Source organism: Erythrolamprus reginae, chromosome 5 (assembly GCF_031021105.1).
Source record: "Erythrolamprus reginae isolate rEryReg1 chromosome 5, rEryReg1.hap1, whole genome shotgun sequence".
Taxonomy (NCBI): domain Eukaryota; kingdom Metazoa; phylum Chordata; class Lepidosauria; order Squamata; family Dipsadidae; genus Erythrolamprus; species Erythrolamprus reginae.
Window position 1 is genome coordinate 111,844,194 of NC_091954.1, and position 62,500 is coordinate 111,906,693.

General features: G+C 43.7%; 1 protein-coding gene across 1 annotated transcript; it reads left to right on the plus strand.

Moving 5' to 3' along the window:
* The first annotated feature begins 4,472 nt into the window (after positions 1-4,472).
* On the plus strand, positions 4,473-32,890 carry CHRD (chordin). The gene is made up of 13 exons (XM_070754154.1): positions 4,473-4,573; positions 6,055-6,171; positions 6,368-6,524; positions 8,061-8,305; positions 11,458-11,571; positions 18,264-18,470; positions 20,262-20,355; positions 21,855-21,905; positions 23,413-23,516; positions 24,578-24,680; positions 27,170-27,324; positions 30,839-30,932; positions 31,765-32,890. The coding sequence occupies exons 2-13, from the start codon at positions 6,145-6,147 to the stop codon at positions 31,833-31,835; spliced, it is 1,422 nt and encodes a 473-aa protein (XP_070610255.1). The 5' UTR covers positions 4,473-4,573; positions 6,055-6,144; the 3' UTR covers positions 31,836-32,890.
* Positions 32,891-62,500: the final 29,610 nt, after the last annotated feature.

The window sequence follows — 62,500 nt, forward strand, 5'->3', positions numbered from 1 at the left end:
CTCTTTCTCTCCTTTTCCCTCTCTCCCTCTCCCTCCCTCCCCTTTCTCTCCGTCTTTCCCTCTCCCCCTCTCCCTCCTTCTCTCTCTCTCTCCTCTCTTCCTCTCATTTTCCCTCTCCCCCTCTCCCCCCTCTCCCTCCTTCTCTCTGTCCCTCCCTCCCTCTCTTCCTCTCCCTTTCCCTCCCTACCTCCTTCTCTCTCCCTCCCTCCCTCTCTTCCTCCCCTTTTCCTCTCTCCCTCTCCCTCCCTCCCTCCCCCTTTCTCTCCATCTTTCCCTCTCCCCTCTCCCTCCTTCTCTCCGTCCCTCGTCCCTCCATCCCTCTCTTACTCTCCCTTTCCCTCCCTCCCTCCTTCTCTCTCCCTCCCTCTCTTCCTCTCTTTTCCCTCTCTCCCTCTCCCTCCCTCCCCCTTTCTCTCCATCTTTCCCTCTCCCCCTCTCCCTCCTTCTCTCCGTCCCTCCGTCCCTCCGTCCCTCTCTTACTCTCCCTTTCCTCCCTCCCTCCTTCTCTCTCCTCCCTCTCTTCCTCTCCTTTTCCCTCTCTCCCTCTCCCTCCCTCCCCCTTTCTCTCCATCTTTCCCTCTCCCCCTCTCCCTCCTTCTCTCCGTCCCTCCGTCCCTCCGTCCCTCTCTTACTCTCCCTTTCCCTCCCTCCCTCTCTCCTCTCCTTTTCCTCTCTCCCTCTCCCTCCCTCCCCCTTCTCTCCATCTTCCCTCTCCCCCTCTCCCTCCTTCTCTCCGTCCCTCCGTCCCTCCGTCCCTCTCCTTACTCTCCCTTTCCCTCCCTCCCTCCTTCTCTCTCCCTCCCTCTCTTCCTCTCCTTTTCCCTCTCTCCCTCTCCCTCCCTCCCCCTTTCTCTCCATCTTTCCCTCTCCCCCTCTCCCTACTTCTCTCCGTCCCTCCGTCCCTCCGTCCCTCTCTTACTCTCCCTTTCCCTCCCTCCCTCTCTTCCTCTCCTTTCCCTCTCTCCCTCTCCCTCCCTCCCTCCCCCTTTCTCTCCATCTTTCCCTCTCCCCCTCTCCCTCCTTCTCTCTCCCTCCCTCTCTTCCTCTCCTTTCCCTCTCTCCCTCTCCCTCCCTCCCCCTTTCTCTCCATCTTTCCCTCTCCCCCTCTCCCTCCTTCTCTCTCCCTCCCTCTCTTCCTCTCCTTTTCCCTCTCTCCCTCTCCCTCCCTCCCCCTTTCTCTCCATCTTTCCCTCTCCCCCTCTCCCTCCTTCTCTCCGTCCCTCCGTCCCTCCGTCCCTCTCTTACTCTCCCTTTCCCTCCCTCCCTCCTCTCTCTCCCTCCCTCTCTTCCTCTCCTTTTCCCTCTCTCCCTCTCCCTCCCTCCCCCTTTCTCTCCATCTTTCCCTCTCCCCCTCTCCCTCCTTCTCTCCGTCCCTCCCTCCCTCTCTGCCTCTCCCGTTCCCTCCCTCCCTCCTTCTCTCTCCCTCCCTCCCTCTCTTTCTCTCCTTTTCCCTCCCTCCCTCTCCCTCCCTCCCCCTTCTCCGTCTTTCCCTCTCCCCCTCTCCCTCCTTCTCTCTCTCTCTCCCTCTCTTCCTCTCATTTTCCCTCTCCCCCTCTCCCCCTCTCCCTCCTTCTCTCTGTCCCTCCCTCCCTCTCTTCCTCTCCCTTTCCCTCCCTACCTCCTTCTCTCTCCCTCCCTCCCTCTCTTCCTCTCCTTTTCCCTCTCTCCCTCTCCCTCCCTCCCTCCCCCTTTCTCTCCATCTTTCCCTCTCCCCCTCTCCCTCCTTCTCTCTCCCTCCCTCTCTTCCTCTCCTTTTCCCTCTCTCCCTCTCCCTCCCTCCCCCTTTCTCTCCATCTTTCCCTCTCCCCCTCTCCCTCCTTCTCTCCGTCCCTCCGTCCCTCCGTCCCTCTCTTACTCTCCCTTTCCCTCCCTCCCTCCTTCTCTCTCCCTCCCTCTCTTCCTCTCCTTTTCCCTCTCTCCCTCTCCCTCCCTCCCCCTTTCTCTCCATCTTTCCCTCTCCCCCTCTCCCTCCTTCTCTCCGTCCCTCCCTCCCTCTCTGCCTCTCCCGTTCCCTCCCTCCCTCCTTCTCTCTCCCTCCCTCCCTCTCTTTCTCTCCTTTTCCCTCTCTCCCTCTCCCTCCCTCCCCCCCTTTCTCTCCGTCTTTCCCTCTCCCCCTCTCCCTCCTTCTCTCTCCCTCCCTCTCTTCCTCTCCTTTTCCCTCTCTCCCTCTCCCTCCCTCCCCCTTTCTCTCCATCTTTCCCTCTCCCCCTCTCCCTCCTTCTCTCTCCCTCCCTCTCTTCCTCTCCTTTTCCCTCTCTCCCTCTCCCTCCCTCCCCCTTTCTCTCCATCTTTCCCTCTCCCCCTCTCCCTCCTTCTCTCCGTCCCTCCCTCCCTCTCTGCCTCTCCCGTTCCCTCCCTCCCTCCTTCTCTCTCCCTCCCTCCCTCTCTTTCTCTCCTTTTCCCTCTCTCCCTCTCCCTCCCTCCCCCTTTCTCTCCGTCTTTCCCTCTCCCCCTCTCCCTCCTTCTCTCTCTCTCTCCCTCTCTTCCTCTCATTTTCCCTCTCCCCCTCTCCCCCTCTCCCTCCTTCTCTCTGTCCCTCCCTCCCTCTCTTCCTCTCCCTTTCCCTCCCTACCTCCTTCTCTCTCCCTCCCTCCCTCTCTTCCTCTCCTTTTCCCTCTCTCCCTCTCCCTCCCTCCCTCCCCCTTTCTCTCCATCTTTCCCTCTCCCCCTCTCCCTCCTTCTCTCTCCCTCCCTCTCTTCCTCTCCTTTTCCCTCTCTCCCTTTCCCTCCCTCCCCCTTTCTCTCCATCTTTCCCTCTCCCCCTCTCCCTCCTTCTCTCCGTCCCTCCGTCCCTCCGTCCCTCTGTTACTCTCCCTTTCCCTCCCTCCCTCCTTCTCTCTCCCTCCCTCTCTTCCTCTCCTTTTCCCTCTCTCCCTCTCCCTCCCTCCCCCTTTCTCTCCATCTTTCCCTCTCCCCCTCTCCCTCCTTCTCTCCGTCCCTCCCTCCCTCTCTGCCTCTCCCGTTCCCTCCCTCCCTCCTTCTCTCTCCCTCCCTCCCTCTCTTTCTCTCCTTTTCCCTCTCTCCCTCTCCCTCCCTCCCCCTTTCTCTCCGTCTTTCCCTCTCCCCCTCTCCCTCCTTCTCTCTCTCTCTCCCTCTCTTCCTCTCATTTTCCCTCTCCCCCTCTCCCCCTCTCCCTCCTTCTCTCTGTCCCTCCCTTCCTCTCTTCCTCTCCCTTTCCCTCCCTACCTCCTTCTCTCTCCCTCCCTCCCTCTCTTCCTCTCCTTTTCCCTCTCTCCCTCTCCCTCCCTCCCTCCCCCTTTCTCTCCATCTTTCCCTCTCCCCTCTCCCTCCTTCTCTCCGTCCCTCCGTCCCTCCATCCCTCTCTTACTCTCCCTTTCCCTCCCTCCCTCCTTCTCTCTCCCTCCCTCTCTTCCTCTCCTTTTCCCTCTCTCCCTCTCCCTCCCTCCCCCTTTCTCTCCATCTTTCCCTCTCCCCCTCTCCCTCCTTCTCTCCGTCCCTCCGTCCCTCTCTTACTCTCCCTTTCCCTCCCTCCCTCCTTCTCTCTCCCTCCCTCTCTTCCTCTCCTTTTCCCTCTCTCCCTCTCCCTCCCTCCCCCTTTCTCTCCATCTTTCCCTCTCCCCCTCTCCCTCCTTCTCTCCGTCCCTCCCTCCCTCTCTGCCTCTCCCGTTCCCTCCCTCCCTCCTTCTCTCTCCCTCCCTCCCTCTCTTTCTCTCCTTTTCCCTCTCTCCCTCCCTCCCCCTTTCTCTCCGTCTTTCCCTCTCCCCCTCTCCCTCCTTCTCTCTCTCTCTCCCTCTCTTCCTCTCATTTTCCCTCTCCCCCTCTCCCCCTCTCCCTCCTTCTCTCTGTCCCTCCCTCCCTCTCTTCCTCTCCCTCTCTTCCTCTCCCTCTCCCTTTCCCTCCCCTCTCTCTCCTTCTCTCCCTCCCTCCCTCTCTTCCTCTCCTTCTCCCTCCCTCCCCTTTCTCCATCTTTCCCTCCCCCTCTCCCTCCTTCTCTCTCTCCCTCTCTTCCTCTCCTTTTCCCTCTCCCCCTCTCCCCCTCTCCCTCCTTCTCTCTGTCCCTCCCTCCCTCTCTTCCTCTCCCTCTCTTCCTCTCCCTCTCCCTTTCCCTCCCCTCTCTCTCCTTCTCTCCCTCCCTCCCTCTCTTCCTCTCCTTTTCCCTCCCCCCCTCCCCTTTCTCCATCTTTCCCTCCCCCTCTCCCTCCTTCTCTCTCTCCCCTCCCTCTCTTCCTCTCCTTTTCCCTCTCTCCTTCCTCCCTTTCTCATTCTCTCCCTCCCTCTTTCTTCCTTTCTTTCCCTTTCCCTCTTCCTCTCCCTCTCTTCCTCCCCCTTTCCATCTCCCTCCTTCTCTGTCTCTCTCCCCCTTCCCTCTCTTCTCTCCTTTTCCCTCTCTCCTTCTCCCTCCCTCTTTCTCATTCCCTCCCTCTCTCCCTCTCCCTCTCTCCCTCTCCCTCTTTCCCTCTCCCTCTCTCCCTTTCCCTCTCCCTCTCTCCTTTTCTCTCTTCCAGCCATACAGAGTGTGCTTTGTGGATCCAACGCCTTGATACCCACCCACACAGGAGCAGTGGGCTCTGCCAAAGTTGTGCTACATGAAAATGGGACCTGGGAATACCAGGTAGGAAGGGACTTTTACAGGCATGGCTGATAGTTTGCACATGAGATCATAGCAGGTGAGCACAATGTAAACCCCACAATTGTGTACAACTCCAAAAATCTTGATGGCAGCGGTGAAATCTACTTACCTGCCATATTTGCCGGCACACGAGCCATTGCCCTTGCTCAGCTCCAGTGGGCATGTGTGCGCTGGCCAGCTCATTTTAGGCTTGCACAAAGACTCTGGGAGGGCATTTTCAGCCTTGGGGGGGGGCAAAAAACGAGCCAACCGGGCCCACTGGAAGTCGGGAAACAGAGGAGGGTGGGTTGCGTGCGCATGGATGGGTGGTGGGGCATCAGAGAGAGAGTGCATGCATGCACAGAGGGGTAGGGTATGGCAGGCATTGAATTATGGGTGTGGGCACGCACATGTGTGCAATAGCGCGTATGCACACACTTTGGGCCCCCTAGGGAAAAAAAGTTTCGCCAGCGCTGGTGTAGGGTTTCCTGCTTGAGCTGAGGGTTGGACTAGAAGACCTCCAAGGTCCCTCCCAACTTTGTGATTCTTTTTATATTCAGTTAATGTGGCTTTGAAACATTCATTTGGGACCCATTCATTCCAGCATTCATTTGGTCTCTGAACGCAATTCAAGGTGTTGGTTATTATCTATAAAGCCCTACATGCAGTAATAGGCAGCCAAACCTTTTACTGCCACACTGTGGGTGTGGCTTATTTTGTGGGTGTGGCTTAATTAATTTATTTATTTATTTATTAATCAGATTTGTATGCCGCCCCTCTCCGCAGACTCGAGGCGGCTAACAGCAATAATCATACAATGTAAACAAATCTAATATTTAAGTTAATTTAAAACCCCAATTTAGAAACCAATCATACATACTAGCATACCATGCATCAATTTTATAAGCCTAGGGGGAGGGAAAGTCTCAATTCCCCCATGCCTGATGACAGAGGTGGGTTTTAAGGAGCTTACGAAAGGCAAGGAGGGTGGGGGCAGTTCTATTCTTTGGGGGGAGTTGGTTCCAAAGGGTCAGGGCCGCCACAGAGAAGGCTCTTCCCCTGGGTCCCGCCAAATGACATTGTTTAGTTGACGGGACCCGGAGAAGGCCAACTCTGTGGGACCTAACTGGTCGCTGGGATTCGTGCAGCAGAAGGCGGTCCCGGAGATATTCTGGTTCGGTGCCATGAAGGGCTTTATAGGTCATAACCAACACTTTGAATTGTGACTGGAAACTGATCGGCAACCAATGCAGACTGCGGAGTGTTGGTGTGACATGGGCGTATTTAGGAAAGCCCATGATAGCTCTCGCAGCTGCATTCTGCACGATCTGAAGTTTCCGAACACTTTTCAAAGGCCTAATGGTCATGTGACTGTATAGGAGCAGCTTGCCGGCCCTGTGACCAGGTGGGAGTGGCTTGAACGATGATCATGAAATGAAATGAAAAAAATAAAAGAAATTAAAATAAAATAATCTTCTGTCCAGATCCAGGTGGCTGGAACAGGAAGCGAGGTGATTGGCGTCACCTTGGAGACCAAACCCCGCCGAAGAAACAAACGTAGCATTTTGTACGACATGACCTACAGCTACCGCGATGGCACGGTGAGCTTTGGCTGGCGGAAGAGCGGGTGGACTTGGGGACTGGAGACCGGCCGCCAACTCGGTGCAGCAAACACCAGAGATTTCAAAATGTGTGAAATGCATCGCTCCTCTTTGCCCATGTTTAGAATTGACACTCGATGAAGGACCAGACCTTGTACCTTTGATTCTCTCTCCTGACACCCTTGTTGTTTTTCAGGCCAGTGGGTCCTGGACGCAAGCCAGCGGGCGCGATGCCCACATGCTGTTGCAGAACGAGCTCTTCTTAAATGTCGCCACCAAGGACTTTGAAGATGGAGAATTGCGAGGACAGATAAACTCCATGCTCTACAACGGTCACTTGGCTCGTTATCAAGGTACTTGGTGTCCGCATATATATAGGCAGAGTTGTCCAGGAGGACTTTCAACCTTTTTTGAGCCGCGGCACATTTTTTACATTTACAAAATCCTGGGCCACACCACCAACCAAAATGACACCCTAAGACACTCTCCTCTCTTTTTCCATCCCTGTCTCCTCCCCACCCTTGTGTGTGTGTGTGTATACACACTCTTGAACCATTTCCAAAAACAGGTGAGGGCTGGGGGGGGTTCTCTCTTGTTCTTTGGGTGTTTTTTTATCATGTACTTTAAATCAAGAGTCACTTCTCTCTCTCTTTTGTTTCTCTCTCTTTCCTCTCATTCTCTGTCTAAATCATTTTCTCATTTCTCTTTTTTCCTCCCCTTTTTGCTCATTTCTCTCTCTCTCCCTTCCTCTCCTTTTCTCTCTCTCTTTCTTTCTCTTTCTCTCTCTCTTGCTTTCTTTCTCTCTCACTCTTTCTTTCTCTCTTTTCTTTCTCTCTCTTGCTTTCTCTCTCTCTCTTTCTCTCTCCTGCTTTCTTTCTCTCTCTTTCTCTCTCTCTTTTTCTCTCTCTCTCTCTCTCTCAGCAAAAAGTTGCGAGACCGGAACCTGAGCTTCCTTCTTCGTGGCACACCTGACCATGTCTTGCGGCACACTAGTGTGCCACGGCACACTGGTTGAAAAACACTGGACTAGATAATATACCAGATTAAATCTGGTTTCTTAATTGTGGCAATTAAGAAACCAGATAAATGACAAAGACACGTTTGCAGAAAACAATAGGTTTACTCTTCAATGCAAAATATCTTCTACTTCAGTTTTCTGTATACAGGAACTTTACATCAGCTATATTCAGTACTACCATACTGTATGTAACTATGTTGGGTATTGCAATACAGAAGCTAATAATGTAAGTTTAAAACTGTACCTTTAAGACTCATTTTCTGGTTGGCCACAAGAGGGAGCCAACGCTGTTCCTCTCGGGGGAAGTTTATGCTAGGGAGTTATATTTGCTGTGTGTATATTTTGCTGTGTGAGTTAACCTGGTTTGCAAGCCATTAGTAGGATTATATGTGTATGATATTTGGACTGTGTAACTACTATTGCTTATTTGCCTATTTGTATATAATAATATTGTTCTATTTTATACTAAGTCTGATTCATTGGCTAAATAACTCACATTGCTACCTTAACTCTACTTAGGCTTTGTTGAAGGTTTATTATCTACACACTCTAACATTCACCTTACTTACAAATAGATATTCAACCAATCCAGGTTACAAGCAAAAAAATGGCAAAATTCACCAAAATCTTGCTTGCGCGAGGGTCTTCCTGCGAGATTTCCCCTGCTGCGCATGAGCAGAAGCCAAATCTCATAAGGGGGCATGCATACCATTGGACATTGCCACCATCATAAATATGAGTCAGTTGCCAAGCATTTGAATGTTGATCGTGTGATCATGGGGAGGCTGCAACGGTCATAAGTGTGAAGAATGCTGTTTGTAACTTGGAAGTGTGTTGTCACTCCATGAAGTTGTTGTCTTTCGTCCTGCAGAACTTCCTATCCCTCTGGCCGGTCAGTTTGTCTCCCCTGCCGTGCGCACGGGCTCCGCCGGACACGCCTGGGTCTCCTTGGACGATCGCTGCCACCTGCACTATGAAATTGTGGTGGCCGGCCTGGGCAGGGCAGACGAGGGGACCGTCCGGGCTCACTTGCACGGCTTTGCTGAGCTGGGAGAGATTGGTGAGAGCAGCCCCCCCGAACACAGGAGGCTGCTGAGAGGTTTCTATGGCACAGAGGTAGGGGGCTAAAGGGGAAGACCCTCCTGGCCAGCAATGCAATGCAATGCAATGAAGTAGTCAATGACTACTTCAGCTTCAATCGCAACAACACAAGAGCACACAACAGATTCAAACTTAATATTAACCGCTCCAAACTTGACTGTAAAAAATATGACTTCAGCAACCGAGTTGTCGAAGCGTGGAACTCATTACCTCACTCAGTAGTGTCAACCCCTAACCCCCAACATTTTTCCCTTAGACTATCCACGATTGACCTCTCCAGGTTCCTTAGAGGTCAGTAAGGGGGCGTGCATAAGTGCACCAGTGTGCCTTCCGTCCCCTGTCCAATTGTCTCTCCTTATCTCATTTATCTTTTTCTTCCTGTCAAATATCTTCACCTATACTTTTATATCTTTTCTTCTATTGTTTTCTTTATTTATATTACTACATATCTATTCTCTTCAATGTGTATTATGTATTGGACTAAATAAATAAATAAATAAATGCATTGTCAAGTCCTCTGTCTCTATCTATCTATCTGCCTGCCTGCCCGCCTGCCTATCTATCTGTCTGTCTGCATGTCTGTCTGTCTATCAGTGTCTGTCTGTCTGTCTGTTTCTGTCTGTCTGTCTATCAGTGTCTATCGCCTGCCTGCCTGTCTGTCTTTCTATCAGTGTCTGTCTGTCTGTCTGTCTGTGTGTGTCTGTCTGTCTGTCTGTCTGTCTGTCTGTCTGTCTGTCTATCTATCTATCTATCTATCTATCTATCTATCTATCTATCTATCTATCTATCTATCTATTCGATTTTTATGCCGCCCTTCTCCTTAGACTCAGAGCGGCTTACAACATATTAGCAATAGCACTTTTTAACAGAGCACAGCCTTTTGCCCCCCACAATCTGGGTCCTCATTTGACCCACCTCGGAAGGATGGAAGGCTGAGTCAACCTTGAGCCGGTGAGGAGATTTGAACCGCTGACCTACAGATCTACAGTCATCTTTAGTGGCCTACAGTACTGCACTCTACCTGCTGCGCCACCTCGGCTCTTCTGTCTGTTTGCCTGCCTGCCTGCCTGCCTGCCTGCCTGCCTACCTACCTACCTACCTACCTACCTACCTATCTACCTATCTATCTATCTATCTATCACCTATCTATGTCCATCTCTCTGTCTGTCCATCCATCCATCCATCCATCTCCCACTTCTATCATTATTATAAATAATGTGAAGGCAGCCAACAGACCAACAACCCTTCTTCCTCTTCTTATTTCCCCCATAGCAACAGCAATCCTCTGAGGTGGGTTGGTCTGAGAGAGAGTGGCTAATGGGCATCCTTCCTTCTGAGTCTATTCTAGCTGTGGGATCCCCCTGTTGTGTGATGTGTGATGTTACCCCTCAGGCCAGCAGAATGCAAAGCCCTTTCCATAAGACAATTCCCACCATGGGTGTCCTGTGAACCTCTGGCAGCGAAGACAGAGCAAGCTTAATTTCCAAATGCAGAAAAATGGAACAAGCTCAGGAAAATTGTTCATAGATTCCATTCTGGCATCACCAGTTCTTTCCTTGGGCCATCTACCAAAAAGGAGCTCTCTGCAAAAATTGAAGCTGGCAGACCATTAAACTGAGAGCAGACAATTAGATGCATAATGCCCTCTGTTATTAGGGGCTGCGCAGACATACAAGCACACCCAGCGAACAATTGCAAGCACATAGCTGCAATAATCGGATGTGAAGGAGTCACCACCGTTAATATAGGAAGTCCTCGACTTACAACCACAATTGAGCCACAACCACAATTCACATTTCTGAGACATTGGTTAAATGTTACTCTCTCTGAATATGGTTTTTTTAAAGCCCTAACCAGGGGATAAAATAATGTGCTGGCTAAGGACGCTAGCCAGATGAATACCTGGTAAGTGTTGTACATACTCCTGGTCAGTTGGAAGATGATGAAGAATTTGAGGACTCTGATACAGATAGTGTTTATGAATTAGTGGTGGGCCCAGGGTTACAGGTAGTAGAACAGGTGGGAGGCCAGCCACAGGATGTTGCCATGAGTCCAGAATCTAGCGAGGAAGAATCAGATGTTCGCTGGGTTAATCCTAAATTCAGAAGGGTCCAAAAACGTAAGGAACAGGTGTTTGGAAGAAAATATTAAGGGAAGGAATGGGTTAAATACTGGAGGTCTTAAGCATAAAACGTATCAGGAAAGACTTCATGAACTCAATCTGTATAGTCTGGAGGACAGAAAGAAAAGGGGAGACATGATCGAAACATTTAAATATGTTAAAGGGTTAAATAATGTCCAGGAGGGAAGTGTTTTTAATAGGAAAGTGATCACAAGAACAAGGGGACACAATCTGAAGTTAGTTGGGGGAAAGATCAGAAGCAACGTGAGAAAATATTATTTTATTGAAAGAGTGGTAGATGCTTGGAAGAAACTTCCAGCAGACGTGGTTGGTAAATCCACAGTAACTGAATGTAAACATGCCTGGGATAAACATATATCCATCCTAAGATAAAATACAGAAAATAGTATAAGGGCAGACTAGATGGACCATGAGGTCTTTTTCTGCTGTCAGTCTTCTATGTTTCTATGTTTCCATGAGTGATTTACTTGGTACGTCGGGGGGTCAGTGGGGAAGAAGGTTGGAGTTTCAATGTTGTAGAACTAAAATGAAAGGTGTTCCTGTTCAGCTCCCAAGCAAGCAAACACATTCTGTGTTATTTTACAGTAATTTCTGCTGTTTTTGAATCATGCTGTGAGTACATAAATCTTGTTAAACGGAGGAGGCTGGGAGGAATGCAGGAGGAATGCAATTAAGAAAGATAACGGGATGGAAAGGAATGTGCTAGTATGAACTGTACTTTGAATAAGGAAGGGAAGAGAATAAAGATGGAGTTTCTTTGTTTATGAAATACTGCATTTAGTAAGAGTTATTTGTAATAGCTAAAGTTCTATCAGAAACCAGAACAGTAAGCATATTCTTTTCCTTATTTTCCAAAAACTAAAGTGCATCTTATACTCCGGTGCATTTTATACTCTGAAATATACGGTATTTGGGACAGCCATGACCTGTATGACTGAGAAACTCTAAACAAATGAGATGTAAGTTGAGAATTCCCTGCACGCTGTCCTGGCACTCTATTGAAGCACTTGTCTTTCCCTCGTAGGCCCAAGGAGTGGTGAAGGACCTGGACGCAGAGCTGTTTCGCCACCTAGCTCAAGGCACAGCCTTCCTGCAAGTCAGCACCAAAGCGAACCCCCAAGGAGAGATCCGGGGGAAGGTACGTCTGCTTTTTTTTAGCTCTAATAGACTCAGATTTCCAAACCATTTGCAGATTAACAGAATTGGAAGGGACCTTGTAGGTCATCTATAAAACCCTTCATGGCATCGGGCCAGAATATCTCCGAGACCGCCTTCTGCCACACGAATCCCAGCAGCCAGTTAGGTCCCACAGAGTTGGCCTTCTCCAGGTCCCCTCGACTAAACAATGTCGTTTGGCGGGACCCAGGGGAAGAGCCTTCTCTGTGGCAGCCCCGACCCTCTGGAACCAGCTCCCCCTGGAGATTAGAACTGCCCCACCCTCCTTGCCTTTCGTAAACTTCTTAAAACCCACCTCTGCCGCCAGGCATGGGGGAACTGAGACATCTCCCCCGGGCCTATATAGTTTATGCATGGTATGTTTGTGTGTATGTTTCTTTTTAATAAGGGGTTTTTAGTGACTTTTAATTATTAGATTTGTTATATATTGTACTATTACTGTTTTGAGCCACCCTGAGTCTATGGAGCGGGGCGGCATACAAATCTAATTAATGATGATGATGATAATAATAATAATAATAATAATAATAATAATAATAATAATAATTTATTCCAGTGATAGCCAACCTATGGCATGGGTTCTGCAAATTGGCTGGCCGAAAAAAGCAGGACTTTTTAAAAACAATGTGGGACGCGGGAAAAATTCCCAAAAAGTGGGACGTCTGGTCACCTTAGCATAGGGGGATGGCATTGCATTATGGGTGTGGGCACTAACGTGCATCCTATCCAGGGGTGGGCAGCAGGCAGGACGGGGTGGAAGGCAGTTCCACCGGCGGAAATTAAAATGCGTGTGCAGCTCCAGTTGATCGGCGGCTGTCACTTCCTGGATTACTGGTCTTGGCTCGGCTCTCCTTTTTCCCCCTGCTGTGTCTGCACTCCTTGCTTTTTTCCTATTTCCTTCTTCCTGGCCTCGGACGAACTTCCCTCTCTCCTGCCCGGCTCCCCTCCAGCCTCATGCGACCATCTCCCTCCTGAGGTGCAAGCAGAAGGCCTAGGTGGCAGCATTGATGCTTCTGGCAGCACCTGTTCGCCTACCTACCCAGCCTGAGGTGGAGGGGCGACCCCGGAAGGAGAGCGTGGGAAACGCAAAACAAATTGTCACCCCAGCGAGCAACACTGATAAGGTTGTAAGTCAAGGACTTAACAGTTCACTTGAACGATGATGATCATTCAAGAGGGAAAGATCAAAAGCAACGTGAGAAAATATAATTTCACTGAAAGAGTAGTAGATCCTTGGAACAAACTTCCAGCAGACGTGGTTGGTAAATCCACAGTAACTGAATTTAAACATGCCTGGGATAAACATATATCCATCGTAAGATAAAATACAGGAAATAGTATAAGGGCAGACTAGATGGACCATGAGGTCTTTTTCTGCCGTCAGTCTTCTATGTTTCTATGTTTCCACTCCCACCTGGTCACATGGCCAGCAAGCCACTCCCACCCAGTCACATGACCATTAAGCCATGCCCACAAAATTAAGCCACACCCACAGTGAGGCAGTAAAAATTTTGGCTGCCCGTTACTGATCCTATCAAATGCATGTGAACTCTTTTGGTACCCAAGCTGAAAAACGTTCACCATCCCTGCCCTACAACATTTCTGACAGGTGTCAGTCCAGTCTCTTCTTGAAAGCACCCAGGGATGAAGCTCCCAAAATTAAAATACAATTTTTAATTAAAAAAACAGAAGATAGAGCTGAGTTTTTGAACAATCTGTACCAGGATAAGGTCCCAAAACTTCTTCCTTTCAAGGAGGTGATGATGAGCACACGACAAGAATTGAAGTCACACAGGGAGAGAATTATGAAAATTACTCTTGTTTTTTCTTAGCAAGTGGGAACATTTAGGAACGTGGCCAGTTGCCCAGGAAAGCCATGCGCCAACATCTTAAACTCCACATTGTTTGCATTCCTAATCATTGCAAGGCTCTCTAGAGAGATGGAAATTCCACAAGTGGAGCTTTTCTTGGCCTGGAAATAAAATAATGAGAAATGCTGCATTTATGAAGATGGATGTTTGCATAACATTGAATGATAATAGAACCTTTGCGGGAGGCGGTGGGGGGAAGAGGAGTGGAACAGACTACTGCCCTTTTTTTTTTCAAAAAAAATTGCTTGCATTCCCTCACATTTATTTATTTATTATTTATTTATTTATTAGATTTGTATGTCGTCCCTCTCCGTAGACACATGTTCTAAATGAGTTGTTTGTTTAAAGTTCAGAAATAGGTGTTTGCTGATTCTTTACATACTAGAAGAGGGAAAATAATTAGAGCATTGTTTCTGGGGGGGGGGATATATATATATATATATATATATATATATATATATATATATATATATATATATATATATATATATATATATATATATATATATATGTAGATTGTTCTGAGTTTGGGTTTTGCCCTGTGTAATATTTTGCATGTCTATGCGACGTTTCGGCGAAATCACATTCACCATCATCAGGCTGAAGTTCCAATCTTTGTGTTGTTGTAAAATGGAATATATATATATATACACACACACACACACACACACAGTATATATATATATATATATATATATACAGTATATATATATATATATATACAGTATATATATATATATATATATATATATACAGTATATATATATATATACACACACAGTGATCCCCCGATCATTGCGAGGGTTCTGTTCCAGGACCCCCCGCAACGAGCGGGTTTTCGCGAAGTAGCGCTGCGGAAGTAAAAACACTTTTACTTCCCAGCAGCGAGGAGCCGAAGATTGGGGTTTCCCCACCGCCCACGCCCACGTTCGACTTTGACTTCGGGACTCAGTTGGTAAACTGCGCGGCTGTTTTAAAACGTCGCCGCCAGCATGTCCCGAAGCCAAACGAACCCGGGTGGCCAGGCAAGCAGCGAAGCGAACGGCGGGTGGCCGGGCGAAAGGCGGGCTTGCTGCTCGCCCGGCCACCCGGGTTCGTTTGGCTTCGGGACATGCCGGCGGCGACGTTTTAAAACAGCCGCGCGGCTTCCCAACTGAGTCCCGAAGTTCGCCTTTGACTTCGGGACTCAGTTGGTAAACCGCGTGGCTGTTTTAAAACGTCGCCGCCGGCATGTCCCGAAGCCAAACGAACCCGAGTGGCCGGGCGAGCAGCGAGCGAACGGCGGGTGGCCGGGCGAAGGGCGGGCGAGCGGCGGGCGCGGCAGCAGCGAGGAGTTCGCGTGGGCGGCGGGGAAACCCCAATCTTTGGCTCCTCGCTGCTGGGAAGTAAAAACACCATCTGCGCATGCGCAGATGGTGTTTTTACTTCCACAGTACTACTTCGCGAAAATCCGCTCGTTGCGGGGGGTCCTGGAACGGAACCCTCGCAATGATCGGGGGATCACTGTGTGTATGTGTATATATATATATATATATATATATCACTGTGTGTATGTGTATATATATATATATATAAAAGTAAACTTTATTTAAACACACAAAATACAACCAAAAACTCACACACAGAAAAAGAAAAAAAAATTAAAATATTTAGAGCATTATTAAAAATTTTAGAGCATTGTTTCTGAACACAGTATTCCAAATGTGGTCTCACCCGCTGTATAGAGCGATTTGGAGTACAGTACTGTGTTCAGTTTTGGAGACCTCACCTACAAAAAGATATTGACAAAATTGAACGGGTCCAAAGACGGGCTACAAGAATGGTGGAAGGTCTTCAGCATAAAACTTATCAAGAAAGACTTCATGAACTCAATCTGTATAGTCTGGAGGACAGAAGGAAAAGGGGGGACATGATAGAAACATTTAAATATGTGAAAGGGTTCAATAAGGTTCAGGAGAGAAGTGTTTTTAATAGGAAAGTGAACACAAGAACAAGGGGGCACAATCTGAGGTTAGTTGGGGGAAAGATCAGAAGCAACGTGAGAAAATATTATTTGACTGAAAGGGTAGTAGATGCTTGGAACAAACTTCCAGCAGGCGTGGTTGGTAAATCCACAGTCACTGAATTTAAACATGCCTGGGATAAACATATATCCATCCTAAGATAAAGTACAGGAAATAGTATAAGGGCAGACTAGATGGACCATGAGGTCTTTTTCTGCCGTCAGTCTATGTTTCTATGTTTCTAATCTTAGCTAATTTAAAATGTATGGACTTTAACTCCCAGAATTCCCCAGAAAGCAAACCTATTTGTCTGTTGCATAGTGGCAGTGAATATACACTATGCATTAGACCAGAGGTTTCCAATCTTGGCAACTTTAAACCTGGCGGACTTCAACTCCCAGAATTCCCCAGCCAGCTGGATGGGGAATTCTGGGAATTGAAGTCCGCCAGGCTTAATGTTGCCAAGGTTGGAGACCCCTATACCAAACCAGCGTTTCCCACCCAATATGTGAGGACTTCAGCACCCAGAAACGTTTGAGCATCTTAAAGGGGCCAAGTTTGAAAAAAACACACACTAGAAAGTTATAATATTCTATTTCATTTTAATTCTGTGAAAATGCAATGCCCGCATTTGGCTTGTCCTGCCTGTGCTTGGAAGCTAAAGCGCTATGGGCCCGATTAATATTTGGATGTAAAACCACCCAGATATGCCAATTCTTAGAGTGAAACGAGCCATCATTCTGCATCAGCATTAGAGAAAAAAAATGACACCAAGCCATGTTCATACTCTGGCCAGGAAAAAACAGCCTGGCTGGGCTCACGTGGCCAGCAGAATTTGAGTAAAATTAAGCAATAGCAAAATAGAATTTAGACTTCATAGTACAGTGATACTGAGGAAGCTAGGCTAAGGCCTGATATATCCATTTTTACTTACTATTGCAATACCTGCCTGGACTATGCTCTTTTGATATTTGACCTCTGTCCTACATATATCTGGTATAAACTTGACATTTTTAAAGTACATTTTTATGCTGACAATCTCTGTTCACATAGTCTCACTTCCTCTGTACCCCGGCTGGGGTACAGCTGTAGCGTTAAAAGCGTAACCAAGAAATGTACTCAGGAAAGAGAACATATCTTTGATGGTGTAAGGTAGGTTGTCACCTGCACTCTAGGCATATAGACTGGCATATTGCTTGACACGAATATAACCACATATTAACTGTAACTTCTTCTTTAGCCCTACCACAGGGACTTTCATTTCTGTAATTTCGTTTTATACTATTTTCTGTATTTTATCTTAGGATGGATATATGTTTATCCCAGGCATGTTTAAATTCAGTTACTGTGGATTTGCCAACCACGTCTGCTGGAAGTTTGTTCCAAGGATCTACTACTCTTTCAGTAAAATAATATTTTCTCATGTTGCTTTTGATCTTTCCCCCAACTAACTTCAGATTGTGTCCCCTTGTTCTTGTGTTCACTTTCCTATTAAAAACACTTCCCTCCTGGACCTTATTTAACCCTTTGACATATTTAAATGTTTTGATCATGTCCCCCCTTTTCCTTCTGTCCTCCAGACTATACAGATTGAGTTCATGAAGTCTTTCCTGATAGGTTTTATGCTTAAGACCTTCCACCATTCTTGTAGCCCGTCTTTGGACCCGTTCAATTTTGTCAATATCTTTTTGTAGGTGAGGTCTCCAGAACTGAATACAGGATTCCAAATGTGGTCTCACCAGCACTCTATATAGCAGGATCATAATCTCCCTCTTCCTGCTTGTTATACCTCTAGCTATGCAGCCAAGCATCCTACTTGCTTTCCCTACCGCCTGACTGCACTGTTCACCCATTTTGAGACTGTCAGAAATCACTACCCCTAAATCCTTCTCTTCAGAAGTTTTTGCTAACACAGAAGTGCCAATACAATACTCAGTTTGAGGATTCCTTTTCCCCAAGTGCATTATTTTACATTTGGAAACATTAAACTGCAGTTTCCATTGCTTTGACCATTTATCGAGTAAAGCTAAATCATTTACCATATTACAGACACCTCCAGGAATATCAACCCTATTGCACACTTTAGAGTCATCGGCAAATAGGCAAACCTTCCTTACCAAACCTTCCCCTATGTCACTCACAAACATATTAAAAAGAATAGGACCCAGAACAGATCCTTGTGGCACACCGCTTGTAACCTGTCTTGCTCAGAATACTCGCCATTAACAATAACTCTCTGATGTCTATGCTTCAGCCAGCTACATCATATAACCTTGTTTCTCTGATATATGATTGGTTATTTCACTGTACGCTTTTGAATATGTATAAATAGACCCTAGAGACAGTTTTGAAACTGTTCAGATGTTCTTTGATTTATTCTGAACTGCATGCAATAAACCTGAGCATCTCAAATCTCCTTGTGGTCTCTGCTCCCTTATTGGCAACAAGTAGTTCTTGTCCTGCTACATTTTCTCTACCTAAGAACGCCTCTACTTACAAACTTTTCTAGATAAGAACCAGAACACTGACAAAGTGTTAGGCATCTGATTGCTTTTTATATTAAGGGTTTTTAAATTGTTTTGATCATTGGATTTTTCCTTTTTTATGTTGTGAATCGCTCCGAGTCTCCAGAGAGGGGGGGCATACAAATCTAATAAATAATCATAAAATAATAATAATAATAATAATAATAATAATAATAATAATAATAATGATTTCTCTTTCTTTCAGCTTTGGACTGGCCCTAATCTAACAAAAGATTCTCACTTGTTCAATTCCAGGTTCACATTCCCAACCAATGCAAGGCCATGGGCCACCGTCTGGCCTCTGAGAACATAGAGGAGGGAGCGGTTAGAGAACCAAGGTTCATGGACCCAAAAGAGGTGAAGAAAGACCCCCATGCCTGCTTTTTCGAAGGTCAACACCGGCCTCACGGCTCCCGCTGGGCTCCCAACTATGACAAGAAATGTTCTATATGCTTCTGTCAGGTAGGTGGGCAGACAGCGGGCAAAGTCTCAGACATTAACACCCTTGAAAATGTCCAAAGATACTTCACCAGAAGAGCCCTTCACTCCTCCACTCGAAACAGAATACCCTATGAGACTAGACTTTCAATCCTGGGCCTAGAAAGCTTAGAACTAAGACGCCTTAAACATGATCTAAGTATTGTCCACAAGATCATATGCTGCAACGTCCTGCCTGTCAGCAACTACTTCAGCTTCAACCACAACAACACAAGAGCACACAACAGATTTAAACTTAACATTAACCGCTCCAAATTTGATTGTAAAAAATATGATTTCAGTAACCGAGTTGTCGAAGCGTGGAACTCATTACCGGACTCCATAGTGTCATCCCCAAACCCCCAACACTTTACCCTTAGATTATCTACGGTTGACCTATCCAGATTCCTAAGAGGTCAGTAAGGGGCGAGTACAAGTGCACTAGAGTGCCTTCCGTCCCCTGTCCTATTGCTCTCCTATATCTCCTATACCTTTCTTTTATTCCTATATCTCTTCTTCTATTCTTTCATTGATATGTTCTGTTACTATACTTTCTTTTCTATTCTTTTCATAGATATATTTTACTATGAGTATCTCCTCTATAATTTCATCATGTATTTTACTATGTGTATATATATACACTAAAACTCTCATTGTGTATTGGACAATAAATAAATAAAAATAAATAAAATAAAGTAATCGTGGTTTTCAGGAAGAATTGAAGCATCCCGTTAGAACGGTATGAATTAAGACAGTGTTTCCCAACCTTGGCAACTTGAAGATATCTGGACTTCAACTCCCAGAATTCCCCAGCCAGCGAATGCTGGCTGGGGAATTCTGGGAGTTGAAGTCCAGATATCTTCAAGTTGCCAAGGTTGGGAAACACTGGATTAAGATATGATATGAATAGCGTTTTATCTTTTCCTATACTTATCTGCTCTTCTATTTTCATTTCTTTTCTCTTTTATTCTTTCTTTATTTTTATTTTTTTTCTCTTTCCTTCCTGGGCTTTTAAAGAGTCGTAAATTTGGATATATTCTATTGTTAAGGGCAGTTATGATAAAAAGAGGGTTTTGGGGTGGTTTTTTTTTTTAAAAAAAATGAAAGTAGGAATGTGTTTTCTAAGAAGGGACTGAAACACGATGGCATAGTTAAGAAAAACCGCGAAGAGCCAAGAGAAGTTTAGATAGCTATAGCACTTTAAATGAAAGCGAAGAACGTTATCTAAAAATCCTGATGATAGCATTTGGAAAGGAGGTAGCACAGGATGAATGATATGTACCAGAAAATAATTGCATGAATAATTTGAAAAAAAATTGATTAATTTGACTAAGAAATTGGCACGTGATATTGTATTGTATTTTAATTTGAGGTATGTAAATTGGAATCTCTGTAAAGTGTGAAAAAGAAAACAAAAAAGTTTATACCCAGATCTGGGATGTCAAACACCAAGGCCCAGATCCGGCCCACAATGTGGTCGGATTCGACCCATGTGAAGCATTGTGAAGTGGTATGTAAGTATAAATGCTATTGCTAAATGCTGTTGCTTTGCCTTCTCTAATTGTCTTCCTTCTATTATTCCCCCCCGCTCCCTCCCTCTCTCTCTCTTCCTCCCTCCCTCCCTCTCTTTCACTCTCCCTCTCTCTGTCCCCCTCCCTTTCTCTCCCTCCCTCCCTCTCTCTCTCCCTCTCTCTCCCTCTCTCTCTCCCCTTCCCTCTCTCTCCCTCTCCCTCCGTCTCCCTCTCTCCCCCCCTCTCCCTCCTTCCGGTTCCTCAGAAGCGGACGGTGATCTGTGATCCAGTGTTGTGCCAGCCACTCAACTGCTCCCAGCCACTCCATCAAAGTAACCAATGCTGCCCTGTCTGTCAAGGTAACCTGGGCGTGGCTGGATGAAGCCTGCAGATGCGCTGCTATGCTTTCCGCCAGTCTTGACTTACAACAATTCATTTAGGGACCATTCAAAGCTACACAATGACACTGAGAAAAGCGACTTCTTCACACTTAGGGCCACTGCAGCATCCCACATGGTCATGGGATTTCCATTCAAATGCTTGACAAATGATTCACATTTGCTTGGAGAGGGAGGAAGGGACATAGTTATAGAGAAGGGAGAGGGAGGGAGGCAGCGGTGGGCTATGAGCCGGAATAATAATTTGTACTCACTGCCGCGGCTCGTAGGTTTTTGCCACCTATGGAGGCAGCAAAATCGTGCACGGAGCCATAGGTGTGCCCATGTTTCGGCATGTGCAGAAGCAAAAAAACCTCGCTGAACCTACGAGCCACTTTAGCATTCTGGCTCATCACCAACCACTGGAGGGAACGGAAGTTTGGAAGAAAGAAGGGAGGGAGGGGAGGCAGGATCGAAGGGTGGGAGGGAAAGAAGGAAGGAAAGAAAGGAGGGGTGGAAGGAGGGGGAGGGAGAGAAGAAGGAAAGAGGGAGGGATGGTGGGAGAGAGGAAGGAAAGGAAGGAAGGAAGGAAGGAGGGGGAGAGTGGAAAAAGGAAGGAGAGGGAGGGAGGGAGAGAAGAAGGAAGGAAGGAAGGAAGGAGGGGGAGAGTGGAAAAAGGAAGGAGAGGGAGGGAGGGAGAGAAGAAGGAAGGAAGGAAGGAGGGGGAGAGTGGAAAAAGGAAGGAGTGGGAGGGAGGGAGAGAAGAAGGAAGGAAGGAGAGGGAAGGAGGGGGAGAGGAAGGAAGGAGAGGGAGGGAAAGAACAAAGGAAATAGAGAAGGAGAGGGAGAGAGAGAGAGTAAGGAAGGAAGGAAGGAGAGGGCAGGAGGGAAAGAGGAAGGGAGGAGAGGGAGGGAGGGAAAGAAGGAAGAAAAGAAAGGAGGGAGGGGAGGGGAGAGAAGAAGGAAAGAGGGAGGGATGAAGAAAGGAAAGAGAGGGAGGGAGATAAGAAGGAAGGAAGGAAGGAAGGAGAGGGAGGAGGGAAGGAGAGGAGGGAAAGAAGGAACGAACAAATGAAAGGAAGGAGGAAAGGAGAGAGAGGGAGACAGGAATGAAAGAGAGGGAGGGAGGCAGCAGGGAAGGGAGGGAGGGAAAGAAAAAATGAAGGAAAGAAGCAAGCGCAGAAGCAAAAAATAATAATCATTGAAATCTTGCATGCATGTGCTCCCCTTACGAGATTTCGCTTCCTACATATGTGCAGAAGCAAAATCTCACTGGGTTGCGCACATGCGCCTGCCAGAGACCCAAAGCTGCGCATGCAGCTCCAGTTTTACTACTGCCGTGGCACCCTCATCTATATGGATAGGAACCCAATAATGCCCCCACCCCAGTAGGGGAACGTGCCTGTCCCAATCACAGCTGATCCTGGTTTTTCCCCCCCTTCTGCCCGTCATGCAAATGTACATCCTCTCTTTTTGAACAGAGGGAAATGAAGAACAGAAAAAAGCAGAGAAAACCCGAGAGGGCAGCGAAGGTAAGGGCAAGGGTGGGGGCAGCTGAGCATTATGGATCTTCTGGTAGAAACGAACAGCGCATTTTCTTTTTTAACAGTTTGCCCTGGCCCTCCAAAGGGGCAAAGAGGTTTTTGTACACGTACCACAGAGCCCATGGGGAGCATTATTGCTCAGGGTCATCATGGCATCAGAGCTAAATTCAAATGAAATCAATGTTCCAGTTTTTATTAAAAAGAAGTTTACGCTAGGGCTGTAGGTGATGGGTCCGATGCAGGGGTCTCCAAAATTGGCCACTCTGTATTAGACTTCAATTCCCAGAATTCTATAGCCCAGTGTTTCCCAACCATGGAAACTTGAAGATATCTGGACTTCAACTCCCAGAATTCCCCAGCCAGCATTTGCTGGCTGGGGAATTCTGGGAGTTGAAGTCCAAATATCTTCAAGTTGCCAAGGTTGGGAAACACTGCTCTAGCCAGCCTAGCTGGCTAGGGAATTCTGGGAACTGAAGTCCACAAGTCCTAAAGTTATGGAAACCCTGGTCTAGTGAATGCAACATGCTAAGGGCATGGCTATTTCCCCCCACTGTGAATTGTCCAACCCACTTCAGACTCAATTAATGTGGGTCTTGAATGGCCACTTAAGAAGGTCATTTTATTTTTATTTATTATTATTATTATTATTATTATTATTATTATTATTATTATTATTATATTATTTTATTTTATTTTATTTTATTTTATTTTATTTTATTTTATTTTATTTTTTATTTATTATTTTAATTATTTAATTATTCATTATTATGGTTGTTATTATTTATATGTTATGTTATCTTATGTTATCTTATGTTATCTTATGTTATCTTATGCTATGCAGTAATCCCTCGTTTTTCGCAGGGCATGCGTTCAAAGACTACCTGCGAAAAAGAATTTCTGTGAAGTAAAGATACTTTTTAATGTATTTAATGAGTATTTGGACTTTTAAAACCCACCCTTTGCATTAAACGGTCATTCTATAATGTTTCTCAGCTGGAACTACATAGGATATCCTATAAGTAGTACTATAGAAGAATTTTATGAATTTTTAATGGATTAAAATTTTCAATGGATTTAATGGATTTAAGCCCCCTTTGAAAACCTGTGAAGTAGGAAATCCGCGAAATATGAACAGTGAAGTAGCGAGGAATTACTGTACTAATACTATACTATACTACACTACACTACACTACACTACACTGCACTACACATCACTACACTACACTATACTATACATTGTGGTTAGAACAACTATACTATACTATACTATACTATACTATACTATACTATACTATACTATACTATACTATACTATACTAGCTGCTCCAAGTCTTCGGAAAGGAGTGGCATACAAATCTAATAAATTATTATTATTATTATTATTATTATTATTATTATTATTATTATTATTATTATTATTTGTTGACTACAGTTCCAACAGTCTGATCTACGTTGCCTCTATGCCAAGTGCTCTGACCCTCTTTCTCCTTCTTAGGATGCTATTTTGATGGTGACAAGACGTGGAGACGGGCAGGCACACATTGGCACCCTGTAGTGCCCCCATTTGGGCTCATCAAATGTGCAATTTGCAGCTGCAAGGTAGGAAAAAACCATCAACTGGACATTTGAGAAATGCCCGTTGCGCCAACAGGCTTAACCCAGCTGTGTTGTGCATTAAAACTGTTGGGATCCGAGATGGCGAACTTATGGCATGCATACCACAGACGGCATCTGACGCCCTCTCTGTGGGCACATGAGCCGGCACCCCAGTTTTGCCACGCATGCACACGTGCCTCCCACCAGCCAGCTGGTCATTGGGTCTCTGACATGTGTGTGCAGGGAGTGGGGTGCATGCTGGGAGATCACACACACATGTGGGGATTGTGCACACATTGCATTTTGCGAGTTGTGTGTGTGTGCATGCATGGGCTTTAGGCAGTCCGTCCAGAAAAGGTTAGCCATCACCACTCTAGTACAATTTGTTAGGACTTGTCCATAACTGTTGGATTGGCAATATATTGGCTGCAGGTGTTGCAGACTGCCACAAGAGGGACCTAGAGTTTATATCTTATTTCTCTGCATCGTGTTTAGCCTTGATATCTTTGTTTGCTGATTATGACAAAGGCAACTGGTAAAAAAGACCATGTAGTTGGTAATACTTGGATTGTTATTCTGACTATTATGTGTATGACTGTTTATCTGAATATGTTATTTCTCAAAGTAAACTTTAATTCAAGTTAGTAGACCTGTGTGTGGCTGAGTAGTTATTCCCAATTAATCTCAATCTAAACGTTTCTCTGTGTGCACAACCTTGGTAAATAAGGATTACTCTGCTCATACATTATCATACATCTAGATATTTGATAAGAGTTCCCTACTACAAATCCCATGGTCCTCAATGGACCATGCAACTGGGCAGAGACCCTCTTTTTGAATTTTTTTGAATTCCACTCCCTGGTTATAGAGCGAAAACTTTGGAGAAAGGCGGCATACAAATCTAATAAATAACAATAATAACTGTCTCTGCACTTTTCATAGCTTTGTTGACTCCAAATGGTTTGGAGTCAACAAAAGGTTCCCAGCTCTTTTGTGGGAGGACATTGGGATTTGTAATCATTGTTTTTTTGGGCTGTTAAAATTTCCCACCTGTGTTTGCACAGGGAACCACTGGGGAAGTTCATTGTGAGAAGGTGCAATGCCCCCAGGTGGCTTGCAGTAACCCCATCCGGGTCAACCCATCGGACTGTTGCAAGCAATGCCCAGGTAAGTTAAACCTTGTTGGTATGTCACGGTATAGCTAGGCTATGAGACCTTTGACGTACACTGAGCAGAGATTAAGGAAGAGTATGGATATGTGATACAGCCAATAATGACACACTTAGTATGCTGAATAAGCACTATTTACATATATACATAAAACAGAAATACTCTACAAACTGCACATAGCAAGCACTAAGCAAAATAATCTACAAACTGCACATAGCAAGCACTAAGCACTATTTATTTACCTAATTTGTTTATTTTAAATATGTTAAAGGGTTAAATGTGGTTCAGGAGGGAAGTGTTTTTAATAGGCCTGAATCTTAACATCTGACACCCAAATTATGCTTGACTGGTATGTATGTTGTTGTTAGATTGGATTTAGGGTTTTTATATGGGGTTATTTCATTGAGTCTTCAGAGAAGGGCGGCATACAAATCTAATAAACTAAACTAAACTAAACTAAACTAAACTAAACTAAACTAAGCAAAATACACTCCCCCCTCAAGGTAAAGGCAAAAAGTGAATGAGCAATCCAGCATCATTGTCAGGAGGGTACTAGCGCCCTCTTATGGCTAACCAGCAAAAAACCTTAAAGTGATATTACAAATGTAAATATATAAACTACAATAGGCAGTTTAACAGACATGGCAATCCCAACTAACCATGTACCATGTACTAACAAACCTATCAGATAACACCTTACTCTATTTGCCAGACAGCCCTATCATATCCTTACAGCAGGGCGGGACAGTGGTAATCAGTTTACCTTGCAAAGTCCCAGCAAAATTGATTCCTTTAACAACAGCTCCCCGCCTCTTCAAAATGCTTCTGACAGAATAGTCCTTGAATTACGATGCTCATTGAGTCAGGCAAATACGGGTATATCTCATGATGGTCATAAAGCAGATTACCAGAAGACCGGACCTATTTTTACAACAGCTTTTTTTCTTTTCTTTTCTTTTTTTTTGTAGTAGTCATCGAGAGAATGGGGCAGTTAATTTAATTTAATTTATTCAACTTGGCAGTTCTGTGTTAGCAAAAACTTCTGAAGAGAAGGATTTAGGGGTGGTGATTTCTGACAGTCTCAATCCAGATTTATGAAGCTCCCTTCGAACAGTTTTTGTGGACACTGGGTTCTGTACGTGTCTATTGAGCTCTGCAGTGATTTTAGGAGCTGCGGTCTTGAGATCCGCTCTAACAATTCGCTTTAAGAGTCCAACGGTCTCTCTCAGACAACTTCGACTTTCAACCAGACCTGTGCTTGGCTGAGGACGTTTTCCCTTCTCTTTCAAAAGCAGTCATGACTTTTGAGACATGACCTCTTGAAATGCCAAACATTCGGGCACTTTCTGTTACACTAGCGCCTGCCATTCGAGCACCAACAATTTGGCCTCTTTGAACGTGTTCTGCCGGCGTGTCCCAACCGGCCGTAATTACAGGGTAATTAGTCCAAACAGATACACACCACATGATAGAAGGAAAATAAAAGGTCTTTATCAACAGAAAAGCAAAAACAACTCCCTTTTTAAATGTCCAAGGGATTTTCTGGTGCACACATGGCACAGGTTTATCACACAGTAACTGGGAAATTGAGTCCAATTCCAAAGTCCGGAAATTCCACACACAGTGTTGAACAGGGAAACAGCAAACCACGATCTTGATGAAACTATGAATCACATAAACTTCCACGAGGCTAAACCAGCATGCTGCTCTTTTATCTGTAGCACTAATTACAGCAGCCCTACCCAACCACAGGTGGCCTCACTTATCTCCTGTAATAATCCTTCAGTTATTCTCTCCTATGCATCACTCTACGCATGCGTGGGTCTGTCATAAGTTCTTGTTCAGAATCCAGGGATGATAAGGATGACTAATCTCCTCCTGGGCTGTCTGCCAAACTCCCCTCTTCCCTGCTACTCACACTTCCTTCGTCAGAGGAGCCTTTGTCTGGAGATTCTATCGGGAGCAAAACAGACCTGTGGCATGTGGATGTTTCCCCCACCTCCACCTCCACATTCCTTGGGGCAGGAGCTGGGCCAGAGCCAGCCACAACAGAAAGTCTGAGAGGTCTGCCATTTCTAGAAGGTTATAACCCATTTCCGTAAAAAAAGAAAAGAAAAGGTAGTTTAAAAAAACATATCAAATAACAGAATTTTTAAAAAACATTAAAATATGTCAAGTCTTAATTGATTTGAACATGTTCAAACATGATGCCAAAAAGTCAAGTGTTTCCATTTTTTTGTCCACCCCCTGTACATACCAGACGTAATTTGAGTGTCCGCCCATGTTAAAGTTGTCAACCGGCTCAGCCTTCCATCCTTCTGAGGTGGGTAAAATGAAGACCCCGGATGGTTGAGGGCCATTATGTTGACTCTGTAAAGCACAGTGAAGCTGTATATAAATCTATATAAGTGCTTTTGCTATTCTAGCCAATTTTCTCCTTTTTTCTGCTCTCCCCGTCTTCCTGACCCTCTGCCTTTCCTCCACAGCCTCGGAGAAGGGCTCCTCCCTGCTTTCCGACATGATGCAAGCGGACGGCCCCCGAGCGTGCAAGTTTGGGCGGCAGTGGTACATGCACAACGAGAGGTGGCACCCCACAGTGCCCCCTTTTGGGGAGATGAAGTGCATCACCTGCTGGTGCCTGGTGAGTAGGGGAGCATCTGTGGCAGGAGGAAGTGGAGCTTCCACGGGAACTTCAGAGGGTGGCTTGGAGACTCGGATGTCTCGCTCTTAGGAGACGGCTGGTGTCCCAGTGGGTGGAAGGAAAATACAGGTCATCCTCGACTTACAACCATTCGTTTAGAATTAGAAGTAGAAGTTGAATTATAGAATAGAATAGAATAGAAATAGAATTAGAATTAGAATTATAGAATGGAAATGGAAATGGAAATAGAATTAGAATTTAGAATAGAATAGAATAGAATAGAATTGGAAATGGAAATGGAAATGGAATTGGAATTGGAATTTAGAATAGAATAGAATTGAATAGAATATGGAATGGAATAGAATAGAATGGAATGGAATAGAATATGGAATGGAATGGAATGGAATGGAATAGAATATGGAATGGAATGGAATGGAATAGAATGGAATGGAATAGAATAGAATATGGAATGGAATGGAATAGAATATGGAATGGAATGGAATGGAATAGAATATGGAATGGAATGGAATGGAATAGAATATGGAATGGAATGGAATGGAATATGGAATGGAATGGAATGGAATAGAATATGGAATGGAATGGAATAGAATATGGAATGGAATGGAATGGAATATGGAATGGAATGGAATGGAATAGAATATGGAATGGAATGGAATAGAATATGGAATGGAATGTAATGGAATGGAATAGAATATGGAATGGAATGGAATGGAATAGAATATGGAATGGAATGGAATAGAATATGGAATGGAATGGAATAGAATATGGAATGGAATGGAATAGAATATGGAATGGAATGGAATAGAATATGGAATGGAATGGAATATGGAATGGAATGGAATGGAATGGAATAGAATATGGAATGGAATGGAATAGAATATGGAATGGAATGGAATAGAATGGAATGGAATGGAATAGAATATGGAATGGAATGGAATGGAATGGAATATGGAATGGAATGGAATGGAATAGAATATGGAATGGAATGGAATGGAATAGAATATGGAATGGAATGGAATGGAATAGAATATGGAATGGAATGGAATGGAATAGAATATGGAATGGAATGGAATAGAATATGGAATGGAATGGAATGGAATAGAATATGGAATGGAATGGAATGGAATGGAATATGGAATGGAATGGAATAGAATATGGAATGGAATGGAATGGAATAGAATATGGAATGGAATGGAATGGAATAGAATATGGAATGGAATGGAATAGAATATGGAATGGAATGGAATAGAATATGGAATGGAATGGAATGGAATGGAATAGAATATGGAATGGAATGGAATAGAATATGGAATGGAATGGAATGGAATATGGAATGGAATGGAATAGAATATGGAATGGAATGGAATGGAATAGAATATGGAATGGAATGGAATGGAATATGGAATGGAATGGAATAGAATATGGAATGGAATGGAATGGAATAGAATATGGAATGGAATGGAATAGAATATGGAATGGAATGGAATGGAATATGGAATGGAATGGAATAGAATATGGAATGGAATGGAATAGAATATGGAATGGAATGGAATGGAATATGGAATGGAATGGAATAGAATATGGAATGGAATGGAATGGAATAGAATATGGAATGGAATGGAATAGAATATGGAATGGAATGGAATGGAATATGGAATGGAATGGAATAGAATATGGAATGGAATGGAATAGAATATGGAATGGAATGGAATAGAATATGGAATGGAATGGAATAGAATATGGAATGGAATGGAATGGAATATGGAATGGAATGGAATAGAATATGGAATGGAATGGAATGGAATAGAATATGGAATGGAATGGAATATGGAATGGAATGGAATAGAATATGGAATGGAATGGAATGGAATAGAATATGGAATGGAATGGAATAGAATATGGAATGGAATGGAATGGAATATGGAATGGAATGGAATAGAATATGGAATGGAATGGAATGGAATAGAATATGGAATGGAATGGAATAGAATATGGAATGGAATGGAATGGAATGGAATAGAATATGGAATGGAATGGAATAGAATATGGAATGGAATGGAATAGAATATGGAATGGAATGGAATAGAATATGGAATGGAATGGAATGGAATATGGAATGGAATGGAATAGAATATGGAATGGAATGGAATGGAATAGAATATGGAATGGAATGGAATGGAATATGGAATGGAATGGAATAGAATATGGAATGGAATGGAATGGAATATGGAATGGAATGGAATGGAATATGGAATGGAATGGAATAGAATATGGAATGGAATGGAATAGAATATGGAATGGAATGGAATGGAATAGAATATGGAATGGAATGGAATATGGAATGGAATGGAATAGAATATGGAATGGAATGGAATGGAATGGAATATGGAATGGAATGGAATAGAATATGGAATGGAATGGAATGGAATAGAATATGGAATGGAATGGAATAGAATATGGAATGGAATGGAATGGAATAGAATATGGAATGGAATGGAATGGAATAGAATATGGAATGGAATGGAATGGAATATGGAATGGAATGGAATGGAATATGGAATGGAATGGAATGGAATGGAATATGGAATGGAATGGAATAGAATATGGAATGGAATGGAATGGAATAGAATATGGAATGGAATGGAATGGAATATGGAATGGAATGGAATAGAATATGGAATGGAATGGAATGGAATAGAATATGGAATGGAATGGAATAGAATATGGAATGGAATGGAATGGAATATGGAATGGAATGGAATGGAATATGGAATGGAATGGAATGGAATAGAATATGGAATGGAATGGAATGGAATATGGAATGGAATGGAATAGAATATGGAATGGAATGGAATGGAATGGAATATGGAATGGAATGGAATAGAATATGGAATGGAATGGAATGGAATAGAATATGGAATGGAATGGAATATGGAATGGAATGGAATAGAATATGGAATGGAATGGAATGGAATGGAATATGGAATGGAATGGAATAGAATGGAATGGAATGGAATAGAATATGGAATGGAATGGAATATGGAATGGAATGGAATAGAATATGGAATGGAATGGAATGGAATGGAATATGGAATGGAATGGAATAGAATATGGAATGGAATGGAATGGAATAGAATATGGAATGGAATGGAATAGAATAGGAATGTCAACATCCTTAAACCAAACCCTGGGCAGGGAAGTAGCCCGCAGAGAGGAGCCGCTGCCAAATTACGTGAAAAACAACCACAGGTATGCTGCTGCCGCCGCCGCTGACCATCACCCAACTCCCAATACACAAAGGTGTGGAGGCAAAAAGGTGTGTTGTCTTGTACACCAAAAAGTATTTATTTATTTACTTTATTTTATTGATTGATTTTGTCCAATAGACAATGAGGGTTTTAGTGGTTATACACATGGTAAAATACATGATGAAGGTTATAGAGGATATACTCATGGTAAAATTCTTCTTGTTGTTGTTGCTTTTAAATTTCAGTCTGGGGAGACACATTGTGAGCGCCAAGAATGTTCTCCAACCTCTTGCTCCATGGAAGGGAAGAAGGAGGACTCCTGTTGCACCCATTGCCAAGGTGAGTGTGGACTCGTAGCACAAGGTTGTGGACCATGGTGGAGACACAACACAGGTGGTCCTCAGCTTAGAATAGAATAGAATAGAATAGATGTTACCCCCAGGCCTCATGGAAGCCTCACATGGTGAAAAAACAGCCACATGGGCAAACCGGAAGTTCGGAAAAACAGACTTCCGCTTTGCCCATTGTGCTGTTTTTTACTCTCTGGAGGCTTCAGGAATGCTTCCCTGAAGCATCTGGAGGGCAAAACGGCCTTCTCCAAGGCCCCAAATCAGCTGGCACTGGAGATGACATAAGGCAATGCCTCAGAAGGCACGCTGGTGCGCTTATGCACACCCCTTACTGACCTCTTAGGAATTGGGAGAGGTCAACAGTGGATAGTCTAAGGGTAAAGTGTTGGAAGTTAGGTGATGATACTACAGAGTCTGGTAGTAAGTTCCAGGCATTAACTACTCAGTGACTGAAGTCGTATTTCCTGCAAATTGAACGGGTCCAAAGATGGGCGACAAAAGATGGTGGAAGGTCTTAAGCATCAAACTTATCAGGAAAGACTTAGTGAAGTCTATTTGTATAGTCTGTACAGTGGGGGTGTCCCTCTGACCTTCCTGCCAATCATTTAAAGCTCTGTTGGGAGATTTGGTGCTAGACTTATGGTTGGGGGTCACCGCAACATGAGGAACTGTATTAAGGAGTCTCAGCATTAGAAAAGTTTGGACTAGATGACCTGCCTTTGGACTAGATGACCTTCAAGGTCCCTTCCAACTCTAATAATAAATAAGGTTGAGAACCACTGGCTCTAATTCATGTTCTATTCCTCCTTTGTGCCCTGCAGCATCCGAGACCCTTCATGGAGAAGCTGACCAGGCCTCAGAAGGGTTGACCAAGCGCTCCTGGAGACATTAACCAGACGAAACCAAGAAGCGGGGATGCCCCGGAAGATATTTCAGGGTTGCTGTGGCAGGCCGCTTGGAGTTGAGAACTTTCTGGGACCTCCTTAAGAAAGGCCACCCATGTTTTGAGGGTGGTCTCCAAGCCACAGGAAAGACCTTCAGAACATCTCCATTCTCCTGAGCCGCTCTCCTTTCTCCTCTACCTGTGGGCAGCCACGGGATGGGCTTACACCAGTGCTGAAACCTACTTACCATCCTTATTGGTTCGGAGGTGCATGTTTTGCGCATGGGTGCTCGCTTCGCCACCGCCGCATGCTTTTTCACCCTCTGCGCATGCTCAGAAGGCTTTGAGCATGCCCAGAGGGTTAAAAAAATTAAAATGGTGACCTCCAGGCAGGTGGGGGAACTTCACACTGCTACTGCTACTGGTTTTCTGAACCACCGGAAGCGACCACCACCGGTCCACCTGAAATGGTAGCATTTCACCCCTGGGTTTTGCACCTGCTTTTCGGAGGAGAAAAGGCATTTATGGGTTCCTTGAGGACCTGGGAATTGATAATACATGCTTGGGACTGGGATTCTGCCCTTCCATATCCCCATGAACGCAACACATTGACGCCTTAATTTCACACCTTCTGGATATGTGACCTCTTCAAAAGGAACCATATGTCTTAAGTCAGGGGTAGGCAAAGTTGGCTCTTCTATGGCACATGGACTTCAACTCCCAGAATTCCTGAGCTGGCACGATTAGTGCAGGAATGGTGGGAGTTAAAGTCCACAAGTCATAGAAGAGCCAACTTTGCATACCGCTGTCTTAAGTCATACCGAACACTCTCCGAAGGAGGGGAAGCAGCTGTTCCCCAAAGTAATATATATGTATGTGTATATATATAATGTAAAATTGTTCTCCTTTGCTGCATTTTGAGGCCAGGTTTGGGGGTATTGGGGCTTTCTCTTGGTTTCATTTTGTTGTGTAATTTATGTTGTCGGCGGCTGAGGTTCGCCTTCCCCGCTCCATTCAAAACGGAAGGAAGATGAAATATTTATTTTGTAAAAAAAAAAAAAAAAGCCAAGGTCAACCAAATAAAAAGCACGTGAGGTTGAACAAATTATCTGCGTTCGTGTCAATTCTCTCTCTTTTTTTTTCTCCCCCTCTCCAAGTTTTTTTTTAATTCCATAAGGATTTCCAGGGTTGAATTAAAAGCGGTTTGTAATGGAAAGGGCAACAGCTGGGTGAGGAGGATAAACTGCCCAGGGGGAGGAGGAGAAAGATCTCACAGTCAACATCCTTGAAATTTCCCAGGAAATCATCCACTATATCTCAGTTTTAGAAAACCACACAGGCTCTTGGAAAGCAGCCCCCAACTTCCTTAATGGTCCTCAGTGGATGTCATCAGCACTTAAGAGATAAGGAGAGAGATACTGTAGTTCTATTCAGTAATGGGCAGCCAAAATTTTTACTGCCACACTGTGGGTGTGGTTTATTTTGTGGGCATGGCTTAATGGTTATGTGACTGGGTAGGAGTGGCTTGTCGGCCATGTGACCAGTTGGGAGTGGCTTGAATGATCATCATCGTTCAACTGAACTGCTAAGTCCTCGACTTACAACCTTACCAGTGTTGCTCGCTGGAGTGACAATTTGCTTCGTGTTTCCCGCGCTCTCCTTCCTGGGTCGCCCCTCCACCTCAGGCTGGGTAGCTAGATGAACAGGTGCTGCCAGAAGCAATAATAATAATAATAATAATAATAATAATAATAATAATAATAATAATAATAATAATAATAATAATATAATAATAATAATAATAAATTATTGTTGTTGTTATTATTATTATTATTACTACTACTACTACTATTATTATTATTACTATTATTATTACTATTATTATTACTATTATTACTACTACTACTACTACTACTACTACTACTATTAATTAGATTTGTATGCCGCCCCTCTCCAAAGACTCTGAGCAGCTCATAACATGCAATATACAGAGTACAAATCCAATATTAAAAACAGTATTTAAAACCCTTATAATAAAAAAACCATCATACAACACACATAAACCATACATGAATCATAATAGCTGAGGTGTATATCAATTTCCCCATGCCTGGTGACATAGGTTGGTTTTCAAGAGCTTGCGAAAGGCAAGGAGGGTGGGGGCGGTCCTGATCTCCGGGGGGAGTTGATTCCAGAGGGCCGGGGCCGCCACAGAGAAGGCTCTTCCCCTGGGTCCCGCTAGACAGCATAGCTTAGTCGACGGGACCCAGAGAAGGCCAACTCCGTGGGACTGAATCGGCCACTGGGATTCGTATGGCAGAAGACGGTCCCGGAGATATTCTGGTCCGATTATAGATGATGACCAATACTTTGAATTGTGTCCGGAAACTGATCGGCAACCAATGCAGACTGCGGAGTGTTGGTGTGACATGGGCATATTTAGGGAAGCCCATGATTGCTCTCACAGCTGCATTCTGCACGATCTGAAGTTTCCGAACACTTTTCAAAGGTAGCCCCATGATGCATTAAATTGGATGGTAGGAGAGAATTATTCATGTAGTTCTCCCTCAAACCAAGGAGAAGGGGGCTGGGCGGATTTAAAAATTAATACGCTGCTAAGTGAATCACAGCACGGATGGTTGTATAATGTGCTTAGATACACTCAGCTGTGACCTTAAATTTTCTGATTCACCGCACAGTGAGTAGTCCTCAGTTTACAACAGTTTACAACATTTAGTGACCTTCTGTTGGGATCGGGGCCTACCAGATGTAATATTTCAAATTGCAGAGAGAAGAATTGTAATGACTTCAACCATGTAAAACTGTCTTAGTCACAGTGAATATGCAGATTGTAATGTGATCTGATTGGCTGACAAAAGTATATATACATAAGGCACCTTAGCATACCCTGTTTCCACGAAAATAAGTCACCCCTGAAAGTACGACAGGAGAAGTTTTGTATAATTGCCTAATAGAAGGTATCCCCTGAAAGTAAGACATAGGAGACGTTTCGTTTCGCAGCATTCCCAAACTGAACATATATAACACTGCTGTCCATAAATTGTATCCCAAAATCAGATTTAAAACACATCCAACACACATCCAACATGCTTAGATGTGTTTTTGCTGCAATTCATTGGGAAAAAAATAAGACATCTCCTGAAAATAAGACGTAGCACATGTTTGGGAGCAAAAATTAATATAAGATGTTGTCTTATTTTGGAGGAAACATGGTAGGTGTTGCTTGTGGCTTGGTTTGAAGGTATTGTGGCTTAGTATGGTTTAGAGTGGCTTGTGAATTAGTGCGGCTTGTGGTGGCTGAAGACTTGTAGCTGAATATTATAACTGAGAATAGTAAATAGACAATTGTGAGTACTGCTAGAGACATAGTTACAGTGTAAATAGTGTAGTTTGCTACGAAAGGAGTAAATATTTTCCTAAGAAACTCGTGTCTTCAATTATCTTCAAGATTAAAGTTCCTGATATCCTGGTTACAAAAATGGTGGAACTCTTAAGCATAAAACTTATCAGGAAAGACTACATTGTCATTCAGTCCACAGTAACTGAATTTAAACATGCCTGGGATAAACATATATATATATATTTATTTTGTCCAATACACAATACATATGGAAGAGAAAAGACATGGCATTGGGCCAGAATACATCCGGAACCACCTTCTACCGCACGGATCCCAGTGGCCGATAAGATCCCACAGAGTTGGCCTTCTCTGGGTCCCGTCGACCAAACAATGTCGTTTGGCAAGGCCCCAGGGGAAGAGCCTTCACTGGGGCGGCCCCGGCCCTCTGGAATCAACTCCCCCCAGAGATTAGAACGGCCCCCACCCTCCTTGTCTTTCGCAAACTACTCAAGACCCACATTTGTCGCCAGGCGTGGGGGAGTTAAGATATTCCTTCCCCTAGGCCATTACAAGTTATGCATGGTATGTTTGTGTGTATGTTTGGTTTTTATAATTAGGGTTTTTAGTTGTTTTATTAAATTGGATTGTTACATGTTGTTTTTACCATTGTTGTTAGCCGTCCCGAGTCTGCAGAGAGGGGCGGCATACAAATCCAATAAATAAATTAAATAAATAATAAATAAATAAATATAAAGAAAAGGATAGAAGAAAAGATATAAAAATAGAGAAGATATATGAAAGGAAGAAAAGATATATGAGATAAAGGAGAGACATATCCATTGATTGATTGATTGATTGATTGATTGATTGATTGATTGATTGATTGATTGATTTTGTCCATTGCACAATGAGAATTATATTGTGTATACATATAGTAAATACATAATGAAGGTTATAGAGGATATACTCATAGTAAAATATATCTAAGAAAGAATAGAATAGAAAAGATAGGAATAAAATATATCAGTGAATGAATAGAATAAATATAGGAATAGAAGAAAGGTATAGGAGATATAGGAGAGCAATAGGACAGGGGACGGAAGGCACTCTAGTGCACTTATGAACGCCCCTTACTGACCTCCTAGGAATCTGGAGAGGTCAACTGTGGATAGTCTAAGGGTAAAGTGTTGGGGGTTTGGGGATGACACTACAGAGGCCGGCAATGAGTTCCACGCTTCGACAATTCGGTTACTGAAGTTGTATTTTTTACAGTCAGGTTTGGAGCGGTTAATTTTAAGTTTAAATCTGTTGTGAGCTCTTGTGTTGTTGTGGTTATCCATCCTAAGATAAAATATAGGGAATAGTATAAGGGCAGACTAGATGGACCATGAGGTCTTTTTCTGCCGTCAATCTTCCATGTTTCTATGTTTCTATGGTCTGATGGGGATGGTTAGCTGCTTTGGCTATCTGGGCAGGCTAGGTTCTGCAAAACGTTACTCCAACATGTTCAAATTTACAACAGCACTGAAAAATGGGATTTATGATAGTTTTTCTCAGTTATGCGATTTTTACAGCATCCCCATAGTCAGATGCTCCAAATTGAGATGCTCGGCAACTGTTTCGTATTTATGACCTGTTGCTGTGTCTTAAGGTCATAAATTGAGTTTTGTGGTTCCCGCAACACCCTCTCTGTGACTCATTTCAGTGTGTTATGGGAAGGGAACAGAAATTGGTCTCCCTTATGTCCAGACAGACGAGTTGAAGAAAGCTTAGCTGCAAAAAATACATCATCTGTGAATTATATGCACATTATGCCAATATTAACGGACCAGAAGCGTCTAATTTGACAATAGCCAGTCCTATTAACTCTGTAATGGAGTCAATGCAGAAGTAATTTACAGAAGTAATAAAAGTTTTCTGTGCAGACAGTATAAAGTCCACTGTTGTGCAATTTCACAGCCAACTTTTCCTCTCGACCGCCATCTCTCTCACTGGCACAACCGAGAGCCAAAATTACAACCCCAGACAGACCATAAACGGGTCTCTTTGGCAAATGAGCCATTTTTTCCTCCAAGCAATCAAAACCCTTTTCTGTGTTTCCGCAAATTAGCAACCAGTTATCTCAAAAACACTAAATATAAGACGGATCTTGGAGTCTTAGTGGACTTAAAAATGAGCTAGCAGTGCTCAGTGGCAGCCAAAAAAGCCAATACAATCCTTGGTTGTATAAACAGAGCCACAGAGTCAAAATCACATGAAATAGTAGTACATCTTTATAAAGCCTTAGTATCTGGAATACTGCGTCCAATTTTCGTCACCACGTTACGAAAAGAGGTAGAAATTCTGGTGAAAGTAGAATAGAATGGAATGGGGTCAGGTTGGGTGGGATGGAATAGGAATTGAATAGGGAATAGACTAGAATAGAATAGAAAAGAATAGAATAGAATAGAAAATATGGAATCGGATGGGATGGAATAGAATAGAATAAGATTAGAATAGAATAGAAAAGAATAGAATAGAAAATATGGAATTGGATGGGATGGAATAGAATAGATTAGAATAAGATTAGACTAGACTAGACTAGACTAGACTAGAATAGAATAGAATAGAATAGAATAGAACAGAACAGAATAGAATAGAATATGTGGAATCGGATAGGATGGGATGGAATAGAATAGAATAAGATTATAATAGAATAGAATAGAATAGAAAATATAGAATTGGATAGGATGGAATAGAATAGAATAAGATTATAATAGAATAGAATTAGATTAGAATAGAATAGAAAATATAGAATTGGATAGGATGGAATAGAATAGAATAAGATTAGAATAGAATAGAATAGAAAATATGGAATCAGATGGATTGGGATGGAATAGAATAGAATAAGATTAGAATAGAATAGAATAGAATTGGAATAGAATGGAATGGAATGGAATAGAATAGAATAGAATAGAATAGAATAGAATAGTAAAGGCTATCCAACATCTCCTTAAAAACTTCCCGTGTTGGAGCATTCACAGCTTCTGGAGGGAGTCGACCTATTCTGCAAAGTACCAGGAGGCAAGACAAGGGAAAAAATGGCTGGAAACTAACCAAGGACAGATCCAACTTAGATATGGAGGAAAGTGAAAGCAGTCAACCAATGGAACAGACGTTGCCTTCAGAAGTTGTGGTAGCTTCATCAAGAAGGGACCGGACGGCCACCTGTCAGAAGGGGTACAGGGTCTCCCGCTTTGGCAGGGGGTTGGACTGGATGACCTGCGAGGTCCCTTCCAGTTCTGTTTATTCTGTTATTTTGTCTTATCCCGTTCCAATTAAGTAATAGCTCCCTTCACTTACCCTATTCAAACCACTAGAGGGCAGCAAAACGTCAGGAAATGCCCAAGGCCAGAGAGGGAAATCTAACTGAATTATTTATTATTCATTTCATTGTAGTATGTAGAATTCCCAGATTTTAACTGCCCTTCTTGTGGCTTTACTCGTTGCCTGAGGTCAATAAACTTGACATGCAAGATCTGTGGCTGTGGCCAGTATCTTTCCTTCATGTTTAACCGATCCAAGCTCGATCCTATTTGTTTGTTTGTTTTGTCAAGTAGATATTGGTGGTATACAAAGGTATTACAATGTTTACATACATGCAGGGGTGGGCTGCTGCCCAGATGTGGGGGAACGCAGTGGGGTAGCAAAAATGGAGCTCCACCCCAGAGCACCCAATTTGCACTGAAAGATGTTAAAAGAAAATGCAGGGCATCCTGCATAAGCCATGCTCACAGTGTGGTAGTAAAACTTTTGGTAGCCCTTCACTGTATACAAGATACTAGTAAGAGAAAAACATTAGGACAGGGGATGGAAGGCACTCTGGCCCACTTATGCATGCCATTTACTGACCTCTTAGGAATTCGGAGAGGTCAACGGTGGATATTCTAAGGGTGAAGTTTTGGGGGTTAGGTGATGATACTACAGAGTCTGGTAGTGAGTTCCATGCATTAACTACTCAGTTACTGAAGTCGTATTTCCTGCAATTGAGTTTGGAGCGGTTTACTTTGGAAAATACCTTGACCCTCCTCCTCTCTGTGTCAGCCCCTCAAATATTGGAAGACTGCTATCATGTCTCCCCTGGTCCCTCTCTTCACTAGACTCAAAACAGAATACCCTACGAGACTAGACTTTCAATCCTGGGTCTTAAACAAGATCTAAGTATTGCCCACAAGATCATAGGCTGCAACGTCCTGCCTGTCGGCGACTACTTCAGCTTCAACCACAACAACACAAGAGCACACAACAGATTTAAACTTAATATTAACTGCTTCAAACTTGACTCTAAAAAATACGAATTCAGTAACCGAGTTGTTGAAGCGTGGAACTCATTACCGGACTCCATAGTGTCATCCCCAAACCCCCAACAGTTTACCCTTAGATTATCTACGGTTGACCTATCCAGATTCCTAAGAGGTCAGTAAGGGGCGAGTACAAGTGCACTAGAGTGCCTTCCGTCCCCTGTCCTATTGCTCTCCTATATCTCCTATACCTTTCTTCTATTCCTATATTTATTCTATTCTTTCATTGATATATTTTATTCCTATTTCTTCTATTCTCTTCTTTCTTAGATATATTTTTCTATGAGTATATCCTCTATAACCTTCATTATGTATTTACTATATGTATACCCAATGTAACCCTCATTGTGTAATGGACAAAATCAATCAATAAAATAAACAAATAAATAAATGAAATAGACTAGCCAAGCCCAGTTCCTGCAACTGTTCAGGTGTCAGTGTTCCAAATAGCATCTGAGAAATAAATCAAAGTCCAAGGCTTGGCCTTCTTCAAAGTTCCAATAGAATAGAACAGAACAGAATAGAATTCTTTATTGGCCAAGTGTGATTGGATACACAAGGAATTTGTCATTGGTGCAGATGCTTTCAGTGTACACAAAAGGAAATATACATTTGTAAAGAATCATATGGTACAACACTTAATGATTGTCACAGAGGTCAAATAAGCAATGAGTAAATAATCAATATTAATAAAAATCTTAGGGATGCAAGCAACAAGTTACAGTCATGCTGTCTTAAGTGGGAGAAGATGGGTGATAGGAATGATGAGAAGACTAATAGTCATAGTAATACAGCCTTCATTAATAGTTTGACAGTGTTGAGGGAATTATTTGTTTAGCAGAGTGATGGTGTTCGGGAAAAATTGTCCTTGTGTCTAGTTGTCTTGGTGTGCAGTGCTCTGTAGCGTCGTTTTGAGGGTAGGACTTGAAAAAGTTTGTGTCCAGGATACGAGGAGTCAGTAAATATTTTCCCCGCCCTCTTTTTGACTCGTGCAGTATCCAGGTCCTCAATGGAAGGCAGTTCGGCGGTCATTGCTTTTTCTGCAGTTCTGATTCTCCTCTGAAGTCTGTGTTGGTCTTATTGGGTTGCAGAACTGAATAGTTTGACAGTGTTAAGGGAATTATTTGTTTAGCAGAGTGATGGCGTTTGGGAAAAAACTGTTCTTGTGTCTAGTTGTCTTGGTGTGCAGTGTTCTGTAGCGTCGTTTTGAGGGTACGTTTTTATTGGCACAATTGTCCAAGCCACGGGCTCTGATTAACACCAAAGCAAACGGCACTTTAGGAGCTTTAGCCAAGTTGGGTACGTATCTCGCGTGAACAAAGGTTATTAGCATTAATGAGGTGTCTAACCCCCTGGAAACCAAGATAGGAGGAAACCAAGATAGGACGATTGTGTTCCTGCCCGTGGCTGTTGCAGAACTTGTACTTTGCTTATCTGCTCCAGTTGAAGATTGGCGTATAACGAAGCCCCTGACCTACTGTACTTTTTAAATTTCATAACTCTCCTCTAACCCATTTAATCTCTCTTTCCTAGTCCTTCCGAGAACCATTCCTGGCCTACACACATTGGAAGACTGTAGGGCCATGGTGGCGAGTTCTGCGTACCTGACCGTACCGATAGGAGCCCATCACTGCCATAGATTCAAGTTTCAAGTTTCAAATTTTATTGGATTTATATGTCGCCCCTCTCCGAAAACTCGGGGCAGCTAACAACAATCATGAACAATATACAATAAAATCTAATACTAAAAGCAAATTAAAAGCCCTTAATATATAAAAACCAAACATACATACAAACAATACCATGTATACAGTTGTAACGGCCTAGGGGGAGAAAAAAGTCTTAATTCCCCCATGCCTGGTGGCAGAGGTGGGTTTTAAGCAGCTTTCGAAAGGCAAGGAGGGTGGGGGCAATTCTAATCTCTGGGGGGAGTTGGTTCCAGAGGGCCGGGGCCACCACAGAGAAGGCTCTTCTCCTGGGTCCCGCCAAGTGGCATTGTTTAGTTGACGGGACCCGGAGAAGACCCACTCTGTGGGACCTAACTGGCCGCTGGGATTCGTGCGGCAGAAGGCGGTCCCTGAGGTAATCTGGTTCGGTGCCATGAAGGGCTTTATAGGTCATAACCAACACTTTGAATTGTGACCGGAAACTGATCGGCAACCAATGCAGACTGCGGAGTGTTGGTGTGACATGGGCGTATTTAGGAAAGCCCATGATTGCTCTCGCAGCTGCATTCTGCACGATCTGAAGTTTCCGAACACTTTTCAAAGGTAGCCCCATGTAATTGTAGTTGTAGATTGACAACTACCTCAGTTTTGCCCACCAGAAATGTTTATGGGATCATTTTTAAGGTGCCGCAATTAACCCTGAGTTTTAGAGATCCATAGGGAAATGAGCTCCACTTCGCAGGCAGTTTCGGTGTTACTTAGATATTGGTTTTCCTGATTGCTGACCTGGGGATTAACCGCCCTTATCAAAACCATCAAAGTGCTTTTTAAGTAGAACGGTAAATATGCGCTGCCAATCTCATGGGATGGATGTGCCGTTTTGGGTTCACGTCGAGGGTCAAGGAGAGATTGTGAAACGGCGTTTGATTCCTAACAGGGAACTGACCGAGGACACAAGACTCAAAGGGTGAATGTGGGCAAAATGCTAAGTTTGCAACCCAGGTTCAATGTTTAGACCATGGTGGGCAACCTGGGTCCCTTTTACGACCTGTGGACTTCAACTCCCAGAATTCCCCCACCAGCCATTTTGGCAGTCAAAGCTCATCTGTCTGGAACCCACACTGCATTTCGGACATAAACACTCTAGAAAATATCCAGAGATACTTTACTAGAAGAGCCCTCCACTCCTCCACTCGCAACAGAATACCCTACGCAACTAGACTTACAATCCTAGGTTTAGAAAGCTTAGAACTAAAATGTAACCTTAAACTAGCCTTAAACGCGACCTAAGCATAGCCCATAAAATCATGCTACAACGTCCTTCCTGTCAACGACCATTTCAGCTTCAACCACAACAACACACGAGCTCACAACAGATACACACTTAAAATAAACCGCTCTAAACTCGGCTGCAGGAAATACGACATTAGTAACCAAGTAGTTGATGCATGGAACTCACTACCTGCTGCACAAATCCCAGCGACCAGTTAGGTCCCACAGAGTGGGCCTTCTCCGGGTCCTGTCAACTAAACAATGTCGTTTGGCGGGACCCAGGGGAAGAGCCTTCTCTGTGGCGGCCCCGGCCCTCTGGAACCAACTCCCCCCAGAGATTAGAATTGCCCCCACCCTCCTCACCTTTCGTAAGCTTCTTAAAACCCACCTTTGCCGTCAGGCATGGGGGAATTGAGATACTCTTTCCCCCTAGGCCTTTACAATTTATGCATGGTATGTTTGTATATATGTTTGGTTTTATAATAAGGGTTTTTTTAGTTGTTTTAATATTGGATTGTTACATGCCATTTTTTATCACTGTTGTTAGTCGCCCCGAGTCTACGGAGAGGGGTGGCGTACAAATCCAATAAATAGTAGTAGTAGTAGTAGTAATAATAATAATAATAATAATAATAATAATAATAATAATAATAATAATAATAATAATATGTGACTCTGTAGTTTCATCACCTAACCCCCAAAACTATACACTGCTGTTGTTCCTAAGAGGTCAGTAAGGGGCGTGCATAAGTGCACCAGCATGCCTACTGTCCCCTGCCCTAATGTTTCTCTCTTACTAGTATCATGTATATAAATATTATTATATCTTTGTATATCACCAATACGTACTTGACAAAACAAAACTGCAGCCTCTAGCAAACTCACGAAGTATCACACAGGGTGAGGAATGCTGGGAGTTGTAGTTCAACCAAAGATGGGTGGCCCATCGTTTCCATCTCTGTCTTAAGACCAGGGGTGGGCTATTGCCAGGGCGGGGGTGGGGACGCAGGGACGCAGTGGGGTAGTAAAAATGGCGCTCCACCCCAGAGCACCCAATTTGCACTGAAAGATTTTTATTTTATTTTATTTATTCGTTTGTCCAATACACAATACATATGGAAGAGAATAGACATGAAGTAATATATATAAAGATAATATGTAAAAATAGAGGAGAAGATATATGAAAGGAAGGAAATATATATGATATATGAAATAAAGGAAAGACAATTAGACAGGGGACGAAAGGCACACCAGTGCACTTATGTACGCCCCTTACTGACCTCTTAGGAACCTGGTGAGGTCAATCGTGGAGAAATGTTGGGGGTTAGGGGTTGACACTATTGAGTCTGGTAATGAGTTCCACGCTTCGACAATTCGATTGTTAAAGTCATATTTTTTACAGTCAAGTTTGGAGCGGTTAATATTAAGTTTGAATCTATGTTGTTATGGTTGAAGCTGAAGTAGTCATTGACCAGTAGGACATTGCAACATATGATCTTATGGGCAATACTTAAATCGTGTTTTAGGCGCCATAATTCTAAGCTTTCTAGACCCAGGATTGTTATTCTATTTTCGTAGGGTATTCTGTTTCGAGTGGAGGAGTGAAGGGCTCTTCTGGTGAAATATCTTTGGACATTTTCAAGGGTATTGATGTCCGAGATGTGGTATGGGTTCCAGACAGATGAGCTGTATTCAAGGATGAGTCTGGCAAAAGTTTTGTAGGCTCTTGTGAGTAGTGTGAGATTGCCGGAGCAGAAGCTGCGTAGGATCAGGTTAACAACTCTAGAAGCCTTTTTGGTGATATTGTTGCAATGGGCTTTAGCACTTAGGTCATTCGATATTAGTATTCCAAGGTCTTTTACTGAGTGTGGGTTAGCAGTGAGAGATTGTTTATTCAGTTTATATATGAGGTTTGGATTCTTTTTGCCGATGTGGAGGGTAGAACATTAGTTGGTTGAAAGAAAATGCAGGGTGTCCTGCATAAGCCATGCCCACAGTGTGGTAGTAAAAATTTTGGTAGCCTTTCACTGGTTAAGACCTTTGTGGCACAAGGGTGTTGAAACTGTCCATAGTCCTTAGGTGTGGAAAAAGCAATATTGCCTTGGCACAAGGAGTGTGGGGGCAAAGGTACCTGGGAGAAGCAGAAAACAAAGAGTCTAAAAGTACAGGTTCCTGTTGTGTATGATATTTTATTGGTTGTGAGTCGCTCCGAGTCCTCGGAGAGGGGTGGCATACAAATCTAAAAAATAATAATAATAATAATAATAATAATAATAATAATAATAATAATAATAATATTATCATTATTATTAGTCAGTACAACACAGCAAACAAGATCACTATGCTGGATTTCGTATTTCATCACCAGTCGGGCGCTTCCCAAGCACCTAGGACTGCGTGATGTAGCGGCGAATTATGTTTGCCGATCCCAGTAAAGCGGCCTTTTGCAATTGACAGATGGAGATTTTGTCAATTCAGATGGTTTTCAAATGTCCGCTGAGATCCTTTGTCACTGCGCCCAGCGTGCCAAGTACCACTGGGACGACTTTCACGGGCTTATGCCAGAGTCGTTGCAGCTCGATATTTAGATCTTCGTATTTCACTAATTTCTCTAGCTGCTTCTCTTCAATTCTGCTGTCTCCTGGGATTGTGATGTCGATGATCCATACTTTCTTTTTCTCCACGATCACAACGTCTGGTGTGTTATGCATCAGCATTCGGTCAGTCTGAAGTCGGAAGTCCCACAGTAGTTTTGCTTGCTCATTTTCGACCACTTTTTCGGGCTTATGATCCCACCAGTTCTTTGCCACTGGTAAATGGTAGTTCCGGCACAAGTTCCAGTGGATCATCTGTGCCATGGTGAGCCTTGCATCTTTTGCTGTTCCAATGGTGGTGGGTGAATCCTATTATGTCCTAAAGGTCATGTCTTGCCTTAGAATTTTTTTTTCATGGTGGAGGGGGGATGTAAATTCTTGTTTGGTTGTCGTTTGTTAGATTTCTAAGCCGCCCAACTCCTTCCAGCCTCTGAAACTCCAGTCTTCTGAAGATTAACAGGGTAACAGAATTGGAAGGGACCTTGTAGATCATCTAGTCCAACCCCCTGTTCAAGTAAGAGACTCTACACCATTTCTGACAAATGAAAGTCCAATCTCTTCTTGAAAGTCTCAATTGATGTAGTTCCAAGGACAAGCTGTTCCATTGGTTGTTTCTTCTCACTGTCAGAAAGTTCCTTCTTATTTCTAGGTTGAATCTCTGCTTGTTCAGTTTCTATCCATTATTCCTTCTCCGACCCTCCCTCCTCTCTGTGGCAGCCCTTCAAATATTGGAACACAGCTATCATGTCTCCCCTGGTCCTTCTCTTTGGTGGATTATCCATGCCCAGTTCCTGCAACCGTTCATCGTATGTTTTAGTCTCCAGTCCCCTGATCATCCTGGTTGCTGTCCTCTGCACTTTTTCTACACTCAACATCTTTTTTAATAGTATGGTGACCAAAACTGCATGCAATACTCCAGGTGCGGTCCAACTAGGGCTTTATAGAGTGGTAAAAAGCAAAGTCACAATTGATTTGATGATTGAAAAAGAATTAAATGTGGGCTGGAAGGCATATTTCAATAACCAGTGAGGTTGGGTAATGAATTTGTTAACTTCTGTTAAAAAGAAAGCTGCCCTGAGTCCCATTGCGATTGGGTGGCATAGAAGTCAAATTAAATAAATAAATAAATAAGTAAGTACCGTATTTTTTGGTGTATAAGACGCACCTTTTTCCTCCCTAAAAGAGGCTGATAGGGTGCATCTTATAATCTGAACGTAGCTTCCCCCCCTCCAGCCCTAACTAGCTGCTAACTATCTTCCCAGCTCTTATCTTGCAGGCTCTTTCATTATTTCTTTCTGCAAATAATGTTTTCCAAGCCCTAAGTCTTTGCAGGGTTTTTTTCATTGCTCTAACTTGCTCCGAGTAAGTTTCTTTCCAGCCTTAACCAGGTGTTAATGATGTTCCTAGCTCTCACCGGCTTGCAAGCTCTTTCATTGTTACACTCTGCCAAGAATGTTCTCCAAACACTGTCTTTGTAGAGGTTTTTTTCCGTTGCTTTTCTTGTTCCAAATGTTTCTTTCCAGCTTTAACCAGGTGCTATTAATGTTCCCAAGCTCTTTCATTGTTACTCTCTGCAAATAATGTTTTCCAAGCCCTAAGTATTTGCAGGGTTTTTTTTCCCATTGTTCTATTTGCTCTGACTTTTTCTTTCCAGGTGCTAATGATGTCCCCAGCTCTTACTGGCTAGCAAGCTCTTTCATTATTACTCTCTCTGAATAAAGGGGGTTTTTTAGCCCTTAACCAGGGGATAAAATAATGTGCGGAAGCTGACCAGACTAAGGATGCTAGCCAGATGAATACCCGATAAGCAGATCCTTTGCCCTATTTTCCTCCCCTAAAAATAAGGTGCGTCTTATACTCTGAAAAATATTGTAGGTAGGTAGGTAGATAAGTAAGTTAGTTAGTAAGTAAGTAAGTAAATAAGTTAGTAAGTTAGTAAGTTAGTAAGTTAGTAAGTTAGTAAGTTAGTAAGTTAGTAAGTTAGTAAGTTAGTAAGTAAGTTAGTAAGTAAGTTAGTAAGTAAGTTAGTAAGTTAGTTAGTAAGTAAGTTAGTAAGTAACTAAACAAATGGGCAGAAATCAAAGCTGGACTTTATTTTGTTTTAATAACATTTTTCATTTTTTTTCTCCATAGTTTCCATATATTATACATCAATACATATACCTTAAGAATATATCAGTAGCATATAGATTTCCCAAGCCGATCTTTAAATTGTTTGACAAAATAAAGATGATAAAAATATAACATCAGCAGGGAAGAAATCCAGCAAAAGCAGGCCTGCTTCAAAAAGCCTTTTTGAGTGGCGCTCCAAAGAGGGTCGTCAATGAACAAAAACCAACTTTCATGTCCGAAGCCCATGGGACCAAGTCTAATTTTATCCTCTCGTTTTATCAGATGCTGGTGGCTTGCACGCGGTGGGTTAATTATTCCAATTACGCTGGCATGTGAATGAAGGGAGGGGTGGGGGAGAAGCATCTACTATCTGCTATCTTTAGCAGGAAGTATGGCTTATTTTTCTCACCCATGAGTAACTCACGGGACTGAGGCAATGGCACCCCAAATCTACAAGTAGGCATCAGAATTTCCTTTTTGGGGGGTAATTTTTTTTTAAAGTTCTCCAACTTTACATCCATACATATAGCTAAATATCAATATGTTACACACTTACACATTTTTCCAATGTATCATGAACAAATATCTTGAATTTGCACTGTTTATACTTTTATCTCCCGTCTGTTCTCCTTCTATAATTCATTTTACTCCATTTCCCACTCTCTCTTTTACCCACTTCCCTTCTATCTTTGTCCCCTTGCTTCCTAAATAACAACAACAACAACAACAACAATAATAATAACAACAACAACAACAACAACAACAACAACAACTGACTACAAGCATAGACATGATACTGTGGCACAGATAATCCACTGAAACTTGTGCCAGAACTACCAGCTACCAGTGGCAAAGAACCAGTGGCCTGAAAAAGTGGTAAAAAATGAGCAAGTAAAACTACTGTAGGACTTCAGACTGACCGAATTTTGGAAAATAATACACCAGACATCATGATTGTGGAGATAAAGTGTTTTATGGATCATTGACATTACAATCCAAGGAGACAGCAGAATTGAGGAGAAGCAGCTAGAGAAATTTGCAAAATATGAAGATCTGAAAATCAAGCTGCAATGACTCTGGCATAAGCCAGAGAAAGTGGTCCCAGTGGTCCTTGGCACGCTGGGCGCAGTGCCAAAGGATCTCCCAGGAGATTCCTAGAGAGGCTCCATGGAGGCTTCTCCCCGCCTTTTCTGGCCCGGTTTCCTCCCAGGAGATTCCTAGAGAGGCCCCACGGAGGCTTCTCCCTGCCTTTTCTGGTTACAGTTTCAGAGGCTCGGGTTTGTAAGTGGAAAATGGTTCTTGAGACGAGGCAAAAAAATATTGAACACCCGGTTCTTATTTAGAAAAGTTCATAAGTAGAGGCGTTTTTAGGTAGAGGTATCACTGTACTGTGACATACTGTGGCATACAGGTAGTCCTTGACTTCTGACCAAAACTGAGCCCCAAATTTCCATTGTTAAGCAAGGCAATTCTAACTTGAGTTTTTTCCCGCATTTTACAACCTTTCTGGTCACCATTGTTAAGCGAATCGCTGCTGTAGTTAAGTTAATAACACAAGTGTTAAGTGGATCAGGCTTCCTGATTGATTTGGTTTGTCAGAAGGTCGCAAAAGAGGATCACATTATTATTATTATTATTATTATTTATTAGATTTGTATGCCGGGGAGGAAACAGTGGTACCTCTATCTAAGAACGCATCTACTTACGAACTTTTCTCGATAAGAACCAGGTGTTTAAGATTTTTTTTGCCTCGTCTCAAGAACCATTTTCCACTTACAAACCCGAGCCTCCAAAACTGTAACTGGAAAAGGCAGGGAGAAGCCTCCGTTGGACCTCTCTAAGAATCTCCTGGGAGGAAACAGGGCCAAAAAAGAAAGGAAGAAGCCTCCATGGGTCCTCTCTAGGAATCTCCTGGGAGGAAACAGGGCCGGAAATGGCGGGGAGAAGCCTCCGTGGGGCCTCTCTTGGAATCTCCTGGGAGGAAACTGGGCCAGAAAAGGCGGGGAGAAGTCTCCGTGGGGCCTCTCTCAGAATCTCCTGGGCGGAAACTGGGCCGTAAAAGGCGGGGAGAAGCCTCTGTGGGACCTCTCGAAGAATCTCTTGGGAGGAAACAGGGCCGGAAAAGGCGGGGAGAAGCCTCCATGGGGCTTCTCTAGGAATCTCCTGGGAGGAAACAGGGCCGGAAAAGGCAGAGAGAAGCCTCCGTGGGGCCTCTCTCGGAATCTCCTGGGAGGAAACTGGGCCGGAAAAGGCAGAGAGAAGCCTCCGTGGGGCCTCTCTCGGAATCTCCTGGGAGGAAACTGGGCCGGAAAAGGCGGGGAGAAGCCTCCGTGAGGCCTCTCTTGGAATCTCCTGGGAGGAAACAGGGCCGGAAAAGGCAGAGAGAAGCCTCTGTGGGGCCTCTCTCGGAATCTCCTGGGAGGAAACAGGGCCGGAAAAGGCAGAGAGAAGCCTCCGTGGGGCCTCTCTTGGAATCTCCTGGGAGGAAACAGGGCCGGAAAAGGCAGAGAGAAGCCTCCGTGGGGCCTCTCTCGGAATCTCCTGGGAGGAAACAGGGCCGGAAAAGGCAGGGAGAAGCCTCCGTGGGGCCTCTCTTGGAATCTCCTGGGAGGAAACGGGGCCGGAAAAGGCAGAGAGAAGCCTCCGTGGGGCCTCTCTTGGAATCTCCTGGGAGGAAACAGGGCCTCCACCCTCCCTGTGGTTTCCCCAATCGCACCCATTATTTGCTTTTACATTGATTCCTGTGGGGAAAATTGCTTCTTCTTACAAACCTTTCTACTTAAGAACCTGGTCACGGAACGAATTAAGTTCCTAAGTAGAGGCACCACTGTGTGTCACTTTATGACACACTGATATTGATTTATTACATGAGTCATTGTCAACTCCTAGCAATCACATAGACCAAATCTCCCCATGAACGCAATGACATCTAACTCCCCAAAGGAAAGAGAAGTAGGGAAAGGCCACAGTGAGGTCATGCAGGCCACAGAGCTGTCATGGATTTCTCATGAATTATGTAATTCGGATTTGTCCAATGATGTAAGAACATGCGTGTTGACACTTGCTCTTCATTGCCTCTGGGCAAACTCTCCTAATCAAAGAGAGGAGGAGCGCCCTTCCTAAGGCCTGATGAAGCCTCTGGGGGCTATTTCGTAACCATTTGAGGGCATTAACTGGAATAATCCTATTTTGGATCTTGGCCATGACTGAAAAGGTGTCAGTAGAGGGAAGACAAGGAGACAAATGAATAAATGGTTAAGGCACCAGCCTAGAAAAAGGAGATGGCCATGAAAGCCAGATGATGGATAAACGATAGATAGATAGATGATAGATAGATAGATAGATAGATAGATAGATAGATAGATAGATAGATAGATGGAGAGAGAGAGAGAAACAGACAGACAGACAGATAAAGAGATGGTTGAGAGTGGATGGATAGATGGATGGATGGATGAATGGATAGATAGATAGATAGATAGATAGATAGATAGATAGATAGATAGATGATAGATATCTACATACCTACCTATCCATCTACTATATCTATCCATCCATCGTCTGTCTATCTGTCTATCATCTATCTGATAGACAGATAGATAGACAGACGATGGATGGATAGATATAATAGATGGATGGATGGATAGACAGATAGACAGACAGACAGATAGATAGGCAGGCAGGCAAGCAGGCATGTAGACAGAGAGACACAGACAGATGAGATGATAGATAGATAAATATAGTAGATAGATAGTTGGATAGATAGAGAGAGAGAGAATAAGAAAAAAAAAGACTGACAGACGGTAGATAGATAGATAGATAGATAGATAGATAGATAGATAGATAGATAGATAGATAGATAGATAGATAGATGGATGATAGGTATGTAGATAGGTATGTAGTTAGATAGATACCGGTAGATGATAAGTAGGTAGATAGGTACGTAGATAGATAGATAGATAGATAGATAGATAGATAGATAGATAGATAGATAGATAGATAGATAGATAGATAGATAGGCAGGCAGGCAGGCAGGCAGGCAGATACAGACTGATGAGATGATAGATAGATAGATAGATAGATAGATAGATAGATAGATAGATAGATAGATAGGCAGGCAGGCAGGCAGGCAGGCAGGCAGGCAGGCAGGCAGGCAGGCAGGCAGGCAGGCAGGCAGGCAGATACAGACTGATGAGATGATAGATAGATAGATAGATAGATAGATAGATAGATAGATAGATAGATAGATAGATAGGCAGGCAGGCAGGCAGGCAGGCAGGCAGGCAGGCAGGCAGGCAGGCAGGCAGGCAGGCAGGCAGGCAGGCAGGCAGGCAGGCAGGCAGGCAGGCAGGCAGATACAGACTGATGAGATGATAGATAGATAGATAGATAGATAGATAGATAGATAGATAGATAGATAGATAGATAGTTGGATAGATAGAGAGAGAGAGAATAAGAGAAAAAAAGACAGATAGACAGATGGCAAATAGATTGTTGTCTATGGAGATTCTCGGTCATCCAGGTCATGGTTGTCACGAAGGTCCCTTTTTTCAAGAGGCAACTGCACTTTCTTTGTTTTTCCTTGAGGACGTTTCTCTCCTCATCTAAGAAGCTTCTTCATTCACCTTGGGAACCGAAGAAGCTCCTTGGATATGGGAAGTGAAACGTCTTCGCGGAAGAACAGAAAAAACCCCGACTGCCTCTCGGAAAAAGCCCCTTTGGGTTTCTTCTCTTGGGGTCCCACTCTGTTTATTCCTCCGAGCCACGCGGTCTCCTCCATCCTCCAGGCAGGAGCCGAAAAGAACAAACTTCCCACGGAAGCGGGAATTTGCCTCCACCTCTCATCCCATTCCGGCCACCTCCGCTCCTTTTCCCGGCCGGCTGCACAAAGCATCTTCTTTGTTCTCGGTTTTGTCTTTTATCACGACCGGCATCTCTTCCCCGGTGCTCCGCGGCGGCCTCCTACGGATCGAGGGACATGTGATCCCACCAGGCTTGGCTGGCTCCGATTCCCTCGCATTAAATCCCTGCCGAGCCTGTTCGGAAAAGATTTAGCCCCAGCGGGAAGTTAAAAAACAGCACCGTCTCGGGCAGGAAGCAGGCAAGCAAGTCCCTTGAGTTGTACACAGGTAGTCTTTCACTGACAATTGTACGTTTAGTGACGATGGTGCTGAAAGAAAAGGCTGTTTTCACGCAACAGAATCCCCTACGCGACTGGACTTACAATCCTTGGTTTAGAAAGCTTAGAACTACGTCGCCTTAAACACAACCTAAGCATAGCCCATAAAATCATCTGCAACAACATCACCAAAAAGAGTTGTTAAAACCTAATCTTGCATAGCTTCTGCTCCGGTAATCTCACACTGCTAACCAGAGCATACAAAACTTTTGCCAGCCCAATCTATTTATTATTTATTCACAGTAAGACCTCACCTATCGCTGGTGTTACGTTCCAGACCCGACCGCGATAGGTGAAATCCGCGATGGGGAATTTATCGACTGATAGTACTTATTTAAGTATTTATATTGTAATTGTTTGGTAAGTTTTCATTGTTTTAAGTGTTTATAAACCCTTCCCACACAGTATTTATTTTAGATACAGTATTTAAATACAGTATTTACAATTTTAGATATATTTTTTTTGAAAAACCTGCCGATCGAGTTCCATAGGCTGTTTAAATCTGCCGATCGACTTCCTCAGAAACTCGCGAACCAGCGAAGATCCGCGAATGATTTTTCTCATTAATATTTCTTGAAAACCCACGATGAAGTGAAGCCGCAGTAGGTGAAGCGCGGTATAGCGAGGGACTACTGTATTTATTTATTGGATTTGTATGCCGCCCCTCTCCGTGGACTCGGGGCGACTAACAACAGTGACAAAAAACAGAATGTAAAAATCCAATACTACAACAGCTAAAAACCCTTGTTATAAAACCAATCATACATACAAACATACCATGCATAAATTGTAGAAGCCTAGGGGGAAAGATTATCTTAGTTCCCCCATGCCTGACGGCAAAGGTGGGTTTTAAGAAGCTTACGAAAGGCAAGGAGGGTGGGGGCTATTCTAATCTCTGGGGGGAGTTGGTTCCAGAGGGTCGGGGCCACCACAGAGAAGGCTCTTTCCCTGGGTCCCACCAAATGGCATTGTTTAGTTGATGGGACCCGGAGAAGGCCCACTCTGTGGGACCTAACTGGCCGCTGGGATTCGTGCGGCAGAAGGCAGTCCCTGAGGTAATCTGGTCCGGTGCCATGAAGGGCTTTATAGGTCATAACCAACACTTTGAATTGTGACCGGAAACTGATCGGCAACCAATGCAGACTGCAGAGTGTTGGTGTGACATGGGCGTATTTAGGAAAGCCCATTATTGCTCTCGCAGCTGCATTCTGCATGACCTGAAGTTTCCGAACACTTTTCAAAGGCAGCCCCATGTAGAGAGCGTTACAGTAGTCGAGCCTCGAAAGCTTAGAACTACGTCGCATTAAACACAACCTAAGCATAGCCCATAAAATCATCTGCAACAACATCGCCAAAAAGAGTTGTTAACCTAATCCTGCATAGCTCCGGTAATCTCACACTGCTAACCATAGCATACAAAACTTTTGCCAGACCAATCCTTGAATACAACTCATCTGTCTGCTCCCTTGGACCTGTACAGTAGAGCTTTCCCTCCTCCCAGCTTGATACCCCATCATGGCTGCCATGTCTAGGGGCACATGGAAATGCCTATAGCCACGCCCCCAAGCAGCAGCGATGTTGCATAATCCAGAATGTTGGATTATCAAAGAACGAATAACCGAGAATCTACTGTATTCGGCAATGCTGATTCCTAAGGGCTTGAGTCATTCATAAGAACCTAAGAAGAGCCATGTGGAGTCGGGCCAAAGCCCATCGAGTCCAGCATTCTGTGTCCCACAGTGGCCCACCAATTGTCCACGGGGATTTTGAGCAGAAAGAGAAGGCAAGACCCTCCCTTTCCCTTGACCCCTTGTTGGACCCAAGGGAACCCTGCCTGCCAGTGACCAGTTAGGTCCCACAGAGTTGGCCTTCTCTGGGTCCCGTCGACTAAACAATGTCTTCTCTGTGGCGGCCCCAGCCCTCTGGAACCAACTCCCCCCAGAGATTAGAATTGCCCCCACCCTCCTTGCGTTTCGTAAGCTACATAAAACCCACCTCTGCCGCCAGGCATGAGGGAATTGAGATACATTTCCCCCCTAGGCCTCTACAATTTTATGCATGGTATGTTTGTATGTTTGATTGGTTTTTATAATAATGGGTTTTTAACTGGTTTTAGTATTGGATTATTGTTATGTGTTATTTTGTTACTGTTGTTAGCCGCCCCGAGTCTGCGGAGAGGGGTGGCATACAAACAAATAAATGAATGAATGAATGAATGAATGAATGAATGAATGAATGAATGAATAAATGAATAAATGAATAAATGAATAAATGAATAAATGAATAAATGAATAAATGAATAAATGAATAAATGAATAAATGAATAAATGAATAAACGAACAAACGAACAAACGAACAAACAAACAAACAAACAAACAAACAAACAAACAAACAAACAAATGTCGTTTGGCGGGACCCAGGGGAAGAGCCTTCTCTGTGGTGGCCCCAGCCCTCTGGAACCAGCTTTCCCCGGAAATTAGAACTGCCCCCACCCTCCTTGCCTTTCGTAAACTCCTTAAAACCCACCTCTGCCGTCAGGCATGGGGGAATTGAGATACTCTTTCCCCCTAGGCCTTTACAATTTTATGCATGGTATGTTTGTGTTGTATGTTTGCTTTTAATAAGGGGTTTTTAGTGATTTTTAAATTATTAGATTTGTTGTACATTGTTTTATTGTTGTTGTGAGCCACCCCGAGTCTGCGGAGAGGGGCGGCATACAAATCTAATTAATAATAATAATAATAATAATAATAATAATAATAATAATAACAGTTCCACGCTTAGCAGGGTTGGCCGTTGTCCATCGGCAATTAGAAGCGAATCCTTTGAGTGTGATTGGAACCTCTGCCCATCCCAATACTCGAATGGGGTCCCTGTGGAAGGCACTCAGCTGTAATATTTTACGGTTTGAGCTGCTGTCTCGTGAATGCCGGCGTGAGCTGCTTTAATGTCCCCCAGGCCATAAGGTTGAATACAGAGCCAGTGTCTGATCTCCGTATCACAAGGAAGCCCATTTATAGTTAACAGTTATGGAGACTTTTTCTCCTTGCCCTTTGTCTGAGTGGCCCACAGTATGGTATAGACCCTTGGAGTCTTGATACATAAAACCCTCCCACCACCTGATCCTGTACGGTTTTGTCCTGGTCTGCTGGAACCCACTGGTGGTCTGTGGGGCAGGAGGTTGGCTTGGTAGAAACATAGAAACATAGAAGACTGACGGCAGAAAAAGACCTCATGGTCCATCTAGTCTGCCCTTATACTATTTTTTGTCTTTTATCTTAGGATGGATCAAAGTTTATCCCAGGCATGTTTAAATTCAGTTACTTTGGATTTACCAACCGTGTCTGATGGAAGTTTGTTCCAAGGATCTACTACTCTTTCAGTAAAATAATATTTTCTCACATTACTTCTAATCTTTCCCCCAACTAACCTCAGATTGTGCCTCCTTGTTCCTGTGTTCACTTTCCTATTAAAAACACTTCCCTCCTGAACCTTATTTAACTCTTTGACATATTTAACTGTTTCGATCATGTCCCCCCTTTTCCTTCTGTCCTCCAGACTATACAGATTGAGTTCATGAAGTCTTTCCTGATACGTTTTATGCTTAAGACCTTCCACCATTCTTGTAGCCCGTCTTTGGACCCGTTCAATTTTGTCAATCTCTTTTTGTAGGTGAAGTCTCCAGAACAGTATTCCAAATGTCGTCTCACCAGCGCTCTATATAGCGGGATCACAATCTCCCTCTTCCTGCTTGTTATACCTCTAGCTATGCAGCCAAGCATCCTACTTGCTTTTCCTACCGCCCGACCACACTGCTCACCCATTTTGAAACTGTCAGAAATCACTACCCCTAAATCCTTCTCTTCTGAAGTTTTTGCTAACACAGAACTTCCAATGCAATACTCAGATTGAGGATTCCTTTTCCCCAAGCGCATTATTTTACATTTGGAAACATTAAAATGCAGTTTCCATTGCTTTGACCATTTATCTAGTAAAGCTAAATCATTTACCATATTACAGACGCCTCCAGGAATATCAACCCTATTGCACACTTTAGAGTCATCGGCAAATAGGCAAAATATCCCTACCAAACCTTCCCCTATGTCACTCACAAACATAAGAATAGGACCCAGAACAGACCCTTGTGGCACACCGCTTGTAACCTGGCTCTGCTCAGAATACTCGCCATTAACAATAACTCTCTGATGTCTATGCTTCAGCCAGCTTGAAATCCACTGAACTATCCAGGGATTAAGTCCAATCTTCACTAATTTATCTATCAGCTCTTTATGTGGAACCGTATCAAAGGCTTTGCTGAAGTCCAGATAGGCAATATCCACGGCACCACCTTCATCCAACACCTTTGTAACATAGTCAAATAAATCAATGAGATTAGTCTGACATGATTTGCCTTCAGTAAAGCCATGCTGATTTGGGTCCAATGAGTTATTGTTTTTTAGGTGCTAATTTATCCTCTTTTTGAGTAGAGTCTCCATCATTTTAACTATAACTGATGTCAAGCTAAGTGGCCTGTAGTTACCAGCTTCTTCTCTACTCCCCTTCTTGTGGATAGGCCCAACACTGGCCATTCTCCAATCCTCAGGAACATCTCCTGGTAAGTCGCTGGTTACGATGCTGTGCATGCAATGTTCTAAGCGCATCAGCAATGTGGCCTCTCTTTTGGCAGCGGCGCCAAAGTGCTTCCCAGAATTTACACGCCACCCTTGTATGGTTGCCTTAGGTAGCTAAAGCAACAGAGTTTGTCTGGGCTCAAATTCTCTGGGGCTCACACTTCTTTCTTGTCATATATGTTCATGTATGTATGCAGTAATGGGCAGCCAATTTTTTACTGCCACACTGTGAGTGTGGCTTATTTTGTGGGTGTGGCTTGATGGTCATGGGTAGGAGTGGCTTGCCGGCCATGTGACCAGGTAGAAGTGGCTTGAAAAATCATGTGACTGGGGGTGGTGGCTTAAAGATCATGTGACTGGATGGGAGTGGCTTACCGACCAAGATAAGTTTTCAAATAGGTGCTTGGACTCTTTTTTCAGTTGATTAAGTCACATTATTTGAAGAGCCAAAAAAGGACAAAGGATAGGCAACCTTTTTTGTTCAGGAGCACAGTAACATTTTAAGGTTTTATACCGAACCCACAAGGTTCAGTATGACAACAGATTAGGCAAGTAGCTCAATTTTCTTTCATGGCTATAAAAGTTCAGTTCTAGATCATGATTAAAATTATGAAAGCGTTTCTGGGTAAAAACATACTGTTTAATTATTTCCTATTTTAAAACTAATTAAGGATCACACTAAGCTACTAGAGAAGGAAGGACAATAAAAAAAACTATTAAGTATTCAATAAATAGTGCATATTACTTATAGAAACATAGAAGACTGACGGCAGAAAAAGACCTCATGGTCCATCTAGTCTGCCCTTATACTATTTCCTGTGTTTTATCTTAGGATGGATATATGTTTATCCCAGGCATGTTTAAATTCAGTTACTGTGGATTTACCAACCACGTCTGCTGGAAGTTTGTTCCAAGGATCTACTACTCTTTCAGTGAAATAATATTTCCTCACGTTGCTTTTGATCTTTCCTCCAACTAACTTCAGATTGTGTCCCCTTGTTCTTGTGTTCACTTTCCTATTGAAAACACTTCCCTCCTGGACCTTATTTAACCCTTTAACATATTTAAATATTTTGATCATGTCCCCCCTTTTCCTTCTGTCCCCCAGACTATACAGATTGAGTTCATGAAGTCTTTCCTGATACGTTTTATGCTTAAGACCTTCCACCATTCTTGTAGCCCGTCTTTGGACCGGTTCAATTTTGTCAATATCTTTTTGTAGGTGAGGTCTCCAGAACTGAACACAGGATTCCAAATGTGGTCTCACCAGCGCTCTATATAAGGGGATCACAATCTCCCTCTTCCTGCTTGTTATACCTCTAGCTATGCAGCCAATCATCCTACTTGCTTTTCCTACCGCCCGACAACACTGCTCACCCATTTTGAGACTGTCAGAAATCTCGCACTATGCCCTTCCTCCCCCCGTGGGGCAGCAGCCTATTAATGTCGACAGCAGATTTGGCCATAGATCCCAGGAACTTTTTGCTTAATAGGTTTATAAAGGTTCACAGGTTAGCTGCCCAACTACCCGCCTACTAGTAATGTCCAGGTTTTGCATTCCCACAATACGTTTAATCTGGTCAGTGAGTTAACCCCACTTTTTGGCTTAACTGGATCCAGGACAACTGATGGACAGCCAAAAACGATGGAAAATGCAAAGGGAAATAAATTGCGTTAAAAAACAACAACCCACAGCTTCCAAGCATTCATTGACCGATGAGTATCTGGAAATCTAACCGCTTGTTTGTCTGCCTCCCTATATTTTGACTTTTTGCATGACGCATTGTTATCTTAATTGGGGCTTATGCCATTCATTGAAGTGCCTGGCTTTAAAGGAAACAGCTGAATCATGTTCTTAACAAAACATGAGTGAGACAGTGTCCGTCTCGTTGCATCCAAGGTGTCATGTCAACAGCCCGAAGGCTGGAGGGGGAGAAAGAGGGGGGAGTTGGATTGAAAAACAAAATTGGCATGAAATTTAATATTTACTTACGTATTCATCAGATTTCTATGCCGCCCTTCTCCTGGGACTCAGGGCAGCTCACAACAAAGAATGCAGTACGTGAAGAAATCTAACATTTAAATACTTAAAAGTACTAAAATCTCGCTACTAAAACCAGAAAAATCTAATTTATATTAGTTTAAGGTGAAGAAGAAGAAGAAGAAGAAGAAGAAGAAGAAGAAGAAGAAGAGGAGGAGGAGGAGGAGGAGGAGGAGGAGGAGGAGGAGGAGGAGGAGGAGGAAAGAGGAGGAGGAGGGAGGGGAGAAGCCAGTTTGTTCTAGTACAGGTAATCCTTAACCTACAACAATTCATTTAGTGACTGTCCAAAGTTACAACAGCACTAAAAAAGGGACTTATGACCATTTTTCACAGTTAGAACATAAGAACCTAAGAAGAGCCCTGCTGAATCAGGCCAAAGCCCATCGAGTCCAGCGTTCTGTGTCACACAGTGCCCACCAGTTGTCCATGGGGATCTTGAGCAGAAAGAGAAGGCAAGACCCTCCCTTTCCCTCAACCGCCAACAAATGGTACTCAAGGGAACCCTGCCTGCCCTCAACCAACATAGAGGCGGCACTTGGACATCTGTTTCAATAACCACTGATACACTTGGCATTCCTGAATCTGTTTAATCCTGCCTTGAAGCTACCCAGGCTGACAGTTGTCACCACCTCTTCTGGAAGGGAATTCCATAAACCAACGACCCTCTGGGTGAAGAAATATTTCCCTTGATTTGTCCTCGCTTTCTTACATAGAAACATAGAAGACTGACGGCAGAAAGAGACCTCAAGATCCATCTAGTCTGCCCTTATACTATTTTCTGTATTTTATCTTAGGATGGATCTATGTCCTGGGCATGTATAAATTCAGTTACTGTGGATTTACCAATCACGTCTGCTGGAAGTTTGTTCCAAGGATCTACTACTCTTTCAGTCAAATAATATTTTCTCACATTACTTCTAATCTTTCCCCCAACTAACCTCAGATTGTGCCCCCTTGTTCTTGTGTTCACTTTCGTATTAAAAACCCTTCCCTCCTGGTCCTTATTTAACCCTTTAACATATTTAAATGTTACGATCATGTCCCCCCACCTATGAGCTTTAGGGAGTGACCCCTCATCCTAGTATTGTGTGATAGAGAAAATAAATTTTCTCTATCCACCTTTTCTATCCCACGCATGATTTTATACACTTCGATCAAGTCACTTCCTAAGCGCCGTCTTTCAAGGTTGAAGAGACCACAGCTATGACATGTTCACACATGTCCACATGCCCAAAATTCAGACTCTTGGCAGTTGACACATATTTAGTACAGTTGCTAACTAACTAACTCAGGGAGCTCATTGGGGTCCCTAGTTTCCTCTTCCTCCTCCTCCCCCCTCCTGCTACTATTGCCACCAGCGAGGCTAATCAGATTTTATTCCGTGGCCTGCATTGGCTGCCGATCAGTTTCTGGTCCCAATTCAAAGTGTTGGTCATGACCTTTAAAGTCTACATGGCATTGGACCAGAGTACGTCTGGAACCGCCTGCTACCGCACAAATCCCAGCGGCCGATAAGGTCCCACAGAGTGGGCCTTCTCCGGGTCCCATCGACTAAACAATATCGTCTGGCGGGCCCCAGGGGAAGAGCCTTCTCTGTGGCGGCCCCGGCCCTCTGGAATCAACTCCCCCCAGAGATTAGAACTGCCCCCACCCTCCTTGCCTTTCATAAACTACTTAAGACCCACCTATACCGCCAGGCATGGGGGATTTGAGACATCTTTCCCAAGGCTCATTATAATTTATGTTTGGTATGTATGTGCTGTTTGGTTTTTAATTATGATAGGGTTTTTAGTTTTTTAATATTAGATTTGTGCCATTATAATATTGTTTTTATCGTTGTTGTAAGCCGCCCTGAGCAGTGTTCCCTCTAATTTTTTTGGGGGGGGGGGCGGAAAAGTATAGTGTCTGAGCGGCAGTCCCTTCGGGACTGGGCAGCACAGAAATAATAAATAAATAAATAAATATAAATAAATAAATAAATATAAATAAAAATAAATAAATAAACAAACATAGAAACATAGAAACATAGTAGTCTGACGGCAGAAAAAGACCTCATGGTCCATCTAGTCTGCCCTTATACTATTTTCTGTATTTTATCTTAGGATGGATATATGTTTATCCCAGGCATGTTTAAATTCAGTTACTGTGGATTTATCTACCATGTCTGCTGGAAGTTTGTTCCAAGGATCTACTACTCTTTCAGTAAAATAATATTTTCTCATGTCAACTCCGGGGGGAGTTGATTCCAGAGGGCAGGGGCCACCACAGAGAAGGCTCTTCCCCTGGGGCCCGCCAGACGACATTGTTTAGTCGATGGGACATGGAGAAGGCCAACTCTGTGGGACCTTATCGGCCGCTGGGATAGCAGGCGGTTCCGGAGGTACTCTGGTCCAATGCCATGTAGGGCTTTAAAGGTCATGACCAACAAACAAATAAAAAACCCACCCTGTTTTGCCTCAGAGAATTTCAAAATAAAATACTGTACTGTGTGTCTATAACAGTGAGCTCATAATAGGGCAACTCTATCAATATCAAAATGCCACTTAAATAGTTGAGCTAGTTTCAAACTAGATTTTGATTTTCTTTCTCTCTTCCCTTGTCCCATTCTTTTTCTTTCTCTTTTCCTTCCTCTCTTTTTTCTATCTGTTTCTCTCTCTTCCTCTCTCTCTCCTTCCCTCTCACTCTTTCCCTCTCGGCTTCTGGGCAGGTTTGGAAAACTCTGAGTTGATGATGATTTTCAAGTGAGCGATTGCTCACTGCTCAGCTTAGAGGGAACTATGGCCCCCGAGTCTTCGGAGAGGAGCGGCATACAAATCTAATAAATTGAATTGAATTGAATTCAGCCCCCTTTGCGAAATGCTTAAAAGGTTGCCTGTTTTCTAAAGCAAGAGGTATGTGGAGGTTATTTTTGGGTTTTTAAAAAAAACCGCAGCAAGAAGAAGGCCGTCCTGGCATTTGGCTTCTGAGAAGGAAACATCACCCCCAGCCTCGACTTATTAGCCAACCGAACAAAGGAATATTTGGGAGGTCACCCATCTCGGATCTCGCCCGGCCAACCGGTTGGGGCCAGATGGGGTCCAGTTCTCCTGAACTGAGCGAACTCAGCCCTGTCCTGAACCCAATTCTGGGAAGCGGACCATTCATAAAAGGCAGCGGGAGGTTTTTCACTCCCCCCCCCCCCCGTCGTCTGTTCTTCCTTTCTCCGGTGCCCCCCCCTCCCTGAGCGTGCCAAGAATGTGAATATCTTTGCAAAGGGCTTATTCTTATACTGTAGTCAGCGCAAGGAGGCGGGTGGGTTATGTAAGATCTTAGCAAAAGTGCTGTTCTTGGAACACCCTGTTCGTCTCTGGGCAGCGCCGGTTCCTGGGCAGAGACACCGATCTGTTTGGTGCAAGAAGGGTGGGCTGGGGGGAGCGAGAAAGAAAAGAAGAAAAGCTAGAATGCCCACCGGCATGGAGCTGCCACCAGCAAAGTTTTCGG

Coding starts and splice junctions, on each gene's coding strand:
- CHRD (XM_070754154.1), top strand. CDS start 6,145: ATGACCTACAGCTACCGCGATGGCACG. Junction 8,306..11,457: donor GAGGTTTCTATGGCACAGAG/GTAGGGGGCTAA, acceptor TTTCCCTCGTAG/GCCCAAGGAGTGGTGAAGGA. Junction 11,572..18,263: donor AAGGAGAGATCCGGGGGAAG/GTACGTCTGCTT, acceptor GTTCAATTCCAG/GTTCACATTCCCAACCAATG.